Source organism: Diadema antillarum, unplaced genomic scaffold, assembly GCF_040938485.1.
Source record: "Diadema antillarum isolate AM-2024a unplaced genomic scaffold, OU_Dant_1.0 seq00000481_RagTag, whole genome shotgun sequence".
Classification (NCBI taxonomy): domain Eukaryota; kingdom Metazoa; phylum Echinodermata; class Echinoidea; order Diadematoida; family Diadematidae; genus Diadema; species Diadema antillarum.
Genome location: NW_027271445.1, coordinates 166,806 through 238,894, shown reverse-complemented (window position 1 = coordinate 238,894; position 72,089 = coordinate 166,806). Strand labels below are relative to the sequence as shown.

At 38.0% G+C, this 72,089-nt stretch overlaps 1 protein-coding gene across 1 annotated transcript; it reads right to left on the bottom strand.

Annotated features, from left to right (window-relative positions):
* Positions 1–13,048: 13,048 nt before the first annotated feature.
* Positions 13,049–54,816, bottom strand: LOC139733476 (growth/differentiation factor 8-like). Its single transcript, XM_071644290.1, has 2 exons — positions 53,740–54,816; positions 13,049–14,380 (listed from the first exon to the last, which is right to left on the bottom strand). The coding sequence occupies exons 1-2, from the start codon at positions 54,698–54,700 to the stop codon at positions 13,638–13,640; spliced, it is 1,704 nt and encodes a 567-aa protein (XP_071500391.1). The 5' UTR covers positions 54,701–54,816; the 3' UTR covers positions 13,049–13,637.
* Between the last annotated feature and the right edge of the window lie 17,273 nt (positions 54,817–72,089).

The following is a 72,089-nucleotide window of genomic DNA, read 5'->3' as shown; positions in this document are numbered from 1 at the left end:
GCTCAGTCACTTTCAATCCTCTAGATACCAGCCGCTACTACGCCTACGTACAATGTGATGCACGTAAACGAGAACAAGTCTGCTTCGGCTTCCCACATGTGTTCCAGGTCTTCAACTTCACCTTTAAACCCTGATCATTCAAGTTTATTGCCCGGCGAAAGTGGCGCATAATACTTCCCCATGGTGGCTCGTAAATCAAACGTCGCAACTAGCTACGTCACTCGGTGGAAGAAATGTGACCTTTATTCCTCATGCTGCCACGTTGATTCTCATGAACGCGATGAAAAGGTAACGGGAGAGAAGAACCCGCACAGGTGTGTGAAGATAGACCCTCCCCTCCCCTCCCCCCCCCCCCTCTCTCTCTCTCCTCTCTTCCTTCCTATCAACCCCCTCCCCCGAAAGACATTCCTTTGGTGTTTCACGTTGACTTTCATGTGGTGTATTTGCTGATTTATGCATACCTCGCTCGCAAATGCTATGACAGCTGGCTGTGTGATTTATAGCAAGTAATTCCTCCCCCCCCCCCCCCCTCCGTTCAATCATTCTTGTATGTATCTAAACACTACAGGGGCTCGTGACGTACGAACAAAAATCCAAACATATTGGATATTGCGATTGAATTACGAAATCCACTTTTCAAACTTATCGTTAATAACCCTCTTTGGCAAACACTCGTGCAAAAAGAAGTCTAATATCTGAGACTGCGGTTACCTGTGAATTCATGTTCAATAAAAGCAAAAAGCAAAAAGCAAAAACAAAAACAAAACAAAACACACACACAAACAAACATATATGCATAGTTTGGATAGTTCTGACAGCAATACTTTAAAGTTGATTGATTAATTCGATTTTTTTTTTTTCATCGCAGAGGAAATGATGTTCGCGAGTGAGTGAATTTTGAACAGCGCTAATTTGGATATTCACGCCAGGTAACACGTGGCAAAATAATTCAGTTAAAGAGGCATTCCAGACGTTTTTCAAAATTGCACATCATGTAGTACATAAATCGACAGCTCCATGTATAGATTTGTGGAATTTACTGCGGATCTTGAGCGGAGAAACCAATACTCTGAAAAATCATGAACAAATTACACTGAACAGTGTTGATGACATAGGAGCCTCACATATTTCAGAAATGTAGCAGTGTAATTCCATTACAATACCGCTTGCTTGCGATTTCACCTGTGCAGAAGCTATGCATACCTTCTTCTTTTGTTCTGCTTCCTTGAGCCCGACTCATGCATTCTTATGATGAGGCTGCTTGTCATCATCCTTGTTCATTGCAATTTGTTATAGATTTTGAAAACATTCATATTACTCATCCCAATCACTATAAATCATGATACTCTGTACTCAGTATAACTGATTCATTGTTGTTCAAATGTAAAAGTCTGAAAATCATCCGGAGGTCTCTTTTAAGCCATTAGTCTGCGATCTCAATACATCACTATAGTCCATGTTGTCTTGTTACCCATCCTATCACAGTAAACGGTGAAAGGTTGAACAGCAGACCATAGTTTTGAAATCAGAATAAAAAGTAAGACGGAACAACATAATTATATCAATTCCTATTCACTAATCTCCATTAAGGACCTGCTCATATTCTTTATAGGAATTTCAAGAAAGCAAACATCCCCTTCAAACTAAATTCTACATGACTATACCTGCAAATTATGATTATTCATTTTTGTCCTATTTCAAGGCACAATAACTTCTACAAAATTCAAAATATTATTTGGCATATACTACGTCTTAATTGATGGGATCATAAGAAGCTCACAAGAGATATTTGTTGGAAATGATCCCTTACAAGCAATCCTTATTACGGTAATTCATCAACGGCAATCATCAAATAAATTCACATGAAAAAACAAGGGTGGAAGACACAATGAAAGAGAAAAGAAATAGAAGAGGAAACATTGCATACTCATATACGTAACATCAGGTACAATTCATCAAAAAGTATATATATATGTATATATATACATACTTTTAAATTGACTTAAAAGATAATCCTTTTAAATTGACTTAAAATCTTCCTGCTTTTGATTGATGTGAGAAGGATATCATACCGGGTATTCCACAGAATTGGGCAACTAAAATGTGGAGGATTGTGGTTCTTTTTAACCCGGTTTATAGGGTATGAATGTTTTGACCATTAATTCCTAGTGTTATAATCATGAATGGAACAAGGTGGAGTGACATGATTACAAAATACTTCAGGAAGAACATTATTACCAACCTTAAACGTAAAAATATACATGGATAAAATTTTCATCTTATTAACTAAAGTTTACCGGGGGTCAAATATGAGGAGTTATAGTTATCCAACGAATACTACGCTTTTGTTATTCCTGAACACGTTCAATGTTTTTCTTTGGCGTGAAGCCCCAAACAGTACTGCAATATTTTATGTGGGATGAAACAAATGAATAATATAACATTTTTGTTAAATTTTGTGAGAAATATTGATTAATGATTAAAGAGAACATCAATACTTTTAGATGTGGTTGAACATATATGATCAACGTGATGGTTCTAAGACAATTCATCATCTATAAGAAAAAAAAATAATTTTATGAATTCTTTATTCTCTTGTCTTTGTAAACTAATTTGAAATTACTGTCAACTTGTTTTTGTTTCAAGTAACACATAATGATTTTTATCAACATTCAAAATTGATTTATTAGCTAACATCCAGTTACAGTAGGCTATTAAGTTAAACATTCAAATCATGAAATTAGGTATTACAATGTATAGATTCAGACCCCTTCAACAAATACACTTATGCCATCTGAAAATGTGTGTGTTTAGTACAGTAATAAATAATTAAAAATAATAAAATAAAATAAAACCAGAATTGCCAAAGGTGAGACCCATGTGGAAATCTGCACTATATTTCTTTGAAATATAGGATGGGACTCCTGTAATACATATCAATGGTTAACAATTTGTGAGATGAATTGTCAGTGATTTAAAAGAGGTGCCTCTTTAATACCGCAATAACATAATTCTAGTTACAATTGATCTATAACATCACAATACTTTAGTTAAATCAATGAAAACAGTTATATTCGCATATTCCTTATCATCAGATTTTGTCACTCCCGCCCCTTCCATAATTCACTCATTTTTATGCCCTGTTTCAATAAAATCTTTTCCGGACCGGACCTTCCGGAAATTGATAAACTGAAAGAAAATGGTGATGAAAATGGGCGGGAAAAAACTTCACATAATTAAAACGATGACTTTGATCATAATCCATTTAAATGGAAATCGTAAAGAATGTGTGAAATGATCCCTGATGACAGGTATAGAGACACCTTTTTATGACGTCCTCTTCCCCAGGTGTTCCAACACATTTTCGTTAATAATACGGAAGATGAATTACAAATGTGTGCATAGTGGTCTGCAATATTTTTGGCTATATTCCTCGAGACGTTTTGTACCTGACCTTGCTTAGCAATATTTTACTGTTAGTGTGAATGGGCCTTTGCGTCTTACATATTCAATGTGATATTTTTGTCCTGAAACACTTATGATGATAAACTCATTCCGAATACATAGACCTTTTCTTTATTTAATTTTTAGATTTCAAGTCTGTCGTTTACATGGTAAAGATATATTTTTTTTCAATCTCTCACTGTGAAATTTGATCTCTGACTCCCTTGCTCGCAGGGGAACTGGAAGATACAACAACACTTTCCGGAATCAAATTTTCTGATGCAAAATAAAAATTGCTCGCCTGTATTATAGTGTAAAATGGTAACTTGTAAATACAGGCAGGCCTACGATATATATAATATGTGCATGCATTACGCTGGAATTCTTTAGCATTTATATTTTCAAAATTTATCTGTTTATGTTTGTGTATCCCATTTTCTATTTCCCCCTCCTATATATACATATGCATATATATATATATATATATATATATATATATATATATGTATACAATTCCCTCACAAACGTTTCATTTGTAGAAATGACAAACACATCGAGAAATAAACATCCAGTGATTCTATCGTGTATTAAAAGATCGATTTTATCAAATTTTATTTTTTTTCATCAAAACAAGTCACATTTTTTTTGTTACAAAGTATATCTTTCGAAAAAAACGACTCTAATCGTTTACAACGATGCATAGTTAACATACATATTCACATTCACCACTGAAGTGAATTCCGCAGATAACGGCTAAATTTCACAATTTTTCATGGTGAACGTAAATCGGCCACCATCCTATAAAGAGCAGAATTCGGGACACATTAGGTTATGAAAATACACACACATCAAATAAACAACGCCCACTGAGATACGAAGACGTAAAAATTCAAGACAGCATATCCGTGTGCTCTACCAAATTTGGAAACGCTTGTTTCCCATCCAGTAAACGTCTTCCATACCGAAAAAAAATAATAACATTTAAAAATCATGACATTGAACCTGTAGAACGTATTTGGCATCATTATTGAGCATTCATACTTTGCCACCTCTCTGTTCTCATAGGACAAATGAAAATACATGTATTACAAAATTAGCTCATCTTCTATTACGTTATCATAGTTACGTAAACGTCACACAACAAAAGAGATAGGAGTATTATCCTTTTTTTAATTCTGTTAAACACTGCTAATTGTCCAGCTATGCAGTTATGTGCTAATTCTCTCTGGACGCAATTATCATTTACTATACGTATCTCTGTTCGTATCTTCGTTGTTATATCTCCGTAAGTAACACCACATGTATTCACTATCTGCTACAGACAATACTCATTTCCTCCTTTATTTGATGTACGATGTAAAAGCTTGTTAAAATTCCCCGTTCGTGCTTGAAACAACCACAATACATAAAATTCATAAATATATTCAGTCACTTTACAAAGATGGCCATCGCCTTCTCCGTAATGTCGCAGTCCAGTGGATGGAGCCTGGGAAATTCAATATTCCCATTTGTATTTACATTTGAATGGACGTGGTTTGGCACACCGCAAAGTTACAGTAAAAATAAGAATAAATAAAGAACATTAATAAAGACATTTACAGGATAATTACGTCTAGTAATCAACATGTCATTTGATAACAATTCGATCGAATGTTTGAAGAAATAAATTCATTCATATATCTATGATCGGATATGAATGAGAATGGTTGATGAAAAACTATAACGCTAATCACAAGACGAGCCGCTAACATTTTATTCGAGGCCAACAAGCGCATTGTGCTGATTGGAAACGTGTTTGTCAAGGCCACGTGATCAATATGCCACTCTCCTTTTATACTACAAGGAGATAAACAAACACAAAAACAAACTGCTCCCCTTTCGCTAAACCATATGCGGAACAAGCCCTTCGCACTCATCCGTATGGATCATCATCAACATTACATTAACATCGGTTCTGAACACGTTTTACAAAGTGCATCATCAGGTCTCGTCCCCCATCGAGCCGGAATTGCCATTCGCCTAATCAATAATACTTTCCATCACATCACGGTCCTATAGTTCTAGATACATGCAGATGGCATTAATCGTGTTTGCATCATTTATTTTTTTCCCGACCGAGTAAAAATCCGGTTTGAGCGTTTGAAAGCGTAATTAGCAGCCTGCATAACTTTTACCCTCAAGAACTTTTCTATCATGCAACGACCCCGATTAAAAGGCGGATACAGATTTTGCCCCTTTCCTATTTTTTTCAAGCATCCGCCTTGAAAGGAAGGAGGCAAAATGGTATATGCGTTAAATCGAACGTGGGGGCATTAGTATCGACACTTTTCTGAGGAATCAGATTTGATATCCTGGTGACTTTCTTGATATACACAGAAATACTAACACGCAATCAGGAAAATTGATAATTGCATTTTCCACGACGTCGGCAAAACGACAAAGCCATTCTCAATGTCGCAACACATTTGAATAGTAACTATGATAAAAGAAACACGAGAAAAGTGCAGTGCATCCATATGATTCTGCTTAATCTCCGTAACGGAAATAGAATGAACAGGTTTTCGAGGAGATAAAGGCCCTTGAGTGTGTCGAAGTTGATGTGTACATAATTATTTCTTTGTTTGCGTGTACGCATGTGCGCGCATGCTCTGTGTGCATGACGGTACCTACACTGTATTCGGGGAAGAATGAAGCAAAGTGTAAAGGCCCTTAATGGGGTCTTAAATATTTTGTGACCACTCTGATACATTTAGATAGACCTCCCAGAAAGATAAAATGGAATCACGGCATTCAGGCAGTGTTACATTATCCTTCACATAAGATTTTCATTGATATCAATAATGCCCATCATTGACAAGGTATACAACGTAGTACATCTTTTCATTACATTTCGTGCATCACATGAATTTACAAACAAAGCGTCGATATACACGGCCAATGCACCACTCTTTTGCCTACTATGCATCGCCAAGCTTTGATGTGTGACCAGAAATCAATGTTGGGGAAAAAAGAAGCAATAGTCTTCCCAGAACACTGCATTACATGCACCATGCACAGTAACTTAGATCTGAGATCAACAGGCCGCACTGATTGTTTGATATGCTTAATCTCATGAGATGTTCCACTTTAAACTTCGTAACTGTACACCCCAAAACGTCACATTCGTATTCAGTGTAGGTAAGAATGCATTGTGCCCATTCAAAATGTATGCCTCTTCAACGAGGAGAGATTTTTACATGATGCGCACACATTAAAACTTAACAGTGCGTGCGTATAGGTACACGAATAATGGCCTGGTTGGCTGCCCATAGCTACTCTTCCTGTTTGTTCAAGGTTTGGCCTGTGGAGCTTCATGTTGAAAGAGCCCACAAGGATGTGCCTTGCTATTTAACGGGGTTTGTATTCCCATCGCTCAGATGACCGTATCACTGAACAAGGTCACTGAAAACCGAGGACTTGGACAAGAATTAAACACTCATTTGCAAGATAAGGTTGTATGTCTCGATTGAAAGAAGGGATACTGAGTATCAACAAGCAAACACAAAGAGAAAAACTAAAACACCATTAATTTTCTTTATGTCTACAAAAATAAAGCAACGACTAACAAACTTACAATCAATTGGCAGTTAGTTGTACTAATTGTCGCGGGTTTCTCTTAAACCACATGCAACATACAGACAATATTATTCTTTTTATGAGATGGATATCAGAATATCTCCAAATGTTTGCAGTCATCATAAGAGAAAGCTAATTCCAAAACTGGAATATGCTGATTGTAGATTTATACTTTCATTGGACATGTCCTAGTTGATAAAACCACTTAATAAAAGAGAGAACGATGAGACTTTCACGGAGGTCAAATTATGCACACGAGAATTTCAATTGAAAAGGCGAATTCGGGTCCTCATACGGATCATAATTTCAGCGTCTTTTGCAAGCACTCTCTGATTAGTCAATAGCACGTCATTATGATTTCAACCCTGCCCATTTACATGAGAACTTCGTCTTATCAAGGACCTGGAAACCATGACAATATACCTTGCTACATCAGGGTTCTCACTATATTAGGGTACAAAAACAAGGAGATACAAAAATGGGGACCGGCAAATTAGCATCGTACGAAGTTCCACTGTCTTACAAAATAGTACGTCCCTACTACGAGACGATGAGGCTTCCACAACACAACACAAACGTCCCGTTAAAACACGAGTACATGTTGTATATAGTTTGTTAACACAGGTATATTTTGAGAAAACAAAATCGCCTGACGTACCTTTTGAAAGGTCTAAAAACAGAAAAAATATATACATATTTCTTGACTGCGTGGAAACACTAAGTACAGTGGACTCCCGTTATAACTGAACATATAAACAATAAAAATACATAGAGTGGATAATGTAGCGGCCAGAATCTTTACTTCGTTGTCACCGGAATTTCGTTATAACCGTGTTCGTTATAACGGAGTGCACTGTAGTCAACTTAAAAACAGACCTTAAATTTATTACCAGACCAAGGAGGTTCAAGGAGTTCCAACTGATGGGTATGATTATCATCAGCTGATCATTCAAACAGTTGTCAGTTTTCTACAGCTGCGCAAAAGAATCACTTAAGTCTATTTGTGGCTTTAATGATCAGGGCTTGATCCTAACGACATCTTTCTGAGCAATCAAGACATTCATTTTGAACGCTCACATAAATATCAGGTGTATTTTGTTTGTTCACTAAATGAAATGAAATTTCACCGGATAAAGCATAAGAAACAAGTCAGTCCCGTCTAGAAATATGCGCAAAATTGTAAATCTGAGTTGTATACTTGTGAAAGTGTTTGTACCCGCACCCCTACTGGAAAGCCGATTTCGTCTCTTTTGCGATTACGTGAGAGAAATGAAGGTGATATGATATAATCTTCAAATATAGATCTTCATAAATTGATACATCGCAGATTAGTGTCCAGACGTGTCCAGTCGAGTAATTTTGATTTTTATTCAGCAGTCTTTAAGAAATTTCTATTCGCGCATCCCCGCGTCTTTCCCATCATGTACTTCTAATCTTTAATAAGTATATTAGGAATGGCGAAAAAAAATTAACAACCTAAAGAAATGCATTCCATAGAGAGTGGCTGGTCATTATGCAATGAGATATATATCAGTTGTCTTCCTGTCTGTGAGGCAAATCCACTTTGGCACATTCTTAGAATACTTTTAGTGGTGGCATTGATCATGGGTTCAAAACCTCCTTGGTCAGACCGGGTTTATGTTAACAGTTTACCTTCTTGGAAAGGTAATTACGTCGAACTGCGACATTATTGTTCATGGAGATATAAACTGATCCGTCAGTGTTCGGATTATGAAATATCATTTGAGCCTTATACGTTAATTGAAAAAAAGAATCAATTCAAATCAAATCAATTTTATTTCCAATACAAAGATAACGAGAATATGGGTTATTTTAGCATGTTAAACCTAACCTTTTACACTTGACCTTTAACCTCATGAGCGGACACTGCCCAAGAGAATCATTGCCCGGCAATACATGCACAAGTTTCACAAAGATACCTGGAACCATTTCTGAGATATTTGTGGAGAAAAAGTGACATTTTGTAATTTGAACCTTGGACCTATGACCTTTCACCCCACGGTTTAAACTTCCTCAAGAACCTAGTAATACATATAAACACGAAGTTCCATGATATACCTTAGAATTTTTACCTTGACCTTTGACATTGAGATCATACATGCCAAGTTTCATTTGGATACCTCAAACGGTGCTTAAGTTGCGCCGTCCACAAATCGATTACGGACGGACGAAAGGTAGGACGAACGGACAACCCGAAGTGTCGCTATATATACATGTTTCACCATATCCTCTTTACTTAAGTTATAGTGAAATAAATGTCAATATATTAAAGATTTATTCGAAAGTTCCCACAAGTACACTGTTACTTTAACCCGGTTAACCACCCCCCCCCCAAAAAAAAAAAAAAACACAAAAAAAAACAAACACACAAAACACAAAAAAAAACCAAAAAAGTGCAACTCCAGCAAACTGTACCAGACAAATGCCCACTTCACAGATAACTAATAATAATCTAACATTGGCACACTAGCAATCTATAATCAAGGGAATTACGGTTGACTGCAATATCTCGGCTCAACAGGCCACAGTACTCTTCTTTGTTTTTTCTTCTTTTACTTTGAATACAATATCATACGTACAACTACAAAAGCATGAGTATCATTTTGAATCAATTGTTGATGATGGCCTTCACTCTTTTTCTTCAATCAGGATTAACGAAATTTATGTCTACAGTATAGCTCATGTGACAGAGTGGAGAGATCCATGATATGACTTTGAGTTATAGAGAGTACATAATTATCTTTTTTTTTTTTTTTTTTTACTGACCATAGTCCCATGACTTCGTTGAAGTCATTGCGAGTTTGTTCAGGTTTTCTCTCGGGCGCATTTACACACAGGCCTACGCGTTTCTAAAGTGTGAACCCCCTCTCTGATCAACGCATTAACTGGTTCATGATATTGACCAGAGCGTGACTGATCTATCCAAGGGATGCATGCCGTTTCAAATTATACATTTGTCATATTCTTGTAGCGGTTTAACCTTCGTGCATTAACTATATAGGTGCATAAAACTAATACGGACATCACATTTTATAAATCTATTTTTACAACAGCAATAAACTTCGTCTTATCTCTTCCGTCTGTTTTTAGAAACACTTTATATACATTTTAAATGATGGCGCTTCCTTCTGAAAGAAAAAAAAAACGACACCAAAATATAAACATCATAATAAGTTGGTAAAACATTTACTGCCATAAACATTTTATTTACTTTGTGGAACCGCTTCCTTGGCATTCCTTGCGACAGTGAGCTTGTCAATTACATTGACAATTCTATTGTTTCACAGAGATAAATACTGTCTACGAACGGCCTAATTGCAAAAATGACAATATAAGATGATGACGAAGAATAAATACCAAGCTTTAAGCTAATAAATATAAATCCTTAGACGTTGCAATAGCAGGCTGATATATAATAAGCGCTCTGTTGACTTTTATCAGTCACGACTATACGCACCCCAGTGGGGCAGATCTGACACACTGGTACACTGTAATGCGTTCGTTCATTGTGACATCATCACTTACATCATCAACGTCGGAAAAAAAAGGACAGTGGTGATTGAAGGAAAGGTCAAGCTGATTTGCTGCTATAAAAAGATAATACTCAAGCTCACGAGATTGCATTTTAGTATATAGCAAGGTTTTCGTTTTAATGAAGCAAGATAAACATTGCACGATATAAACAACATTAGTGAAAGAATAAAAGAGTTAAGGTAACGTTACATCATCAATAACGTTAGCCAAGCATACTGCAAATTTAAGACCTAAATAAGGGACATGCATTCGTTTCAGTCGCAGTAATTTCATCGTCATCCCTTACTTGGCAAACGCATACTGCCGCACACAAAAATACCTCCTGTCGGCCTTAGCGCGGGGTAATGTCATTGCTGCTAAAATGTATTGTTGGACACATTGTACAGCTCATACCGAGTACGCAATCAGGTCTACAGCAAGACAAATAGTCCCACTCCCATCCCCATATACACACATTCACACCACACATACACTTTACTAAACACTTACGCATTATACATGCACATGCACACACTATCTTACTGTTGCATGTGCATTCGAATATAAATGGATGAGGCGTGGACTTAATACTAGTAAACGCGTTAGGTTACCAGACTATGCTCTATATCTAAGGACCCAGTTTCATGGATGGGCATTATGTTACAATGGTCATTTAAGTTGCAATGGTTGATAGGTCCTCATACGAAACAAGTCCCTTCTTAGGATCAAACATTTGCAGATATGCGAAGGAAAACTCCATCTCGTGGGCAAAAAATATGGGCATATTGTAATGTGCTACATGACCTGTAAATTGGTAGTTTTGTGAACAGCAAACGCATGAATGTCACTTCCATTGTTCCTCACATCACTGACTCTTGAAGAATGCTGAAGCACGTAAGTAAGGGCAAGGCCTACAGCTAAACTGCACAAACAGATTCCATTACCACAGAGATAAAAGTTAATGTTCTAACTGAAATGAATCGAAAAACGTCTTGTTCTTTTATTCCCAACAAATGCCTGCGCCTCGGCCAAGTAGCACAGAACGTAATCTTGAATTCAATCGAACCCCCCCCCCCTCAAAAAAAAAAAAGAAAGAAAGAAGAGAAACAAATAATTCAATAACAATAGTAATACTAAATCAAAACCAGCCAAGGACCCTCATGTTTACTGGCGGTTAACAACACATTTCATCATGACAGCGCCTATAGGAGAACGTTAAAGGGTGTCTCATTCGTTCCATAACTTCTCAGGAACATTGATAAAGGGATACACGTGAACCAAGTAATGTCCATTCAACAGGCGCCAAACTGTCTCAAAATTGAGCAAAGATGGACAACGCTATAAAGGAAATGAACGAATTCGGCTCTGATCGTATAAACTTCGGGTCAGCCATGAAGGCACCTTGAGCCATCGTACAACAGCCGGTGGGGGTTCTCTGGCTCCGGAAACAACTTCGTGAGCGGTGGCAAGATCTTTGGCAAGCCAAAAAATTTCCCGAAGACCTTACGAAGATTCACATTCGTATTGCCATCTTGAGTCAATTTTGGGACAGTATGACTCCACTCTTAAGCGCAATGAATCGACGGCCCTTGAAGCACGTCAAGCTATAGACTGATATACTAAGAAACGGATGTGCAACGTGAACATGTAATACACTCATTTAACCACATTAACAACACACACAACAAAACTGCAAAAGAACAAAGAAAGTTTTTCTACTAGGAACTTGACAGACTAAAATACGGCAACAGGTAGCAGCCCTTTCCGCAAAGTGAATGGGAAGGGGGAAGGTTGAAACACGCACCAATACCAAAATCATAATTCTCGATGACAAAGGATTTGCGTTTCTTTCCCAGTGGTCTTCTTTCTCTCTCATATAGAGCCAGTGTTGCTTTAACCAAGAAAGGAAATATACTACCATCCGAATAAATTGTTGCAAAAAAACTGGACCGTTTTGCTCACATTTCGGCATTATAGCATGACGACTTATCTTGCCTTTTCTTGTTTGTTCATTTGTTTGCATTAGTGATCGAAAGAAATGCATGGGAAATATTCCGAAAGAGGGCTACGAGATTACAAACGTGTTTTACCAGGAAATGCATCGTCTAAGAAATCAATTTCTGGTATCTTCCAACGTGAAATGCACATCCACCATAAAAGTCTGGCGAAAGTTATTACGAGGCAGTGAATGGGTAGGGCCTACTGCACAGTAACTTGACGGGGGATCCATACAGGTAAAACAAATAGATTCCACCCTTACAGTAGACTAAAACTTGCATACTTGTTAGACAACGGTATCAATAACACCTTGCCCCTATTGTTTGTTAAATTCATTTGCATAATGCATTTCGAAGACACCTGTGGAAATGAAATCTCCAGGTGCGTGTGCGTCATTCACTTCACCTGATTATTTGAAAAAAAATGCACGTAACATAACAAAAGGCCGAATGTCGTATTATTTGTTTCTTTGCTGGTTATGTATCCCTCGTGCATGCATAAATGGCGTTCCTACATGGCGTTCCAAAGCTCAGTTGGAGGAGCTTCATGCAACGTCTTTGCCACATTCGAACTCTCGTACTGTGTATGGGGGAATCCATCCTCGTACGAGAATTCGTGACCAGCTTTCTAGGATTGAATTGCTGTTGTTTAATGCATGCATGCAAAGACTGGAACATCTCTTTCTTTCATGGCAAGGTGTTGGATACAAAGGCAGCGCTAAACATCATGGTCTCATCACCTCGTCAGAGAGGGAGAGAGAGAGGGAGAAAAAGAGCGTATCAGCCTAAGAAGATTCTACATCACGAAATGACGGTGGGATCAAAAAAGGGACAATGTTCTGACCGTACATCAGCTTGCCTGGTCTACAACAGGCTTTTAGCCATTGGCCGAAGCGTTGTTACACCTCTCACAGCTGAAGGTCCGTATTCTTTCAGACGCGGTCCTTTGCCATCACCAAAGAATAGTGCAAAATTTGGTTTCAGACCAGAATTTAACTTTTGTAAATCAAGGGTCAGAAAAGCTCATAATGATGCAGACACAGTTGTTCATGAGCAACCACATGACAAGATTTTCATTTGTGGCAGGTCCACGGTGTAGAATTTGCCGTGCTCATCTATGTAAATCATAGAAAGCATTCCCGTGGCCTTGGGCGTACAGCACGGTCTTGGAATGTTGACTGTTGGGACTTTTGATCTCAGGGTGTGCATTATACTTGTGTGCGTCAGGGAGGGACTGTTGAAGTTAGAGCAGGATCCACGGCAGTAGTTGGCGTCAAAGCCGCGCGGGGATATTACCCAGTCCCAACCGAGGTCCATGAACTTGAGGCGAAAGTGTTGCCGACAACAGTCTGTGGTGTTCGCCAGGCAGTTGACATTTCTCCGGCGCCGCGATCTCTCCTCGTCGGTAACGCGGATGACGATGAACGGACGGTGGTTGGACTCCCGCCCAAGGGGCAGCAGCGCGTTGGACTCGCACGTGGGGCAGGTCACGTGAACCACGTGGTCGTGGTGCGAGTGCGATCGCCATCTCCGAACGGTGTGTTTGATGTCCACCTTCAGCCATCCGGCAGACTGCCCTGGTGGCACGCTCTGGCTCCCGATCGTCCTTCGAATCCTCAGCCCATATCCCGACAGTTGGCTAATCGTCAGAGTGTGGTTCCTCGTACTCGACTGCTCGCCTGTCCAGTACAGCCATAGCTCGGCCATGGCGACCCTTGACCGAACTACCGAAGATATATCGAACCCGAAGCAAGATGATGACATGGAGGTGAGTGGACATGGTGGCGCTTCTGAGAGAAAGAGAGGGAGAGAGGAAAAAAGAAAGAAGCTCAATGATACCGTCTGGGTTGGATCGGAAACTACTTCACATTATATCAACAACAACAAAAAAGCCTCTTTCAATTAATATTCCTTAGAATTTGCCCAGCAATTTGTTGTTATAAAACATCCGACCAAGTTGCACACCATGCTAATCAATATCTGTAGGTTTCGCTCTGCCTGACAAGCACCATAGAAATCTTCACAAAGCATTACAATTGTAATGTCAGTCCGTTGCACTGGAATCGTGCGTGCATTCCAATACACTGAGAAAGCATTTAATCATAAAATCTACTGACCTTTAAGTATCATCCACACGACACAAAATCTTTGATTATTTTTCGGTGTTTTTACATCAAGAAAAACTCAATCAAATTTACATTTTTAACGACATTAATCAAACTTTGAATTACAGCGCATTCCCGTTATAACGAAGTCTTCGGAACCAGCGGTCCCGGGCCGGCGGTTTCCTTTCGTAGTACCGGTATCGAAACTTTGGTAAAGCCAAACAGGTGCATAAATGTGTTTATATCTATAGATCATAATCTTTTGGCCTGAATCTTTACTTCGTTGAACGAGCATTTCGTTTTAACCGTGTACGTTATAACGGGAGTGTACTGTATTGAATATGTGTTATCTGTTCGCTCAAGCTTTCCGGTTAACAGGAAGAACCCATCACGTACATCTTAAAGATTATCTATATTGCAGAAATGGTTGGCAGCTAGACTGCTGTTGCATCAACGGGGAATCTCTAGATGCCCTTTTAATCCGAAAATAAAAAGAACGTGCAAATTTCGAAATTACGAACCTTATTTCGTTTACGGATTAACGGTCTTTAGGAAGAATGAACCTTCGGAGTAACGAAACTTCGGAATAACAAACTGGGGGTGTTTCACGACGAATTTAAGTCAATCTTAAATTTTACGTTCATCTTAAAATGATGGTAGGCTGTGTCTTCAAGAATATTCTAATTTTCATATTGGAATGAAAATTTGAAGACATTACTTTACAAAATAAAGTAAGGGGACAAAGGGTTTTTCCTGTAAATTTTGATAACAATTTGAAGTGGATTCTGAAAACATTACATAAAACTGAAACGAGAAACCAGTTAAGTTCAACTTCAATTCTTCGTGAAACATCCCCCAGTATAACCACTGTCTATTCAACAATTCCGGATTTTGGGTCGCGATCAGGATCGCGACCCAAAATAATGAACGCAGTGGCACGGTATGTTTTGTGTCCAGTGAGAAACAATAAATAACCGTGTAGGGGCTCATCGCATCTACCTGTATGCAGATAGTTTGATTTTCATCTACACATCAGTGTGTAGAAGAATGTAGGAATGAAAGGCTAACCACGGGTCGGTTAACAACTGGTCATTTAATCGCTGGTCATTAATTAGCCACATAAACCCGCACGTGTGAAGACTACACAGGAACACCTTTCATCTTTCGCGATGATCTATCCCGATGATTTTCAGACTTTTAGATTCGAACAACTTTAAACTAATTATACTGAGTACAGAGTTTCAGAATTTATAATGATTGGGATGAGGAATAAGAATGTTTTCAAAATTTATAACAAATTGCAATGAACAAGGATGATGACATGCCAGCTTCACTATAAGAATGCATGAGTTGGGGCTCGAGGAAGCAGAACATAAGAAGAAGGCATGCATAGATTTCATACGTATTGTAATGGAATTACACTGCTACATTTTTGAAATATGTGAGGCTCCTATGTCATCACCACAGTTCAGCGTAATTTGTTCAAGATTTTTCAGAGTATTGGTTTCTGTGCTCAAGGACTACAATAAATTCCACAAATCTACATATGGAGCTGTCGATATATATACTACATGATGTGAAATTATGAAAATCGTCTGGAACGCCCCTTTAATTCTTTACCGGCATACTGTACTTCAAATTCAAATTCAAATGATTTTATTTCCATATGAATTAATACAAAGCAATATGCATAACGCTTACATAAGCACATGATATTCTAAGGAAATTTGAATCACATATAAGCTTCAACAAAACATGAATACAATTATAATGATAAAATCTTTGTTTTTAGATAAAAAAAAACCAAGTAAGCAAATACAATTTTATTTTTGAATTCTTTAACTAAAGAGGAATTGACAAGAGAAGCATAGCTTGTAGCTTTTGCGAATTACTCTGGGAGATGAGGGCATTACTTTTCTGACTGTTGACACAGAAAAGAAATGATAGAATTATGTGCAAAAACTGAAAGATGAGAATTTATTTATTTCTAATTATTTCGTTCTGTTTTTACAGGGTAACACTTTCACTTTAAGAACTGATTTTCACAGGGGTTCTGCATTAGAACAACAACAAAAAAACGTACGAAGTTACATACAAAAATACAATAAAATATTACTTGTAAAGCGTAATTACTAACTGAATATAGAATCTAAGATTGAAATTAAAGATAAATAGATTAAAAGCGAAACATAGTACTCAGAAGGGCTCAGAAGTCATTTCCCAAGAATTCAAGATAATGTGAAGCTAACAAAATGCCATTACAATCGCTCACTTGCAATCACATTACTTGGGAAAACGATTACTGATGAAGAAAATGAAAACGAAAGGAAAAGAAAAATGGAACAAAAGAACAGAACATGAGCGAGTAATTTGCCATTTCCTAAGACACACAATCCTTTCAATGAATTCACCAAGGTAATAGCCCTTGATATCGGACAAGAGGTCAGGAAATCAAGATTGGGTCGGAAATGTGTTCTTTTTTTCTCAAGAATCTGCAAGTTCGGGGGAAAAAAGTACAAGTTTGCACGGTCGGAAAAAACAAGTCCTCACAACCTCTGTTATTGCACAATATTTTTGGTCTACTCAGATTAAGGCACTGTGAACATTGTAAACTCTTTTAAAGCAACATGCCACTTAATTTTAAAGTTGATATCAGTACAGTGAAATTAGCCAAAACGAAATGGGAACAGTTTTAATTAATACGGTCAAAATTACTGCGTGCAAATAAAAAATCTCCACTTTTTCGGTAAATTAGAAGAAAAAAATCCAATCATGATAGCAAAGACTTAAGCAACGTTGTTTGTGATTAAATTATTAAAATACAATGTTAGTAACAACCTAAGATATTGTATGCTTAAAATACATGTTATGCCAGTAAAAACCTTAAATAATATTATTGTGTGCTTGTAAACCATATGCCGTGTATAAAATCTCGATGCTTTTATGTATGTGTGAGTGTGTGTGTGTGTGTGTGTGTGTTTGTGATCAGCCTGTGTGTGTAGACACAACGAGCAAAGTTCACGTATGACACAGTGTGCATGAACGAGGGCACAATAAAACATACGATTCAAAGTTCAGTTGCAGTAAAAATGTCCCTATACAACATGTTATCATTGTGCATCAACACAATTAAATCATGCACTAATGTTAGCACAATAACATGATAATGGGTTTGCAGGGAACAGAGAGAAATGTCACAAAAGTTTAAATTTGTAAAAATTTATCTTAATCCTTTGATAGAATTGTTACGTTCGTCAGCACAGGAGGGATAACGGTAATGACAATTGAACTGAAAACCATTGTCACTCGCCTTGTGAGTGGTTTGCAGGCATAGAGGGAAATGTCACACAATTCTAAATTCGTCAAAATTTATCTTAATCCTTCGATAGAATTGTTACATTCGTCAGGACATTGCGGGAGGGATGAACTGCAATGACAATTTAACTGAAAACCACTGTCACTCGCCTTATAAAATATTCAAACCAAATCATACCTCGACCGCCTGTGTTGAATAGTGTGTTCTTTTATGTAAACACACACACACACACCGATATATATATATATATATATATATATATATATATATTCCGCGTATATCAAAAATAGGGGGAGAGTTAACCCAAATAAATATGTCGATTGAGTGAATGCCAAATATTATTTGAATACATCTATGAAATTTGAAGAAAACCAGATAATCAAAATTTGTGAGTTTTTAAAGTTGTGAGGAGCCATCGCTAGGTAGTACGACTACGACAACAATGGTGTCACACGACAATGACAATTTCACACATTAGGCGTTTTCACATCAGCCCGATAAAAATCCAAGCTCGAGATATTTTTTATTTTCCCAAGTCAGAAAATAGCGCGCTATTTCGAAACATCGGGCTGATGTGAAAAGGCCTATTGACACCAATATGAAGAATATAAAGAAAGAAAATTCCACGAAATTTCATACTTCATAGGAGGTACACATTTATTCTACTTTTTTCTGATATATGTTGAGGGTAACATTATTCACCCTGCCTTCTGAGAGAGGCAAGCCAAGTGCTTTTCATTTTCGTGGAAAAAGGATTGTATAGATTTCATCCCCCTTTGTAGTGTTTGAAGACGCCGGTAAAGTCGATAATATTGAAAGCTGATAAACATGACAAAGTTGAGAAGCAGGATGTGTAGATAGCTTAATGGGTTTTACGTGTGTAGTATCCGTTGTGACATCAGTAAAACGATGCCCTACCGACATTTTTTGTGAATTTCCACTGTTTATGAGATATTGTATCTCGATTTCGGCAAAAGTGACGTCATAAGATATTAAATTTTCGCCTTCTTGGTGTGTCTGTGAAAACATGGTCAACTCTTAATGTGTTTGTCATTCTGTTTCAAAAGATACTATGCTACAAAGTGTTTGGGGAACAGTAAGGGCCACCAGGGGGAAAGCACCCCCCCCCCCCCCACACACACACACGCACACAACATTGCATCACTGACGTATTATCTCACTCATGCGTGTTGGGTCTTCAGCTGTTTAATTGTTAAAGTTCCGTCATGATTCTGCTGATCCACAAAGTTCGGAATATGCACAAGGAGGTTTTAAACACGAGAAGACACGATCACACACACACACACACACACACACACACACACACAACAACAACAACAACAACAATAACAACAACAATACACCCAATCTGCAGGTGTCGTGAATTCAATTTTGTCTATGAAAACATACAGAAAGAAGTGCTGCCTGTTGAATCGGAGGGGTACGGGAAAAGATAGACTGCTAGTATAAGAACAATATCATTTCTGTTTCACCGATTTCTTTTCCCCCGTGTCTTTTGAATACCATTTTAACAATAGTATATAAGTCAACTAGGCGTTGGTGTGTGTGTGTGTGTGTGTGTGTGTTATCATCATTACACAGTCAAAGCCACCAATGAAAATAACACAGGTGTTATAATGGAATAACTAGTCCAGATTTGAAGGAGAAAAAAAAAAGAATCTGAAGTTTACCAGGAATCCATGAACAGCCACACAACGCAAAGTTCATCTACTCACACAATGATCTGTCTCTTTCTCTCTTTCCTTATCTAGTCAAACACAGCTGATGTTTGAACTGAAAACTGATCAAGTCATTGAAAATGGGTCTCGCCCATTGTTCGGTTTGCGATCAATCGCCGCCGAAATGCTGCTCTACCGATAAGATACGAGCGTGTCAATGCCTGTACGTCAATCACCAAGCTGGTTTGCTGGTAATGATACGGGCCTGTGGTATAAATAGATTACATTGATCCAGCTATATTTAGCAGACAATCTGTCGATTACCAATCGTCGATAAGAATGACATACTGCGGCTGCATGCATGCACCGTCAGAATACCGATACTCGGCTGTTTCTATAGTTTTACATAATTATTGTAAGATTTGTCTGTCAGACTTAAGGTATGCCCCATTAGGAACGGGTGCACGTCATGAAATTGACACCCACGACTTAAACAGCCCAGGAGTCATACAGCCCATGAATTAATACAGCCCACAAGTCATACAGCCTATGAGTTCGGCACCAAGCAAACAAGGCCTACGAGACCGACACGTTAAGCCCCCTTTTGTAATGTCGAACTCGTGGGCTGTTTTTACCTGGTGTCGAACTCATGGTATGGGTTGTATAGTATGGTTTCCAGACAAGTTTGCCATCTGGACTCCGCGGCGACGAAGTCGCCGCCTTTGCCGAAGGCAATGAAAGGCAATGACAAAAAGTCGCCGCCTTTGCCGAAGGCAATGAAAGACAATGACAAAACCACCTTAACCTATACCAGTTTTCGACGTTGGGGGCGTCAATATCCTAAATAGCGAAGTAGTACGAACAGAGGGTCTGGAAGCCAGACTATGGGTTGTATGACTCGTGGGCTATATGACTCGTGGACCTTTTCTCAATGTCGAACTCGTGGGCAGTATGGCTCGTGGGTGTCGGTCTCGTATGATGACCCTATTAAGAACTGCATTACCCAAGGCATATCATTTCAAATGAAAATTTGCACCAGTATAAATTTCCAAATGCTTTGGGATTGCTTGAGCATGCATTCACATACACACACACACACGCGCGCGCGCGACGGTGCACTCATATACATCTATGTGATTTGTATATATCTCTATTCTCTTACCTATCTGGGTATGTATGTATACATGTACATGCTATTGATAAACAAACACAACCCACGCCAGAGTTTGAAGACTCTGTTTAAAAAAATACATAGGTCACCTTGTCAATTATTTCCCTGACAATAGTTCTTTTAACAGTTAACCTTCTTCTTGACAGGGGGTATTTCAGATGAGCAGGAACTCGTGCCTGATGTGTGTTGTTATACTAACTACAACAGGTGTTTTGAATGTCTTTACATGGATCTAAATGTCCTTGAGCTAAGCATGTATCCGTACTTGCATGAGAATTATGTTCATATTGTGTGCATATCTAATTTGTGTGGCTGCATGTGTGTAAGTGCATATTTTGCTACCCTTTTTCCAACTTTTTGTCTCAATATTTTTGTTTCACTTCCATTTCATATCAGAGGAATTTCACAGCACAATTGTCCATGTTAGATCATATTAAGTCAGTTGGGAATAGATATCTAAATCGTGATAGATATAATACAGTATGGATATATCATTTCAATCAAAATAATGAAAACCAACGACTAAATCGATTTTTGCAATCAACTTTTACAAAGCGACGTGAGAATCCCAACAGAATTCTGCATAATGAATAGAAAAATGACATCTCACTATACAACCGATCAAAAGTTGCAAACCTATTATAAGCACTTGTGAGCAGGAAAGAAAAAAAAAGGAAAAATACGCTCAATTATAAAGCAAAATATAAACTCATTACAATTGTAATTATAATGCATTATCTTTCATCATTTGCCAAGACTAACTGTTAAATTCAAGGAATATTGTTATGACGTATAAGTATTTTGAATGTTTTTGAGTATTACGTAATAAATGAAATTAAACAAATTACCAGGGAATGATACGCTCACAGTTGAATTTTATGATACATTTTGGTCGATGTTGGGAAAAATAGTTGTTGAAGCTATAAACAAAGCCTAAACATAAAGAGATCATCACTATCTAAGACAGAAGTTGTAATTACTCTAAGTTTGAAGGAGGAGAAAAACTCGTTATTAGAGATTTATAGACCTGAATCTTGGTTGAATGCTGATTATCAGATATGTGCAAAAATATCAGCAAAAAAGGTTAAAGAATTATTAAATGCTGTTATTTTGGAAGATCAAGTAGGTTCATAAAGACCAGGAATACTAAGGAGGCATGCGTAAGATAGATATAATTTGCATAATTTTCTTTTAGGTTATGATACTCGATATTGTAAAGTAGAAAGAAGAGTTTAGACGGGGAGATCTTCTTTTCCTTATTTCTTTATCTTATTTTTTTGAAATCATAGCTTACAAATCCGTAATGATGATTCTGTTCATTAAGGAATACACTTTTGTGGTGATGAAATCAAACAAGTCTTATTGATTTATGAGAATGACTTGACTTCTTTAGTTCAAAATGATATATATTTTTAAAGTCATGGTTGCTTTTGTACATTTAACAAAAAAAAAGAGTTCTGGACTTATGATGAATAAAGATAAAACTAGAATATCATATTTACGGGCAAATTAGCGACTAAGACACAAATTATTGATAGGCCACACGGTAAAATGTTTAACATTCTATGAATATTTTTTTTGGTTCTAAATGAAGATATTAAAGAAAATATATCATAAAGAAATTCGAAGATTTAAAAAAACAACACGAAGTTTATGGAAACAAACAGATTTGGCTTTAAAGGGGGTATGTATCAGTGTACTCTTTTTCGGTTGGCTTTTTTTTTTCTAAAGTTGATATGTGGTACAACTTATACACGGTTCCGAGATGGGTTTATGACGTTTCTAGATAATTACTTAAATTTTTATCATCTTCATTTCATCATGGAGGCAAAAACGAAAATAAACAGAACTAGATCGTTTTAAAACCATATATATATATATATATATATATATATATATATATCATATGCATATATATATTATATTTATATTATATATTTGTATATATATATATTACATATATATATATACATATATACATGGAGATTAGAGACTATTAGAGACAATGAGGTGGATATGCTCAATGGAATTTATAGTAAATTTCGCTGTTTGAAAAGAAATGCAGTTGAGGAAGACAACAATGTCAAAGAAAATAATTTTATTTTCTGAAGATAAGTATGATTAGTTCAAAACAGACTTATTCACAATTTCTTACAAATAGGGAAAAGTAGGAGGACTCTTTGAACGGATTAGGGAAATTATGATTTCGTTAATGAAGATATGAAATGTTTTTCTTTCATATTAAGACAATGTTCATGGAGTCGTTAACGAGAATTTGAATTCAAATTGCTTCATTAAAATAATTATAATATATTAATCATTTTTTACCGTATGTGTTTATTGCGGATTGCTGTTCATTCTGCAGAAAAGAAGATTAAACATAAAATGAACATTTTACAAAAAAAAAAGAAGAAAGAAAGAAAGCAGAGCGATCATTGCTTATGGTGATTTGTATCACTGTACTTGGAAAGACATTATGTTTGGCATGAAGGAGCCGAATAGAGGAAATAATCAGTCAGTTGTTTATTATTCTTGAAAAGTATTTCATATCTACAAATAGAGAAAAACACCCCTATCTATATTGAAATTAATCAGAATTATGGAAGATGAATTAGAAGAACAAAATTAGTTAGAAACACTCTTCCTATCTATTTACAAATGAATTTCTTTCTGTTATTCTATATAAAGAGGAGAATAGCTGGTATCCATTACAGGCACGGTTGAAGAATGCTACTGCTAACAAACCGTCCACCCCAACCGGGAGGGGGGGGGGGTGCAGGAATGGGAAGAACGAGGAAAAGAAGGACATATTTGGGTGGGATTTTTTTAGGATGGTGGGACTTTTTAGGAATTTGAGTATAAATTCAGTTCATCTCGATTAAATTCAATTTACATATTTCTAGTTCGATCAGATCCGTCTGTTTTCGACGTCATGTGTATCGATATGCAACCAGGTAAAGAATATTTCACAGTTTTTGTGTTATATTTTTTTTTCAATTGTATTTGTTATCACCGCGCAATATTGTATGTGCATGGAATAAAGAACCTTATTTCATTTTCGGATAAACAAACCTTCGGAATGAAGAACATAGGCTATCATCCGACTTGATATGTACAGACCTTAAAGGAGACCTCCGGATGACTTTCAGACCTATGCATTTGAACAACTACAAATTAGTTATACTGGGTACAAAGCTACAGAATATATAGTGATTGGTATGAGGAATGAGATTGTTTTCAAAATTCATTACAAATCACAGTGAACAAGGATGATGACATAGCAGCTTCACATAAGAATGCATGATTGCGTGCTTATGGAAGCAGAACAAAAGAAGAAAGCACGCATAAATTCTATACAGGTGAACTCTTTAAGCGCCTGGTATCGTTATGGAAATATATTGCTACATTACTGGAATATGTAAGCCTCTATATGTCATCATCCTTGTTCAGTGTATTGTGTTTTGGGTTTTTCAAAGTATTGGTTTGTTTGCGATGCTCAATGACCACGATCATTTTCACAAAACCGGTACATGGCACTGACAATATATATTTTAAGTGCTAAATAATATAAAAATATATAAATCGTCTGGAATGTCTCTTTAAAATTTCATTCAGCTGTGAGTGGCGTAGGCCTACTCTAGTATTCACACGATTTCCCTCCTTTGTGGCTGTCCTGAAGTTCTCGGATATGAGACCGTAGAACGTACAAATGTATAGGCAACTTACTTCTCCATTTCTCACAGGCACAATAAATATAGGCTCAAGGGAATCAGTGACGATAAATACATAAGCGCGCCCACAAAAAAAAAAGAAAAAAAAAGTCGCATACTCCAATGCACAAAATGTATGAAATATACATTACGGTGATATAATTAAATTTCGCGTGTACGCGTTTCACGTGTACATGGAATATGATTATGCACATATACAAATGTCAGAGAAAACGTGAGATGTAACGTTTATTATTGTGGCAACTATAATATATTGCGTATTCATTATGCTTTGTATAGCTAGGGTCATATCGTAGCATCAAGGGTCTTTATTGTAATATTACAGCACACTTCAGTTCTCAAGAGATGGTCATATCATTTTTGATCGAAAATGGTCGGGGTGCCTTTGGAGTCTGACAGAAATCCTTTTCATACCTATTGCCAGCGGCCCATCATTTATATCACCCACTCAGTATTCGTTGTTCGGTGTTTCATCCCAACATAAACAGATCGAGAATATCCGCTATTTATATACCGCGATCAAAGTTCATTTTCGATATGGCTTGTGCCACTGTGTGTCTGTGTGTTTATACATGGTATATTCCCGCGAGTATATGGTATTGATCATCACTGACCTCCGTAATCTTCCAATTTTCCCCAAAATATTTATTTTCGGTCAATGGCTGACTCATTTTTCCCTTTCGAGCGATCAATTCGTGAGAGAGTTCAGCCACGTCAGTCGTTCACATTCGTGCAGTTTCGACTTACGTGGCGGGATCGACACCTAAGTTTAGGGGATAAATTCGCAAGCGAGCAGAAAAATGCCGGAGCTCGCGTATAAGATTAAAAGACCATCCAATGTTGGTTTAACCCTTGATTGCGTGACGAAATCATGTTCATGGACGTTGGTTGGGACAAGGGAGTTCAAAAGTTGTTGGTTTCGCTAGAAAAGAAAAGAAAAAACACCCAATAACAACAAACAAAGGGGAAAAAAGATCATGGTACAACGTTGTAATTTCTTCTTTTTACAATCTACAAACGTTGCAAATAAATGGTGTTAATAACTTCTCATCCGCGAAGAAATCGGTTACCTGATGCGGTAATTTAATAACATTACCCAACACATTTCAGTGGCGGATCTACGGGGGGTGGGTGTAGGGGCTTAACCCCCCTTCAGCTTTACGTTTGTTGTTGTTTTCTTGTTTTTACTTGTTAGCGGAGAAGTGAAAATGTTAAGACCTTTTCTTTTCTTTTTCTTGATTTGCTTGTCAGCCGATTTGGGGTGAGAAATGGAACCAAGAAAATGCGAAGACCTCCCCCCCCCCCCCCCTCCTTGGCAAAAACTAGACTCTGCCCCTGTATTTAGAAATGTGATGCTGAAGTTTTAAAAATTCGTGTTTTCTCTATGATTAGTTATAGTGTGACTCACAGGTTACGATAAAGTAACAGATGCATTTATCATTACTATTATTATTATCATTATTATCATCATCGTTATTATTATTATTTTCATCACTATTAAAGAACTGCCTTCGGTCTGATTGGGAATACTGGACGAGGGATATCGCTGATGTACAAGATTAGCCTATTGTATTATAAATTCGTGGTGGATCTTTGTATTATTTTTGTTCATAAAAATAGGGTGATTGCAAGTACAGCTGCCTCGTGGAGGAACTGCTGCCAGAAGATGAGTTTGTTTGCTTTTTTTTTAATTCTGTCAGTGTTGACAAGGAGTTGTTGTTGTTTCAAAAGTCGAACTTGACAAAATGTCAACCAACATCCTCTGCTTTGAATTGGTCGAAGGCTTGCATGCTGATACTACAACTAATGTAAAATAAAGCAAATTTTATCAAATCAACAAAGAAATTCTCCCTCTATAGAAATGGTACAGAAAGGAGCTCGTCAGGATGAATAGTGGACCAGACTTTCATTAATTATACGCATTGCACAGCAATCCAAATAACAACACGAGCTCGGCGTAGTAGGGCCTAGTGTAACTGATGTTCAGAAGAGTAACATCGTGGAGACAAACATGGCTTGATTTTGTTTTAAATGATTCCAATGCATGCAACACCTACGGCTCTTAATTGTACGGGATAACGAGCACAACCGAAAAGTTAATATGAATACTACAAAGATTCAACACGAATGTGGATATGTGGGACAAGTGAGATCAAATCCCGTTTACGGAGTGTACGCAAGCAACGCGTTTGATTGTCACGATTCTGGTTAAAGGGAAATTCAGGACCAGGTAAAGCATTGTCTAATAAGAAAGAGTAAAACTTTATTAGCACAATGGTGAAAATTTGATCAGAATTGGAAAAAATTGGACTGTTATAAAATTGTGTAGTTTCGCTATAATTTCTACAAAACAGTTCTTGAACTGTGTCAAATAATTATGCAAAAGCTGAGTGACATGATGCCATAACCTCACAACTTGCCATGTAGCGTTTGCACAAAATCCTGAAATTTCTCTCTCTTTTTTTTTTAGGGGGGGGGGGTTAAAAGGCAGTCATGCCTTAGTTTTAGATCGTAGTGTATAATTACGACTGATCGTAATTTTGATGTTTTTACGAATAACATTATGTTTTCCAAATCATTTTGCTTTTATCATCATGTTTGATAAATTGAATTTTCATTAGTTTGTACGAACAATCAATAGAAATTGTTAGGTGGTGACATCATCAGCTCGCTCATTTGGATATTCAGTGACAATTCACATCAACTGTTCGAGAACTGGACCCCATGGAAGGCCAACTTTGCATAGCTGAATATGTGCTATCCAGCCATCTTCTCAGATGGAAATATGAACAAACAAACGAACAAGCAAACTTAAAGTCCGGTTCGAAAACTGAAAAAAAAATGTGCGATATTTCACAATGTCATAACTTCCACAATAATTATCCGATTTTGATCAAGTTTTCACTGCTGTGCCTCATAAAATCTTACTCTTTCTTTTAAAGTAACTTTAACTGGTCCTGGATTCCCCTTTAAGCACTTTACTTGAACATATGTGTGCTGACATCATGACTTTTCTTTAATTCAATAGCGAAAGAATGCTTCCAAAGTTTCCAAGAATCGATATTTATTTATTTATGTATTTATTTATTTATTTATTTATTTCATTTTATTTCATTTTTTTTTTTGGGGGGGGGGGGTGTCCATTGTCTGTAGTACAATGTATAGCATTGATATTTCCATTTGACTGCACTTGTATACCTAGAAGGAGGTGCGCATAAATCCATTGGTTGTGAGGGGGGGGGGGGGGGGGGGCAGGCTCTCCGCGCAGAGGCAAGATAAGCAATGCGCATGGATTGCATGCCTTTAAGCAAACCCTGGTAAACGAGTGCGAGGGCGGTACAATAGGCAAGAATCGGATTCGAGCAAAGTGCCTTACAGGTGTTGGACTGATATCACGGAGTTGCTTTCTGAATCATAACTACATGTATATCTAAATATAGCCATCTCCGAAGACGTACAGACTGCGGAATGACTTCCGGAGTGACTCTAGAATGTACCCATGCAATCACGGAGAGACATTTTAGGCAATCTGTCAACGATGGTTTTGTAAGGTCGTGGTCCTCGACATATAGGCCTCATGGCTGCGCTCTGGTGACAGGAGTCACTCTGCATCTGCGAGTGGCATCTAGCCAAAACCTATTCGCAGCAATTCAGTTAATGGACATGACCGGCGCGTATAATAGTCGATTAACCGACTTCGTTCTCCAGGGCAATCTGATGTCGTCTAAAAGCCAAGAAACAAAGAAGAAAGATAAGGCAACTGCGATGATCACATAGTAGCCACAACTACAATAATGAAGTAACAACTAGCCCAATGATAGATAACGATAGCCATAATTAATGTCTTATCATGCATGAAGGTATTGTTGTGAAGTCTCTTACTGCTGAATGTGAGTCCACACAAATGTTTTAAAGCTGACAGTGCGGAAAGTGCGTAGAGGATGTGACAAACTTGCAAAAGCAACAAAAGAAAACACAATGTTAAAACCAAAAGATTGTGAGATCACACAAATCATCTGTAAATGCATGTAACTTCCTTCAAATTGAAAACAAAATATGTCAGATAAATCTAAACAAAGCAGAAGGAATCACTACGAGTCATAACTATTGGAAAACGGTTAAGGCTCCGAGAGAACAGAATACCATCCTCTGACTTCATGAGCATGCAAGTGACTCGTCAGAGTGCAGAAATTGGTGTGAAACGGTCTTGTCACAAATGTTAACCGCTAATACCATTTTAACAGGCGTCGAAGGAGCTAAATATTGTCCCATGCATAGGATACAAGCAAAGAACTGTTGATGTCCATGTCATGATCAATTGCATCCCCTGCAAACCGTTTCAATGTATACAGTTCACAAGAAGATAAGGAAAGTGGCGCTGATCTCGAGAAAACCCCGTGTTGTGACTGATGACATGCACCCTTCGAACGTACGGTCCCCGGAGAAAAGGAGGGAGGCGACAACACACCGCACTTACACGCAAAATGATGGCTACGACATTTTCCTCCAATCATTACGACAATAGCCAGGGGTTCTCCTGTGGTTCCAACAATCTTAGCAACAACTATGGAAAATAAAAATGAATGACAAAATAATTGTATGATATAACTGTTTCCTATCATTGAAGAGGAAATCCATTGCTATAAATAGAAATTTATAAAATTAAATAAAATCAAAAAAAGATAAAATAAATAAAATTAAATTAGTGAATAGTGTAAAGGTGTGAACGAACAAAGTGCAGAAAGTTTTGTTTAAAATTGGACAAAAGCACGAAAGTTGCGGAGTCATGTAGGTTCTGTTGCCTCATCACACCACACTCTGATATTGTTGACATCACAATATGCTTACATAATGATATATACCAAGAAAATTACATGTTATTTCCTCACAATTTTCAAGTAAGTCTGATAAAGAATTAATAACCATATATCTACTCTGACTCATAGTTGAATTCGTACTCATTATTTCATCCAAATGACTTAATTTTTTTTTTTTCTGAGAGTCTATTTCGGTAAAATGAAGACCTCTATGATGATTTTTGCAGGTGAACATTTCGCGGTCAATTCGCGGTTATCATCAAAACTTTTACAAAGATAATTACTGTACGTGATACTGACGACTATACATTCTGTGGTGGCAACAAAAAAAAATACAATCTCTTCCGGTTCGAAAGTTATTGGCCTTCGCTTACTTGGCAGCATTCGTTCACTGAAACTTCTATACTTGAACCCAATCAATCTAATGCTAAAAAAAACCAGATTTCTTTTTCTTTTGAAAACCGCTTCTTAAAATAATTACAAAATTTACACTTAATTTCACCTCAATTTAATCTTCCTAAAGCATGTCTCCCATGACACATGTGAGACTAATACGGAAGAATGATATCTCCAAACCCTCTGAAGGCGGGTCTTGACAAAAATCATTTCAGAATCAAAGAATTGTGATTTTTGAAAAATAAAAAGCGTAATTCAAACATAAGCATCCGTGATATCTTTTGTGCCCATTTTTATCGAGAAAACTGGGTCTTAATAGCTTTTATTCACTGTTTTGTGTTTCTGGTTGGTCCAAGAAATCTCGTGTACGAATGGGTATCTATGTTTCATTTCATTTCATTTTTTATTTCATTTCATTTCATTTTTTCATTTCATTTCATTTCATTTCATTTCATTTCATTTCATTTCATTTCATTTCATCTATTTCCATATCTTGATAAAGAGCATTTAGAAAGAATACAGGAACGATACCTAGAACATTGGAACAATACAGGAAAATGTTGACTTCAATATTGCTTGAAAGTCATGTTCAACAGTGTTTTCAGTTTGAAAGACAGGCAATATATTTGTTCAATAATCTCTTGATATATGGAGACAGCAGAGTTCTCACATTCTTTGGGAACGGGTGAGTGCTGCACATGCCATCGAACATCATTTTACAGCTCTGTCAGTAGAGTTCGGAGACTTCTTAAAGGACAAGTTCACCCTCATATACATGTGGATTGACTGAATGCAGCAATGATATTAGAACACATCAGTGAAAGTTTGGGGGAAATCGGACGATCCGTCCAAAAGTTATGAATTTTTAAAGTATCTGCACAGTCACTGCTGGATGAGAAGACTACTACAGTGTATGATGTCATAAGCGTACAACGATATAAGGAAATAAAAAGAGAATTTCACAAAATTTTACTTTTTGAAAAAAGTGCACATTTCCTGGACTTGTCACTGACGTATGTTAAGGGTAATATTATTCCTCCTTACCTTTTAAAAGAGGGAAGTCAAGTGTTCTTTTATTATACGAGAAAAGTGAAAATATCTTGAATTTTCTTTATATTTTCTTTATAACGTTGTACACATGTGACATCACAAGCTGTAGTAGTCTGCTCATCCAGCAGTGACTATGCAGAAACTTCAAAAATTCATAACTTTTAAACGGACTGTCCGATTTTCCTCAAACTCTTACTGATGGGTTCTATTAATATTGCTGCATTCACTCAATCCACATGTCTATGAAGGTGAACTTGTCCTTTAAATTGAGTAACTACAACGCCAGACAGCATCTTTAATGATATGTTAAAGAAGTGTCAACATCATGGGCAGCAATACGAAGGTGATAGCCCAAGGTAAATGAAATTAGATTTTAGGAGACTATCATCGGGAGTATAATTTCTCTGTTTTATATATTCCATTTTATAGCTTTGAATTCTTCAAGGTTTGTCTTGATACAATGATTGCTCGTATAAGTTTTATGCCGTCAACTCAGACCAGAATTTTCCATTTCATTTCCTGTGAGTCAATTCAATAAGCACAATAAGAGTCATACCAGGGATACTGCAGGAGTAGCAGTAATAGCAGTAGCACAGTAGCGGATGCATAGTACAGTGACGATACAATATATAAATGTACGGTAAATATACAGCTACTATTTGCACCATCATTGTCACCATCCCCTGTCAATGGCAAAAGAACCAGAGGCGCTATGGTTTTTCTTGTTACTGCCATGAAACCCGTTATGATCAATGTGGCATTTATACTCCTCTGTGTTAAAAAAAAGGAAGAAGAAAGATAGGTAGATAATGAAAATCTGTGCAAAAATTGATAAAAAAATGAGTAACTCACAACCGAATATCTATATATTCCGAAATGAGGTATTAATAAGCACATACAGACCCCCCCCCCCAAAAAAAAAAATAGAATAGAATAAAAATAAAAATAAATAAATAAATCTACGGGATGTGCCTGCTTTTTCCTATAGCCTACATGCTTGTACTAGAAATGTAAAGAGCGCGTCTGGTAAATTGCTCTCCAGTTTTCTTTAAACCCTCCGGTGCAGGTGCTTTCTTTATCTAAGTTCAGTATCATGCCCACATCTCTGATCTATACAGTTTAATAGGTTTATACAGTCTCTATGGTTTATGTATTAAATACAATGTTTTCACAAGTCTTCCAGGACAATAGAACTTTGATTCCTGGCTTGATGTCCAAGGTAAATCAATTAGGTGAGTCTCGAAACAGGTTTTAGGATTCCTGCGCAGGCGATATGATAGTCACGTGACCTGGCAAGGCGTCTAAATGACCCCTGAGGGGTGGTACTATACATTTTCGTATTTAAACATTTTGGCAAAATACTGCTGATTTAGATTTTATATCACCTATCTCTTTTGGGCCTCTGAAGTAGCTTTCTGCACGCGGAAAAGCTCCCTTTAAAGCGGTCATACGCACTGGTGACTTGCTGCGGAAACTAACAATGTTGATGTTGGCTTGGAGAATCAAACTTTGCTCTCTCATTACACCACATTTTTTTGAACTTCTAAGCCTAACACATACTTCAGGTATTGCCTATGATACGTATGAAAATGCTTCGGGTAATTGATCTAGTTACAGGCAGACAGTCTCTACAGAGAGTCAAACAATACTGAACGAACACTTTGAGCACCTTGAACATTGATATATACAACGTAACTTATCTTGGCATAAGATAATTCAAACTGGTAAAGGGATGAAGAATTCAAAATGGATTGAAAGATTGAAACGATATTACAAGAACGACTCGTAAGTCTATAGCAACTGGAAACCCTGCCAATGCCTGTAGACTGCTACTGTATAGCTACAAAGCTATTTTGGTTCAACAGCTTTCTAGCGGTTGAATGGATGTTGTCCAGATAATTTTGTGTACACGCATCATATAAGTTGGCCTACACTCTGAAGGTCTACAGAGAAAAGCTCACAAATACAGACCCACTACCATGTTTTCATGTCATACATTCGTCTTTGTACCTGAACACGAAGCTGTGTCTCTTCTCAGAATGCCTTGTTATTCAGCCTTTATCGACTTCTACCGGAATTGAGGTCACCTTCTAATTGAAACGAAAGTGACGATATCAGAGAAGGCGGTTGAACCTTGTCCGAAACAGGAGAATGATAATCCTGACCGGATATCACCATATTCTCACTAGATAAGTTACCCACGAACATATAGGGAAAAAAGTAGAAATCTTCAAAGAATGAAATGCACATTGAGGACAGTTTACTAGCCTTGAAATATCTTATATTGTTTTCTGTTGAAAAACTGAAAAATGAGTCAGAATTCCCCTTTAGATTTTCGAAAGCATCATTATTTTCTCCGAGTTTGCATTCATTCATTAATTTAATGTGCTTTTAATCCATTCCATTCTATAGAATTAATCAACATAACCAATACAGATCACAATTCTGATGGTGGTAGTAAGTACTTATATTATTCAGGGTTGACGGAAAATCGTTTTACAAACGAACTGCTCTATCTTTCAAACCTGTTTTACAGTTACATAAACAAAAATCTAAACATGACTTTCTTTTTATTATTATCGAAAATAAAAGATAGAGAAGAAAATATCAAAACCCCCAATCTCTAATTCATGTTTGCTCTAAAATCAACAGTCAAAGGGGTCAGACATGAAAGTAATCATATTTGCAAGTTGACATCATCTTATCTGTGTGTTTTCTTATCTATCTCCAATCAAATTCTCCTATAGCTCACCTGCGTACCAACGACAGTCCAACATTTCATGGAGGGAAATTCACGTACAGAGAAACTTGAATAAGAAACAGCCTTCTCGCCGTGCACTTAATTTTTGATAAAAGCAGGTTGCAGAGTACCAGCATGACCATGAATATGTGGGAATACATGATCAAGCACATGGTTCCTGTGACGAAGACCAATGTCCTCCGTTACCTTTAAGTAGTGATCTGATCTACGGAGACGTTGAAATTAATCCTGTCTGCGCCACTGAGTCAAAATGCGTACACATTTAATATACATACCTATGTACAGGTAATTATTGTGGTACACTCACGGTCAAATATTGTTGCAGACAGACGATGGAAGTTTTAAAAATCATAATTACAGAACGTGTTCTTTGTCACGTCCAAACTTGGCACTGACAGGATGTAACAATGGAATGAGTTGCATATAATTAAAAGCCAAGTTAAGCGTATTAGTATTGTCTAAAATGCCAGCACATTATTTAATGATGGCAGGTACAATATCATAATCAAGGTTTCACCATTCTTTCACCGCTCTTTTTCAATTGATTAAAATGATAATGTTGAACCCTTGTTGACAATACACACATGGACAGATTCTTATTCATGGTTTTAAAGGAGACCTCCAAATGATTTTCAGACTTTTACATTTGAACAACTACAAATTAATTATACCGAGTACAGAGTTTCAGAATTTGTAGTGATTGGGTTGAGGAATAAAAATGTTTTCAAAATTTACAACAAATTGCAATGAACAAGGAAGATGACATGGCAGCCTCATCATAAGAATGCATGAGTTGGGGCTCATGGAAGCAGAACAAAAGAAGATGGCATGCATGCATTCTGCACAGGTGAACTTGTTAAGCCAATGGTATTGTAATGGAATTACACTGCTACATTTCTAAAATATGTGAGGCTCTTTTTGTATGTCATCAACACTGTTCAGTGTAGATTTTTCAGAGTAATGTTCCTCTGCTCAAGGGCCACAATAAATTCCACAAATCTATACATGGAGCCGTTGATTTATGTACTACATGATGTGAAATTATGAAAATCGTCTGGAATGCCCCTTTAAGGAAATAAAGCCAGAGGACGCGAGAATATGGACGGATTTCTGACGCCTTCAAACGGAAGCTTATAAAAGTCTAAATGAAAAGATTTCATTATCTAATCATTCAAGATGAAACAATTTCACTCATCGTCAGTAACTGTTACAAATACATGGTTTCGCACAAAATGATCTACTAGTACCTTGTCCGAGGCAATAATAAACTCTAAAACACATCTAATTCGAAAATGTACCTTTCTGACGATAATCATGCGTAGAGTTCAAAGGGTAGCGACTTTCCATAATATTATAGGTCTTCTTAATCTTAGCTCAGGCTGATCTTATTACCCTGAGTGAGATCAGTACAAGGAAGCTTTGCAGGAGAACAAACAAAAGAACATTTAAGCTCTATACAGCGGACTCTGTTATTCAAAGAAAATCTAATTAAACAAAGTGTCTGAAAAATGAGTTTTACTGTATGTTACTGTTTTCACTCCCTGAGTTTCTAAACTAATAACAAAATTGTAACAAATTAGAATTAGAATAATTTTCTTGATAAAGCAAAGACTAAACTCAATGAATCTGTTATATCCAAAGTTCACCGCATCATCATTGTAATACATAAATATTGTGCTATTTCATCATCTATCTCGGGATTAATTCCCATTGGTGTCAATACTGATACACTTCTAATGTGATAAAAACTAACTGTGATTAAAATTTCATCATCAAAGTTGACAAGGAGACACAGAATTATACCACCGACAAAATACCGAATGTCCAGTCATTCTATACTTTGCTTAAAAGTTTATGAATAAATATCTTTTATTCTTTATACTTGAGGCACACTCAGATATTTTTAGATGTTCAATCGATTATAGTGGGAGGTTGATACAAGTTACTTATTTCATGCGATCTATTGTCCAAAACAGTATAGCAAACTTCATGGGGGGGGGGGGGAGGGAGGGTCGCAATGAAATATCATGCTTTTCGTGAAAACTTGGAGAATTGACATAATATCACATCCACCTATTGATACCTGTGCATGAACATGGGAAAGATATTATTATGATGCATCGTATACATATTATCTGCCCTATACCTGCACAGGACTTTGAAAGAATAATTTCAAGTATCTGCGACCAAAATGAAGATTGTTACAGATAACTTAAAGACAATGTGCCATAATTGTGATCGCCGTCGCAAATCTATGGGTAAAGCTCTATCAAAATCATAATATAGAAATATAATAAAAAGAGGACAAGAAACCGAGCTATCGCAATTCAAGGCAATAACATAGACTCTGCCAGTCAGCATCAAATCATCATCCATGATTAGACAACTGAGCATCATCGCGAAATTTAACGGTTAACAAAAGTTACCAGAAGAGACATTTTCAAAGGCCAATCTCACTTCTATAGAGCTGAAGGAAGTTTATCTGAAATTGGAGCATATTTTGATTTAGCAATTTGCAGCACATATACGAAAGAATAATAAAACAATAATGATTATTATTGCAAAAACTAGATGCTGCTAATCTGCCCAGCACCCTATGAGTCAGCAGTCACTGACTGCTTCGATGGATTTCTTGTATTCACTTGCCACTTTACAGCTGATAGCAATCAACCTTTAACCCCACTGTTTGCCGTCGTCATTGAAAAGAAGTCAAAAAGACACGTTCAAGTGACAGCACAAAGATAAACCCTATCATCTACAAGAACAAATAGGGCTATGTATGCATACAATCATTTGACTCTTTCAGCGCAACGATGCAAATTGACGCATCAACAACATTTGGGGGAAAAACGAAGAAAACACAAAAGGCAATCGTGCAAAGTTCGTGATGGTGCACGTCGATAAATCACGTAAGAGATTTGCGATACCTTGCTGCGAACCTGAAAGTGCGATTGAACTTTTAGAAGGGTTCATGTGGCATATGTTCTGCCTATCGCCCAGGCACTGTATCAGATTATAAGATGCAACAAAGCATTCCTCACTGTTCGTCGAAAGTCGGGTCTTGACAAACGCTAATGACACAATTATCATCTGATGAGTTCTTTCTGTTCGTGGGTGTGAGATAACACCCCCCTGTGTGCTGAAGATGGGTATATTCGCACGTGTGCGCGTGTTTATTTGAAAGATTATTTGCAAAGATATGGCTGAGTGATGGACATCGAAAACTATGTACACTGACTGGCTCATAAGAAATGTGGAGTTTTATGATCATAATTATTACTCTACCGTGACTGAAAGAAGACACCTCAAGCCTCACAGGAAGTGAAAGGACATTCAACACTCAAGGAGCATTGACTGCTGCCACCTGACACATCTGGAAGTAATTGGTTGTATTCTCACATAGAGTTTAAAGGAATTGTATAGCTTTGGATGAGATAGGAATTCAGGTTTTGGCTTTTTACGAGATAAATAGAAACCACTTATACGAAATATCAAAGAGCATATGATTCTAAGAGGAATTAAAAGTTTACATGATGAAAATCGGTATTGAAAAGGCTAAGGTATCCAAAAATAAAGCGGTCCTGATAAAAGGTGAGACCAAATTTTTATCATTACCTCTTTCTTTTTTGATATCTCAGCCATTTCAAAACCGATTTTCGTCAAATAAACTTTGAACCTGAACGTTAGCCTGAATCCCCATCTCACCCAAACTATACTATCCCTTTGAAATCCCCATGCTAAAGTGGATATGGTGCAATGAGCAAGGCACTTATTACCTGATGGAGCAGCACAGAAAACAAAGCTCGTTCTAGGAACTGCGATATTGTAGAGTCCCAGAAATGATGTGTCATTCGAACATAATAATAGTATGTTACTGTATTGTATAAAATATGTTTAGATATCTAATTCGAATAGCAAATCATATATGGAGCTCTATACACAATAATACTCAATTGATACACACATCGTAAAGCAATAAAACAATTGACCTTCGGCCAATAGCATCATGAATAAAATACATTTGATGTAGAATGGTCCTCGTTGTTTATCCAGGAGATCTTTATGCACACCTATAAAGTAAACGTTGTTGTTTACTTATGGTAAGAATTGGCACAATTAACAAACACTGATCCCTTCGTTGAAGCTTGGAGATACATTGTAACAATTTCAAACCAAAGAAAACCGAGAATTTTAAGAATTGACATTCGCCTCTTCCTGACAATAAACAGAGTACTAACATCTGAGAATATCATATAAATACATACACAAAATAATAATCATGGTGATCAAAGTTGTTGTCAACTCTGTGGTCCCCCAGAATGGTCCAAAACAATCTGCAAGATGGTCAACTCCGCAGGTTCGAATCTACGATCTTCTGTTTAGGAATCGAGAGCGTTACTCGCTATATACCACAGTGGCCTTGCCCGGGTTGATCCTTTAATGGCGTCAACCCCAAATACAATTTGGGAAGGTGGGTCAAGTGTAGGCCCCTTTACAATATTATGTTGGTTGTTGAAAAGATATCTGGAACAAATATTTCATAATGATTCATTTAAAATCCTTATCGGATGAAGAAATTGTATAATCCTCTTAATAAATTGGTTTTGGGTGGTTTCGCCCTATCGCCATATACATGTGGTTTGCTGTGGACGAAATGGAATTACAGTCAAATTGATTTACTACTGGAGCATGCTGACTAAGAAGAAAGTGCTCTCACAGTACACTCGAAAGCACATTAAAAGAAACGAAACATAGTTGACATTGCGTATCACCATGATCTCAAACCAATGAGGTACCAGTACCTCCTTACTCAGACCAAGGAGGTACTACATTAGTTGCTAGCCTTGTATCTCTTTGTTCAAACCAGGGTCACGTCAAACACAAAAGATCAATTTCAGTTACTGTATATCAACCTGATACAACTTGCAAGTCAGGACTGCAAACACAGTGCACATACCACAATGACTATTTTTCTCCTCGCCTATGTGGCGTTTCTTTGGGTTTGTTTTTGGTTAATGTGTATGTGTAGTGTGTGTGTGTGTGTGTGTGTGTGTGTGTGTGGTTCATTCTTTTCTGTCCCTTCCACCCACTGTCTTTGTCTTTGACTCTATACTTTACAGTGTATCGAGGGAAGAAGTTGGCCTTTAACAGAGAGGTGGGTGAAAACCACATAAAAGGAGTCACACACCTCAACATTGGCTCGACTCGCGCACAGGTGAAAACCAGCTATACCTTCAACAGTTCAATGCCATGGACTGACAAAAGAGAGAGAGGGGGAGAGATGAAGAAAGGGAGAGACCAGGGGAAAACGCGCCTGGTATACAGACGCTGGTCCGTCGGCATGTCTTTGTAAAATCCGTGGATGTGATATGTCAGCTTGTCAGAAGTAGGTCGTGCGAGCCACACCGTTTGTTCGCGGGGGCAACTTGTTTTTTCAATCGTCGCTTGCATTGCATTACCAATCCGATGAATGCCCATGGCAAATATCATGAATGTATGTGTGTGTGAGGTGAGTGTGCGTGCGTGCGTGTGTGTGTACGATAAACTTATTGATGTGGAGAACAAGTAAATGTTGAAGAAAACAAATCACTATCGTCCTGCTCACCTCCCTGATCTAAGTAATTCCATGCGAATTCAACTTGACCTTCATAGACAGAGTGCAATCAAACATATCTAGCACTTAAAAAGTTTAAAAATGAGTCAGCCGATAAAGTAAAAAATATTATAGAATTTAATCATTTCCCGCTGTAAAACAACCAGTGATGTTTGCTACAGAGCATAGACAGGAGAGTGATTTCCTCACCTCGTAGGTCTCCCGTTTGTTTGAACACTACAATACAAGTATAATGAATAAAATTAATTTGTATTTGTGTGTGTGTGTGTCGATCACTCTGCAACCCCAATTTGACTCCCATCTAAAAAGTCATCAATCTGACAGCTTATGAAAATTTGAAGCAGCTTTTTTTTGTTTAATTCTTGGACCCCCCCCCCCCCCACACACACACACAACCAGAGTTTTATGTAGGTCAGATTCTTTTTGCAGACATTGTGAGGTATAAATGACATGGGTTACTTGATACATGTAATAATTGTGTATATGTGAAATTACGTCCACTTTCACTGTCTCACGAAAACATCAGTCATGGGGCCTCTGGTACAAGTCCTCCTGTGAAGCAGCGATTTGTTCTCCTGGGTATAAAGGTACTTTATCCTCTTTGCCTTAGTCCTTTGGAGGGGATAGTAAAGGGATGGCATAGTTTCAGTTGAGATGGGGCTGCAGGTTTCCAAAGTATTTCGATGATAATTTTTGAGTTATGAGAAACCACTTTTGAAATATGAAAGAACATAAAATTCCAGGAGGAATTCAAAGTTCACGTGATGAAAATTGGTTTTGAAATGGCTGAGATATCCAAAACAAAACACTCTTAATAAAAGCTGGGACCCACCTTTTATTATACAGGATCGCTTTGTTTTACTATGTTTCGGATATCTCAGCCGTTTCAAAGCCAATTTTCATCAAATGAACTTTTAATTCCTCTTGGAATTGTATGCGCTTCAACATTTCATGACGTGATTTCTAAGCATCTTGCAAAAATTAAAGACTGAATCCTCATCTTAACCACTACTATACAATCCCCAGCAGCTGCCCAGTCCCGCGATTGTCCGCTTGCAAGCACCCACTGCCTCCTTAGCAACCACATAAGGCCAAGTAAAAAAAGAAACCAGTTTCTCGTCCTCGCGCGCATCGATTTTGGCCGCCGCATCGATTTTTTTACTATTTACTATTTTCAAAATGGCGCTGAAAATACCAAGAAATTCATAATTCTCGTCCCAGCCCGCTCTCCGCCCGCATCGATTTTCAGTTGCCGCATCGACTTTTTTGATATTTACTATTTTTTCGGCCGCCGAAAACACAAAATCGACAATTCACCTACCAATCGTGATGTGTACGCGTCCTCTACACAGAACTCTTACACATAGAAGAATCACTCGCCACCCGTTTTGTCGCCGTCGCTCGACTCATTGTCACGTGACGTCCGCCATTTTGCTTAGCGGAACTTTTTTGCGTGCAAATCCCAGCAGACGCTATCCACATACAGTGACTGCATGTTGTACCGTGTTTTTCTGACGTTCCGAGACCTTGAGCGAGGCATTAAAATGCCATATTGTGCGGCTGTAAACTGCACAAATCACTTGACAAAAGGATTTAGAAACAGGTAAGTTTGACACCAAGCCATGATGAGAATAAGAAGTAGTAATTCCCCCAAGTAACGTTACAATTAGGCGGATCGGTCGTATGTTGGCTTTCTTGTGAGCGCAGTAGCAAAGATAGTCCCAGACACTGGATTTTGTGTTTGCCGTCGACATATCTGTTTACCACCAACTACTATGCAAAATAAAAAAGATCAAGTAGGCCTAATTTAGGCCCTGGGGCTATATTACACTCTGTACGTTGTGTGTTGGGGCAAACAGCTTTGTACATGAAAAAAGTGTAAATTTATGTAAATTTGAGCTTAGGTGTAAACTTTACACGTAGATTTATTCTTGTCTAGCTAGAGTAGAGTCACAGTACCAGTGCCGTGGTGGGCCAGTGTCAGTGTCAGTGACAACACTATGGTCGTTTAGATACTAGATTGTCTAGACTGACTGTGTACTCTAGTATTAAAGTAACCCCGGGACATTGCTTTCGCAATATGCAATATTTGTCATACATGTGTTTGCGAGACTTGTCTTGCCTACATATTGTTGCCACGTTAACATTTCGTACTATACCATATACACTTTGTAGTATGTTTTCACACTCATAAGGATTTCATTTTGAATTGTGCTTGAAGCGAACAAGTGCAAGTGAAATCTTGGATTATACAGTATTGCCTTTGGTATTTTTTTTTAATATTCTTGCCAGTGTCCATTTTTCATGTTTTTATTTTGCTGCCATATTGTATGCTAAGTGATTGTACATGCATTTGCTTTCATGATATACAATACATGTAGTTGTCTTATTTGTGACACTTGTTTTGCCTACATGTACATACTTTGAGATGCAGTGTAGTATGTTTTCACACTCTTTAGATTTCACCTTGAATTTTGTTTGAAGCAAATGGGTGCGTGTGAAATCTTGCATTATACAGATGTTCATGTATTGCCTTTAGTTGGTATTGTTATGCCAAGAATGCATTTGATATTCTTGCCCGACAGTGTTCATTCTTTATGGATTTTATGTTGTTGCTATATTGCATGATAGTTGATTATACAGGCATTTGCTTTCGTGATATACAACATTTGTTGTATATCTGTGATACTTGTTTTGCTTACATGTTGTTACCAAATTATGTTTTCATACTACACAGTGTATGGGATAGTGTTTTTTAAACTCGTTACTAAGGATTTAATCTTGAATCATGCTGAGCTAAGTACAAGTGAAATCTTACATTTACAAATGTATTGCCTTTAATACTGTTGCCAGGAATGCCTTTGGTGTTCTTTTCAGTGTTCATAATTCGTAGATTTATATTGCCATAGTGCATGCGGATCAACACAATATGTTTTCATACTATACCATAGTGCGTTTTTACACTCATTAGGATTTTCTTTTTGAATCACGCTTGAAGCTATCAAGGGCAAGTGAAATTGTGCACTATTGATGTATTGCCTTAGATAATCTTGCCAGACAGTGTTCATTATTCATGAATTTTATGTTGTTGCCCTATTGCATGTCCATTATAGATGTATATGCATTTGATTTTGTGATTACAATAGTTGTCACAAATTTGTGACACTGGTGGTCTTGCCTATCATTTGCATAATATGTTCCTGACGCATGTACTGCCTGTGATTATAGCCGCCGTATTAGGTATGATAATGGTACGTGTACTTCAAGCAAATTAATGGTATATCACTGTACTGTGGTTGATTCTCAGCAATCAACTTTGACCTTGATGAATGTCAAATAAATTGTAAAAAATCAGGAAAATTAACTCTGTCCAACTTAACTTTCTGTTTTTTTTTGGAAGACAATCTTGAAAGGAGTTCATGCTTGTAATGTGTGTGTGTGAGTGTGTGAATACATATATATATATATATATTATATGTGTACATATATATATATATATATACATAGATAATTTTATATATGGGTCATTCCATGGGGTTGGGTCTTCTCTAGATTTTCATGTTGTGTAGGGAATAAAAGTCATATTCTGAAAAATTTATCAAATAATTGTTGGTGGTTTGCAGTTATTCTTGGAGAGAAATGTGTGAAGAATTATTTGATGAAAAAAAAAACAAGCCTGTGTACAAATGTATTTTGTCTATGACTGTTTCACTAATGATGTCCCATGGTTTTTTGTGGTTTATGTTGTGACATAAATATATGCCATTTTCATGGCAATGTAAAACAGGAATATACAACCTTTCAGCATTATGCCTATCATAATTAAGAGAGGCAAGGTGACTTCTACAAAGACTATAAGGCACATAAACATTTGTCACAAAATAAGAACACCAGAGCATCTTCAAGCAACCTCATACCTATGTTACAAACGATGTCCATGGCAATTTTTGTTGTAACATAGGTATAGCATGGTTTTACATACACTTCCAATCATAATATGATTAGAAACTTTATTTCTATAATGAGATTTATATTTCAGGAGTATTCTTATCCAAAAATTAGCAGCAAAATCTTCCAAATAAACGAGAAAATACGGAACATATCACTGTACTTCAGTGCGATGTCCGGCCTCTTCGTGTAACGTAGGTAAGGAAAGACTCGTCTCGCGATAAAAAGAAGAGCTACTAACTTCAGCAATCATATTCATGTCACTGGCAGTCCTCCCCCAATGGCAGAAAAACTACTCACAGCCAATATACACCTACCTGGACAGCGCAAGATCTGTTTTTCTGCCGTTGTCCATGTAACGTAGGTATAGGAGTTTTAATGTTTCTGATGTCAATTGGTAAGCTTTTACGCTATTTTACGAAAATAATAACATTTGTCATATTCTGTAACTCTATTACAGGAAAAAAAAACGACATCTAAACCTCTGAACTGGCCAAAAATACTGTGGACGATGATACTGTAGTCCCACATACTGAGATATTTGTTACAGGTTCATGTTCATAATTTTGATTGCCAAATTTTCCGTCCATGCCGGTCTCTGCAAAAGGAGCATATATTCCTCTCTTAGAAAACCATACAAAAGTATATCAGTGTATCTTCACTGCAATATAAAATTGTTTTACCTCCCGATTATTGTGAATTTTTGGACCCTTTTGTCATTAGGTATCTACCAAGGTAGACGTGCTAGAGTTAGTATTAATCACTATATACTAGTTGGAAAACGTAGATGTCCAGACTGCATCTGAACTAGAGAAATAGAGTTTGCCTTATTTTGCTGGTGATATTGAGGGAACTAGGAGCTGTGAAATTCTTTCTCTTTAACAGATGTACTTCGAAAATGTCAATGTTTTCCTTCCAAGATTTCACTGACCTGTTAGATGCTCTGATGAAGTTGTTAACATTTCACAAGGATTCACCATTTCCATTCCATGTTCACCCACTGTGAAGTCTCAAAGCTAAAATGCCAGTGTCCTATTCAGTTTGGGTGGGTAGTGGGTAGGAAAGGCTTCAATAAAATTATGAACCCCAATCAAAATTGGACTATTATTGCTCTACACTATCATTCAAAAAGAGGGCGACAATTTCGATGGGGGATGAATATAAAATAGGGCCTAGTATTATTTTGGGAGTCTATTAAGGACCATAACCGTAAACGTAACCCTGACCCTAGCCCTAACCTTAGCTAGGACACTGGGGGCAGCGACCTGCCCTTCCTACAGTGTAGCTTGCATCTGAAAACAAGTTTTTAGCATAGAGTATGAAAATGATATTTTCCTATGTTTTACATGCTATATTATTATTATTAATATTTACATCATTTTAAGCATAACCCATTTTTTTTTTCAATTTTGGTGGGAGGTACACATGGAACTCTAACTAATGGGTATGCCAAGAGGTAGAAATGTAAGCAAAATTGTTAAAATTATTTAATTCCATTCATAAACACACAGATACATCAACAGGAATATATAGTCAACCCCGATAAAAATTTTCTTTTAATTTTTTTATTCTATTTCTCTTTACACCTTTTGTTCAGTTTTTTGATGAATCTGCCATGGCTCCTCCTCTACCACCGCTACGTGTTAAACTACATGAAAGAGTGAAAAGGACACATCCACAGCACTCCACAAACAGAGAGGAAGCCGACAAAGCAACACCCAAGAAGAGCGAATGTAACAAACTAGACAAGAAGAAAACTGCACAGAGGGAAAATGGACAGAAGAAAAACAAAAATCGTGGGCTAAATGGACATTGGACAAAAGAGCAGAAATTAATTTCAAACAAAGAACATGGAGAAGACAAGAAGACTTGTCTGATTTCTCTTTATTAGTTTTCTTAGTTAGTTGACAACTAGTTGATGATGTTGTTAGTGTATATTAGGTCAAATTGTGTAAAGCTTCACTTTCTTCTTCTTCTTCTGATTAAGTCTGCCTTCTTTCATATCAGAGTTACAAAGAATTGAAGTCTGTGTAACATAGGTATTGTTCCACAGGTGTGCAGTAGATACAATTCCAAAGAACTGTTACAATAGTGTTATTTGTGGGAACATACATAAAGTCTATATGTGTAGGTTTTAACATCTCACACCACAATAAAGGAAATCAGTTGATATGTCGTAGTGTACCTATGTTACAAAGACATACTGTCCGTGTAACGTAGGTAGTACACCGTAGACGAGGTTGTTGTCTGAAAACCCCTGATTATAACAATAAAATCATGTTTTCACTTGAATACCCATACAAATCACTTGCTTCAATTGTGGTGCTTTTAAGAATATTGTCATTGTATCACTCTTGATGAAAAAGTTAAACCTTTGATTGAAATTGTTAATGGTTTGTAGAAAAAAACATGTTAATAAAAGTGGCTTGCAGTTGACATCAGAACATACAATCTTACTAATAATGATCTCATGCGCCTGTTAAATAACATGTTGATGTGCTATGGACGAAAAAAAACGTGGATGTGTTCATTGTTATCATTTCAGAACACAAAATGATGAAGGATGTCAACAAATGAAGTCCGTGTAACATAGGTATTTTGCCATACCTGTTTACCCATGCTGACTGAAAGTGTGCGAAGTAATAAACAGATTTCTAGTGGAATATGTTGAAGAATGGGAGTAACAAATCAGGGGGAAAAAGGAAATTTCAATTTACCCAACTTGAATTTTCAACTTGTATGTCACAATTTCAGTCCCAACCCCATGGAATTACCCATATATATATATATATATATATATATATATATATATATATTGATTGAGTACCAGGTAGTCTACATGTTGGTGCAGCAATATCATGATATCGAAAGTAAAACAGAAACCAATTTCATGTTGATCACCAACAATTTATTTACAGCACACAGATATTTGAGCGATTCGCTCTTTCTCAAGTGTTGTTGCAAATCGCTCAAAAATTGGTGTGGTGAAATAAATTGTCGGTGATTAGCATGAACTCGATTTCTGTTTTATTTCATGTATACAGATATACAGTGTATACATGCCTATAGGCATATTGCTTCCTATACCAATATGTGCAATAGTGGTAACTACATTGTACTACACACTACTAATGATAATGGTAACAGCAGGAATATAGATAATTAAGGTGATGTTGTCTTCCAAATTTCTAATATGTTGAACGAGTGTCAGATGGGGAAGATGTATTACATGATCATATCCACAAATCATTGATTTTTACAACTGGACTGACTGGAAATTTAATTTGACCTGTTTAATGGGAGAAAAATCAAAAGCACGAACACACATCTTCTTACAATATCATTGGAGGGGGAAAAATGCAAGACATAGGGGTGAGAGGGGTATCAGAAAAATGGCAGGACACAGACAAGGACAGGCGCGCGTCTTAGATTATTTTATACCAAAGCAGATCACGTCTCCGAAGTCAAATAGATCTATCCGAAAGGGGAAAAAACACCTGTTTCAGTACAGACAACTTTCAGGGAAGAGTGTGAAATAAATAACATAAACGAGTACATGAATCTGTGGTCAACGCTGGATTGAGAAGTACCAGTTTGACAGTTTACAAGTTCAAGTAAATATCAAGGGCTATAGCGGCTGTCATACTGTCCGATCAGTGAGTTGACTGTACCACCGTACTCGCGAGGAGCTGCGGAGGTACCGCTAAGCAACATGGCGGCGTGTGCACTGAGGCGTCACATCCGGGGTGCGCGGTGGCGACACCGAGCTCAGCGGGTTGTGGATGGGTATGATTCTTCTATGTGTAAGAGTTCTGTGGTCCTCTATCTTAGCTGGAGTGCAGCTGTAGCTTCCGTAGTGCGTATGTAATAACGCATGCATTTATCACACTGCGAGCTCGGCAAGAAGGAATGACCCACAAAGCAGTCGAACTGTAGTTCGATGGGCGCGCGGGCGCGGGCCTGGGCTGTGATGTACAGCGCACTCGGTACGTCGTGAACGCGATAGCGGCAACATCTTTTGCGAACGATCGCTGATACTATAGTATTCCACTTATATTTCGCACATTGTTCGTATTTTTCCCCGTTTCTCATATTTTAAAGGGATGAATTGTACTGTACAAATGCTTGTGAGGATTGTATCGAGTTTACATTTTCATGTCGTTGTGACTATGTGCACGTGTGTGCAGTGTCGGAAGGTACGGTGCCAGTGCAGTGGCCGTGCCGGCCGCGTATTACGTATAATTATATGCGTGTCTGTAGCTAGCTGCTAGGGTCCCCATCCCCCTGGTCTGTCAGCTGTCTGCACGCACGCATGAACACATTCGAATGTGTAGAGGCCCAACCTGACGGCGATGTATTGTTCTATTTTGAAGAGAAAATGAATGCGCTTTTCCAGCAAATGTAGAATTATTAAATGGGTGTATCTACAAAATAAATAACTTTTCCACGGATTCTGGTTTGTCGTATTTCTGCGGGATACTTTTCTTTACGATGTAAATTCACGGACACGGCCGTGAGTCGTATCACCTGCAGTGTGATACAATCAATTCATCATCCAAATGATGAGTGATTATCAAATGTCTTTTTAGAATATGAAGAAACATCTTTAAATGTTTAATGCTATAATGCCATATCAGTATCATTTTGACATCCATCTGCAATTGTACCAGCCAGTTTCCAGTTGAATGTGCTACAATTGTACTAGCCAGTTTCCAGTTGAATGTGCTACAATTGTACTGTGAAGAGATGCAGATACAATATACCAGTTGTGTGGACACAAAAAGTCACAAACACCAATGATAAAGCAGTGTTTTGAATATCATGGAATTTATTTCAGTCGTACATTTGTTGATAGAATGTTTTATACCTGTTTCAATTAATAGCACAATACATCAGAATTGCAAGTACACTGGTATCAGAAATGCCATTACAACACTAAATACCAGTATTAAGATGGTCATTTTCCCTTGACATCTGTAGTGGAAAGAAAAAGCAAAATGTATCTGCATGCATGAAGTTTCATTTCAAGTATGGTACATATTACATGTATATCTATTTGTTTGAAAATGCACAGAGTGCAGGCAAGACATACACTGGTGACTTGGGATCTGGTCTCTCATAACACAGCTACCAGAGTGATATTTCATTTCATAAATTGGATATAGAAAATAGTAAAGCCATCTCTCGTTACCATTCTCAGAATTACTGGACGAGAAACACATATTACTTTCATTTTGACAATCCTCGAAAAAATAGTAAGATATCAAATAGTAAGGACCTCCCTCATCGCCTTGCTCTAAAAACCCGGACGAGAAACTACTTTCTTTTTTTACTTGGCCTAAGTCAAATCATAATCAAATTCAATTCAATTCAGTTCTTAGAGTTATTTGAATTCAAATTGGACATATTATTATAGGGCGAAGAACTTCCTCCATGAAGTGATGCCATTGATGCCATCGTCTCAAAATTCTATCTTAACCTTTCAACTCCAGAAGCCGCGTAACTGACAGATGATGTCACCAGCAGAAACTTGGTTTGAAAGGGTTTTTGGTGGGAGTATCCAAGTAATATGAAGGAGAATAGTGGAATTGTTATTATGAAATATACGGCACGTACATTTAGAATTCTTTTGATAACGTAAGTGACGATCATGGTAATATGAGTCAAAACAAGTCAACATGCATTTTCTTTGCATTTTCTTTGCATAGTCCCTTTAAGAACGCACGGTTGTACGGTTTTCTATAAAGAGAAACCCACAAGGAAGTGTACAAAAGGGCTACCGCTATATCACATAATAAGGTATCCAAACCTTTTAGGTCACCTTCCTCAACAACTTGAATACCTTGTCCTTTGTCATCATGAGAGTTCCTGGGAAAATATTCCAATCAAAATGTAAACAATACCAATTCCATATCATAAAGATGTTATTTTCCCTCTCAGAGCATAGCTGACTATATGCACACAGTGTTCCTTGAACAAACGACAAGGTTACATAGATTATCTATCTTTCATGAAGGGTACCATTCTGATAAAAACTAATAAGCGCCTTATGGCTGACAGGACCAAAGATCGATATTTTCGGAATGATTTCAATTTCAGTCGAACATATCGAAGTCTGCGAGCAATGTTTGTAATGTCACTCTCCAGCCCCGACGATGAGAAGTTAAAACAATATGTCCGCGATCCAGAAGATATCTTTTGGTACTCCTCATATGAATAAGGCAGTACTTTAAAAAGCGCACTGTTCGCTTACTAATGGCTCCAGGACTATAAGATGAAGAACCTCCACTGCATTTATCATTCAAGTTGACTATGATAATTACTGTAAAATCATCTAAGTGGTGTAGTGTTACTTTTTAAAAATTACGTGGTTTCACTGAAACCTTGCAGAAATAAGAACGATATTGATACTCTCTAAATTCTTTATATTGAGATGAGGGACCAATCCAAAATTAAATTAAAAATCTCAATGTAATAGATTTAGAAGTCAATATTTTTCTTATGAAGATGTTGGATTAGCCCCTCACCACAATCTCATCAGCTAATAGATTGATTTCCAATCTAAGTAATTTAGAAAGTAGACTTTTAAAATTCTACGTTTACTAACAGTAGACCTATGGCCCGAATTAACGTACAAACAAGATGATGATGGTGGAACGGCCTTTCAAGTCTTGCACACGAGTCTTCAAAACTCTTAAAAAGATTTCGATCCTCCACAACAAAGAGCTCTACAGTGGAAATCATTGACCGATTATGTATTGTAAATGGATATAAGTGAATGTTGTTTCTGGGACATTTATAATGGAGTGATCCTCTTGTATTACAGCTGTCCTCCAGCAAGTCAAAAAAAAAATGACGCGTAAAGAAAATTCGTCCCCGGATGGATATAAACGTGTGTTAATTCTATTGCGTAAGGGGATATTCACTTAAATTCATTATTTACCGTTTGCAGATAAAACGAAAACCCAGCTTTAGTGGCTCAAAATGGTTCTAAGCGACAAACAACCAACATAAAAGTGTTCATCAGTATAATCAATGTCAAGCATCGTTATATAAAAATATGAAAAATAGTTATGATAAAATTGTTTCTAGAATAAACTGTTTACAGTTATGGTTTATTGAGAAAAACAGTGATAGCTCCTTATATTTTATAGGCTTCATTAATTTTGCGAATTTTAAAGAATTATTATGTAGGATGTCTTGTGATACAACTGACCTACTCATATTCATCAAATGTGATCACTCGATCATTTTTTTTTGCAAATTTCACCATATACCCCAATGTATAATTGTAGGCCAAGCTGTTGTTGACCAAGTGCTCAGTGACGAGCTACTGGTATTCATTTCACTTCTTACGTCAACATGTGCATATTCCTGAATCTTTTCCTCGTCTCGCATAGCATACTATAGTAGTCGGCTAACGATATACGGAACACTACCAGCACGGTTTCACGTTCATTACAATCTTTGTGAAGAAAATTGTTATGTGTTTACGAGAAACTCGCCTACGATGTAACTAACTGAACAGGTATTACAAGAGTACTGTTAAAGTTTCCTATTAAGATGCGCAGATTTCTACGGAGATTTGAGTTGATAGCTCATGTGGTTAAAATACTTTACATTGCATTCTCTTATACGATAGAGTATGGCGAGAGACCTGGTTCTTTTTGAAATGTGCTTCAGAGAAACTGGAAATTTCTCTGCCTTATAACACAATGTACCCCCTTGCCTAGATAAATACTGAGGAAAACAATTTTTTGATCACAGTCTGCTAAATCGCTGAAATGTGACCGTCTGTATCAACACGCAGCTCGTGGAAGGGAGGAGAAGAGAACCAGAAGAAAAGGGACTGCGAACAAACATTAGAATCGCATGGTTTCTTGCTTTGATTCCAAACAATCGTGTATTTTTTCCGATGAAAGGGGTTGTTTTTTGTATTAGGCCTACGTCGTTGCTCCGCGAGCACCATCCGACGCAGGGGCGAACGAATATGGCACAGAACACTGTGTCTGAGGAAAACAGCTGTATGGGCTGGTAGTCTTACTCCCGGGATCGTTGACCATTGACTGACGTACATCTATGTGTAATAACTCCGACCCGAGAGCGGTACATTTCATCTATATGGTTTCTATTCTTTTCCCGCACTCGCCAGTTGAAAAAAAAAACAACAACAAACCGATGAGCAAAGACAATGCCAGAAACAACATGTAACGACCGCGGCAAGACAAAGGAAGGGCACATCTCTTCACTAAGTTGTCGCAAAATGGGTGACTAAATTTGAAAGCGACCTTTGTAAGAGGCTAAGGAGCCGGGATCTGATCGAGGGGCGCGCTTTTGCCGTTTGTCCCAGGGTGACTGCGTGTTTGTGAATAACAGGTAGTGACTTTCCTTCGCGTGTGTGCACCCGTTTTCCGATATCTCTTTAGCACATTGCCAAAAGAAAAAAAAAAAGTCACTCGAAGGAAGCTTAGCCATACGAAGGAACAAAAGACGCAGATGATATATTATATAAGATTGGTGATCGGTGATATGTGATCAGCTTATGCCGACACTTATCAAATCTGATTAAACTGCCCGAACCGCAATGACCTTAGAGCTGTATTAACACGTGCTAAGTAGGCCCGCCTTATACAGCTCCCCATTACAGTTAGGCGTTTGATAGACAGTTGAAATCTGCTCTACCCACCTATGACACATTGAGTCCTTCAGGAACTCGTTACTCCGTTCTTCACATGTCATTTATATTGGTTATGATAGTCTTCGATAAGCATGCCCTCCACCGCCTGTTCTTATCACTTCATCTACTACTTCATCTTCAGGCTTGATCCGCTGGACCTGTTGCAGTTTCTTTTGAATATAAAAATCAACGTATATTATAAAATCGAGGCGAAATAATTTATCAATGCTGCAAATCTGATGGGATGATAACCAAGGCTACTACATATAATATTCCTCTTTTCATCTTCTTTTTTCCAAACTTATAACTTCCGGCGATTGGAAACATCTGATCTTAGGTAAACACGCCTTATTACAGGAGCTTTTTTTCAGGAGTGGTTTTGTTTCTTTGTTTGATTTCGGGGGTGGAGCTAATTCCGAAAATCTATCTTTACAAGGACAAAGATTTTCAGTGTATTATGAAGACAGTTATATTCCTCGTGCTCAAAATCCCTGTCCTCTGTAAACCCTCAAATCAAATGGCATGAAGAAACCCACTCAAACCAGGAATCACTTCAACACACACGAATACGTTTCAACAATACCTCAGAGATCGAGCTACCCTGGATAGATGCAGTGAGCCGTACTGGACTGATGCGATGGCCTGGTTACGTGCACAAAGTTTATCATTATGACATTCATCCGAGCACTTGCAACTTTTATGTTTAATTGTAATTTTTCAACGTCTTGGACAAGAATGACGTTGCTGTTTCATCTATATAAAAAAAGGCGTCACAAATACATGATCATGGTTGTGCAGGTTTTCGTCTTCACATTCTTTAATGAGGGTTTTGCTTTTTCATCCAATTCCTTCACACATATCGCATACCTATGAGCACAAGTCCAATGTTTCAAAATCGGTTCATTTCACCTACCGCAAAGCTATTAGCTCTGTCCGTTTCAAGACAACAGTGATTAGGTTAACTCTTTCATCGACATTGGCAGTATGAGGGTTACGTCGATTGATGTGATGGGACAGCCATCATTAGTTGGCTGTTTGAGATAAGCTGTTGTGGGTATATGAAAGAAATGTATCTTCCTGTTTCTGCCGCAATCCTAAGCACTAAACACCTCCTGACTCTGGCTGCAGAGCAGTGTACAAAGATATCTTGCTGCTTTCCACATTAGATCCAATATAACAGGGACATTTCAGCGTAGCCTTCAATTCCCCAAGTTTCCCCGAGTCTCGGTTTTGCAATTACACTTTGCTTGCATCAGCAGTAGCACTGTTAGGGGCAAAAATCAGTGACACCTCGCAAACGAAACGAGTGAAGGAAGGAAAATGCAAAATAAAAGACCTGACACGTGGAAAGCGTATTGGCAAAGGAAAGGCAAGCAATCTGATGATTCTTCTCATGGTCATCAATGTTATTCATCTCCATCTCAAACATCATCTTATTTTCAGGGGGTCGCTTGCTGGGATATACCAGGGAGGTGGGACTTCCCACCTCCCTGGATATACGTCTGACACTTTCCGCACCAGCGCCCGGTGTTATCTAATAGCATCTTTAAAAAAAATGGGACAAGTACGAGGTTCCCCAAATAGGGTAAACCAGGGTTTGGGAGTAACTTACACAAAGTAATTTCATTTTGGTGGCATCACAATACTTAATGCTAGGTTAACATTTAGCCGGAAGATGAAACGCGAGACTGTGCTACCACTACACGGTAGAATTTCACTCATGCTTGCGAAGATGGAGCACGTTCGTCACGTTCAATCTGCATCACCGTTACCATGGCTACGCACGCTACGCAGCCATTCCTGTATGACCTATTTTCGTCCCATTTCCCATCTCCCAACATTGATGCGATGACTGTAGGTGTATAGAAAAAATGTGTGACAAACCTTGCTTAGCTGGGACGATAACTCGAGTGGTCTTCCCGTAATAATCTTCCGTAGTGTCGTACTCGGCGTCGGGACCGAGATGGCGCACCGCATCGTGCACCTGTTCCTCATCGTCGTCAAACTCGTCTATAAAAGCCCCTTCCGAGAGGGGGGCAGGGATGTTGATGGAGCTCACGTTGACCTTCGGAGGTCGCTCCATGCGGAGCTTGTCCAGGATCTGTCGCTTGATCGTCTCGATGCGGAGCTGCACGAGTGCGTTTGGGTCGTACTCACCGATCAGATCTTCGTTACGCGCTTTTTGACACTTGTCACATGTCGTCGGTTGGGGTCCATCCAAACTCCCCGAAGATGCACTCGCACCTTCTGTAGGTCTTTCCGTCCTGCGTTCACTCGCTGCAAGATGCGCTTCCTGCGCGATACCTCGTTGGTCGCCTGTGGCAGCTGGTATATCCTCTCCCACTCGTTCTCCAGTCCTAGGTTCGAGGGTTGCCACCTGATCTTCAACACTATCTTGTTCCCTCCCATCTGCCCTAAACATCCCAGTGTTGCTCCAGGAACCCCGATCCCTGTAATGATCCGTCCCTCTATCAGAACCACCAACTGGCGGCTCCTGTTCCGCCGCCAATGGTTGACGAAGGTCTACCGGTCGATAATCCATCGGTGCCCCTCTCCTGGTGGGGATTTCGTTTCCCACCGCAAACGAAGGATGACGAGGAAAAACTGATCGGTCACCTTGTCTGTCGACAACAGTCGAGGTCTGCTTGATAGACGCTCCAATACTCGACACCAACGCCGAATGGCCATCTGGTCTCGTGCCGTCGGCCAGGGGTGCCTGGGCAGTCAGCTCCCGATCTCGCTTCACTGCAACCTGCGTGGTGGGACAGCACCACATCAGCATCGCAAACGCGAAGAAGATCGCGTTGCAGTTCAGCAAATGCGAACCTGAAAACCTGGCCGTCATAGTAACTCCTCAAGACGAGAACTGGCCGGGAACTTGCGAACAGAGTTCGACCTAAGGGCGGGGAGATCAGGACTCCGACTGCGCTGGCAGGCGACTGGACTACCGTCGTTGCAGCTGCGAGGGAAGGCAGCTTAGCGAAGGGCGAACTTACGGTAAAGCTCGCCGCTATTTTCGTGCTACGAGAGCGAACGTAAAGCTGGTCAATAGAGCGTGTGTTTCGACCAATCACAGTCGTTTGCAGTCTACCGGTGCTGACAGCAAGATTGTAACCTAGCCATCGTAGTCTCCTGACCTAGACTGCTGTCATAAATCACCCGCAGTCCGCGGTAAGATTTACGATTGCCCTCCCTCGCATCAGTAGGACAAAGTACATGTTTTCCTGCTTCTTTTACAATACTAGGCTTTCCCATGCACTGGACGAATTGTACCTCCCACCAAGGTAAAATACAATGACGGCGGAGAACTTGTTTTCACATTCCACCTACACCTTCTTGTCATATTACCAGCGTGCCACGATCGCGTCGACTTTGAATGTAATTTCTATGACATGCAAAAACATCATTCTAATCTCTTGCGTCCTTCAAAGTTTATGAACTTGAGAGGCGCATGGCTTTGATCAGCCATGTGACATCTGCTTTGTATTTTCAAAAGATCTGTCGTTCAGAAATTACTAAAGATGGTGTGGGCGAAGCTGGTAGGCATGAAGGACAGAGACGTAGCGGCAAGAAAAGAGGCGAGAAAAGTGACATTATATAAAAGAAAGGGGCGTAAATTCATATGTAACGGGACAAAATGATGAACTGCGGTAGGCCTTGTAAATGTTAAAGGAATGGAATTGATCTCACACGAAGAGGATTGTACACCTTCAGTAAGAAAACACTGCGCCAACGACTTTGATATTCTGTAGGGTCGACAATCGGATCTTTCAACTTCACGTTCGCAGCCTAGTGTCTGAGACTTCACCTAATACTTTATTTGATAGTTGATATTGTATTTCATTGGTTCTTGTTTTTCCGCCAAAAGAGAACACCGTTATATCGTGGTTATACAATAACTCACCCATAATACAGTCTCGGCTTCAATCCAACACTATAAAAGATTCTCTTTTCTCATTTCATCAGATCTGAGGATGCCGTTATTTTTTTTTTTTTGAAAAGCTTGCCAGATAAATGCATTCCCATGCACGCCAATGAATATTGAAGATCATCTTTGAATTCGCCTTTATCTTATGGAATGATTACATGCCTTTGAAATTTATATAAAAAGCAAAACAAAACAAACCTGCTGAATTCGGTAAGTGTTCTGTTATGACGATGATCAAACCAAAGTTTGAGATACACAAGTATATCATTTCCATCTAAAGTGATTTTGTCCTCTCGGACACTCCGGATGACTTGCATATGCGGTTTGTGACCTTCTTTAGGGCCATATTTTATCCCACAATGGTGATGTTAAAGATCACTCTCATCAAATCATGATAATTGCATTGCTACACTTATTCTATATTTTGAAAAAAAGAAATATTTTTATAACATTCAATCTGTAGCGTCATCCTGACATTGCAATATGAAGCTGAGATAATAGAATGTATTATACGAAGTGAGATGACTGACGAAAATAATCATAGCGTTCATGGAAATAACAGGAAACTGCCGGCATGTGATCGGTGGCCGTACTGTGAAAAAAGATGGTTTTGGAGTTTGCGCACGCTGCTGCTTACTGTATGTCATAAGTGCATATGGAAATGGACGAATTTTTTCCCAATAGAAACACATTTAACCTCTGATGCTAACATTTTGGAAAATATTCTAAAGATATGATTTATCATTGGGATCAGTAATTTGAAAAAAAAATTCGAGTTATCACATTTAGTGCATATGTGGAGGTCAGTTGTATCTCAAATCAGCATACCATGTAAAAATTTTACAATAAAGCCTGAAATATAAGGAGATACATGTATCACTATTGTTTTCAGTTAACCATAATTATGTAGACGGTATATTCAACAATATGTTTCAATGACTATAGGCACTAAAGCTGGGTTTTTGTTTCATCTGCAAATGGTAATAATGCCTTTAACAAGTTATACGTACAGAACAAAGTGTATAGATAAAGACGGAAGTCTTCAAGCGACCGTAAAAATGAATTGTGATTAGGAGTGTATTTAACCCCTGCTCGTCATGGAATTAGATTCTTCAAAATGTAGTTTTTGATGACGTTTGCTCCATTTCCTTTCCTGCGTTTCCCGAGGATTAAATGTATTCCATCTAATACATCTCAGCTGACCGCAGACAATAAGAAAATAATCATTGCGTGTCATGCTGAACACTCGCAGACTTGGGCCGAAGGAGCAAATGTCCTTCGTGCGTATCTTATCGAGTAATGCCTATACATGTTCCTAAATACCTTAACGAGTCTAACAAGCACAGACTAACTCATAAAGCCCAGTGAAGTGCGCCATACATCATCGTGATGGCAAAGTGATTTACATAACCGAATTGTTCGAAGTGCTGAGCTATACACACGACGTTCACACTGGCCTTTATCGCCCGACCCGTCGCTATCACTCAAGCCTAGCCCGAGTGTACTTCTGACAGACAGATAGATGACAGATGACTTACTCTTGACACTTCGTCCCGTCAGGTCGCGTTAGTTGGCCTATCAGTCGGTCAGCTGGCCCGCTAGGAAACTGAGAAGAGGAACGACACCCTCCCACCCCCTCTTCCTCCTCCGCTCCTTCGCCTTGGTGGATGCGGGTCAAGTTTAGAGCTCCACTGGTTCTTGACCAGCTTGCAGTACCGATTATCATGATCGATGTTAAACAGTAGGCATTCTGTCTTGTGGTTAACAATAAATAATACATCATAGCAGTTACGTGCTTTTGATCATTCAATTGCTTCCTTCATATCCACGAAATATACAGCCATGGAGCCGACGGACCGACCTCAAACACGAGCTAAAATTTGCAATAATTTGACCCCATTTTTAGACCAACGACATAACTACTCACCTTTCGTTGGATGTGGCCGAGAGCCGATAACAAAGGGTTTAATAATTATTATATATGCTATATATGCTATTATATATTAGCATCCGTTGAAAAGGAAGTGGTGAAGACACAATATTTCTCTATACTCTTGTTTTTCCTCTCTATATATAGTATGTTTTCTCCATATATATATATATATATATATATATAGTCATCTTACTTTGTGTCGTTGTCATCTCGCAAACTAAAATCACTTAATGAATCCTTCTTGTATATCTGACACGCATACAATGAGAGATGCTAGACTCTCTTTCAGGAACAGCCCGGAATGGACTATATTACACATTATATCCTGGATTTAGTTAGACGTGCTCACATTAGTTTCAAGTTTTGTGTGACAGATATAAAACTGCCATAAACGAAACACGTAGGGATTCTGGAAGTTTCATTGATATTACACTGTGTTTTAATTCAACATTTATAGGTACATAAAAGTATGTGGTATATAAGACGATCAAAACAGAGCGGCAATGATAGAAGATGCATGAAAAAGATTCAGCAGTTTATTCAGACGATAAGGGAAGGAAGAGTGGGAGATGAAAATGAGAAAAGGGAAAAGACGGGAGAAAGGAGGATGAGGAGGATTGAAGTATAGGGATGAAAATCGAGTTGGAGGAAAACCAGGTTTCGCGTGTCCTGCGGGCAAACCCGACATAGCTGAGCATTAAGAGAAACACATACGACCTGGCGATGGCGGTTTATAGTGATTCTTGACGCGACCTCTGACCTCCAGCTGAGCGAGGAAAAATATCACCATGGCAACCACGAAGCGCATGATGTTTATGACTTCTCTAAATCATCCACCCCGAGAGTGTACCTCTTCCACTGTGACACAATTATGTTTCTCACATGTCGAAAGCTGTCACTATGTTACTCCAGGTCATTGGCGGGGGTCGTGGAAAGTGAAAAGTCGGAAAGCAAGATGGGGAGAGGGAGAAGATATAACGGGATGGGGTGGGGAGAAACAAGGGGAGGGGGAAATGGGGACGAACAACGTGGGTGAGGCCTACCAGCATTTATATCGCCATCATTCTTTTAGACAAATTGATATGTAGGCCTATTACTGTATTTGAATATAATTACATTTATTTATTCATTCATTCATTTTTCTATCTACTTATCTATGTATGTATACTTATATTTGTTTATTTATTAGTTTATTTATTTATTTATTTGTTTATTTATTTATTTATGTATGTATTTATTTATTTATTTATTTATTTATCTATCTATCTACCTATCTGTCTATCTATTTACCGGTATCTATTTAGGAAGAACACGAAAGTTACTTGAAACAATGTAGCCGACTAACTGAGGAAAGAAGAATTGTCCTTGGTTCGGTTATCACCATAACTCTCCGACATTTCAATATATTATATCGAAATTGTCGGAGATGGGTAATTTCCCTCGTCAGTGCAAATTTAAAAAAAAGAATTCCGGATGATGTCCATTTCGTTACGTACTGCAGCAGCAGTCGGTGTATGCCGAATCCCCGTTAAAGGGGCAATCCAGTCCAAATATAAGGCAGTCTGATAGGAAAGAGTAAAATATTACGAGTTCAACGGTAAAATTTTGATCGAAATCGGGTGAAAATAAGGAAGTTATGACATTTTAAAGTTTCACTAATTTTTCAGGAAACAGTTCTTAAACGGTCAATATGAATATGCAAATGGAAAAGTGAGCATGTCTCCCCCTCACAACTTGCCATATAGTTTGTGCGTAAAATTATGAAATTTCCAGTTTTTCATTCAAACGCAATTATGCCCGAGGCTCAAATCACGGTATATCTAACTGATCACTATTCTGAAGTTAGTTCAACCAGGAATAACATCATGTTTCAGACTTTAATGACAAAATCATTGAATTTTTGTCATTTTTTAATGTACACGATCAATGGAAAATTGTGAGGTTATGACATGGTTAGCTCACTCATTTGCATATTCATATCCACTGTACAAGAAATGTTTTGCAGAAATTAGAAAAAGTTAAAATTGTCATAACTTCCTTATTTTCATCTGATTTCAGTCAAATTTTACCGTTGAACTAGTAGGATTTTACCATTAATATTTTTTATCAGACGAACTTAGATTTGGACTGGGTTTCCCCTTTGATTGCAATGAAGTGTCTTTAAAGGTATTGTTTACCATTGGGAGCAGTGATTTAACAAAATGTTCGAGTTATTACTTTGGATGTATATGTATAGAACAGTTGTATCAAAATCCTATGCCATATAAACATTTCGCAATAAAGCCTAAAATATAAGGAGATGTCACTTTTTTCAGTAACCTAGGGAGGTGGTCTCTTTCCACATCCCTGGTAAACTATAACGCTTTATTCTGTATTAGAAACAATTTCATTCTGCAATATTGTTCACATTTTGTATATTTAACAATATTTAACTTTGATTAGAGCAATTACAATTCTTACATCGGTTGTTTCTATCCTTAACTCACATTTAGAACTATTTTGAAGCACTAAAGTTGGGTTTAATGGTAGATAATGCCTTTAAAGTTGGACTTACAACAATAATCTACACAAGGAAACCATGTGGCCATGTGTATTGTGGCCACATCCCTAGCAGCTTTTTGCTTCACGCTGACATTTCGTTCCCTCTCATTTTGCTCGAGGTTTAGTGTGCAATCAGGACAAATTGAATACCAAAGTGTGATGTCACAGCTATTCATCGTCATAGAGACTGCTTCTCAACAACCTCATCTGAACAGAGTGTTTGTATACAGTGGTATATGCGCGCACCTGGTTCCAACCGAAGCTGTAACAAAAGACTGTGACGTCATCACTTCGGTGCTCTTGTATTCTACAATGTATTGACTTTTGTCTCGTATTCGAATGACAGAAAGGATGAAAACTTTTCAGCTGGTATCTTTTTTTTTTCTTCTACCAAACATGACAGACTCCAAGATGATAATGATTGTGGTAATGATGACAAAGAGGAGGTGCTGCATGTAATGATAAAGATGTGTTTAATAGCAATGACAATAATGCGAGTATTAATAGAAATGATAATGGTAATAATGATGATAATCAATATCAATGATGCAAAGTCATTATCCAGGGGAGATACGATTTCAGATGCCATTATGACATGACCTTCTTCTCAATTTGTGTATTTATCGTGTCTGGACAAGGCAGTTCGCAGTTTCATAAAGATCCTCTTCGAGTAAGTGGATAATATCTTTCTTTACAACGACAGCTTTAAAAGGATGGTAAAGTTTTGGTTGAGACTTGGCTTCAGGGGGTGTTTCATCAATTTAGTCAACCCTGACAAGTTATCAGTCTCTGACAATTTCAGAAAAATCCTTGGTTTTGATTGGCTGAGATGCTCTGGTCACTGACTGTTACTATATGGTGATTGTCAGAGACTGACAACTTGTCAGCGCTTACAATTTTCATGAAACGGTACCCTGTTTCTAACTCGTTATGAAATGTGAAATAGCATGTTATTTCCAGAGAAATCTAATATTTATTTGATGAAAATGGGTTGTGAAATGGCTGAGATATCCAAAACGAAGCGATCCTAATAAAATTTATTATAATTATTAAAATTATTATTAATTTACTATCATCTTCTATTTCTCTCTAAAAAAATCGAGTGAAAATACTTATTCTTGAAGGAGTGAATACAAAAAAAGGTGAATTTAGAGTGAAATTGGTGTGAATTTTGAGTGAAAATGACAATTTTTTTCACTTTTTTTTGTATTCACTCCTTCAAGAGTGAATATTTTCACTCGATTTTTTTTTTAGAGAGTAGGATTGATTTATTTTACTTTGTTTTCTCGACCATTTCAAAACAGTCTTCATCAAATGAACTTTGTATTCTTTGTAGAATGCTATGGTCGCTGATATTTCATAAGTGGTTTCTCATATTATGTTGCAAAAAGTTAAAAGCTTAATCCTCATCTCCACCAATACTGTGTTTCAACAATCGCTAACTGCGAAGAAGTTCCTGCGGTATTTACGCTAAGCTTTTGATTTGAGTCAACGACTATCATATTCGTTAATCATCTTTTCTGTTTAATCATCACTATTATACAGTTTGATTTTAAGCCAATGAAAGAGAAAGAAATTTCACACCGGAAGTGTCTGCATGGAAGTCATGGTAGAAATGGTCTCACATCAGGGGCTAAGAAACCCCACCTTGGGAAGTTTCACAGACTTCTAGAACGTGGGTGGATGTGCGGACACTTGCGATAGGGTGTTTTCCGGTAATGATCAGTGGGCAGTTAACATTCATGACTTATGAGCAACAGCCTAGAAATAATACCCAATACAGACACGTGTTAAAATGAAAAGAAATATCATAGAAAATTGACTTCCATCAAGGATGGGTGCGGTTCCACGACTTAAAGAACTCATGCACAACGGACTAAATACCTGTAGACTTGTGTAAATTTATGACATACCCTAATCATCAGTTATGCTGACAAATGAACATCTTATTACCTGCCTAATAGTTTATAATACTATTTTCTATTATTTTTCTGCAGAATGCTTGGATACGGCCACGCCCACACCACACACACACCCACACATCCAAACAAAGATTCTGTCGACGACGTCATAATATATTTGTCAATCACTGACTGAACCGTTAAATCATTATGAATAATAAAATACATCGAAAAAGAATGCACACTCCATTAGATTGAGCGTGACTTGCAAGTTTCTATATTTCATGGAGACATGACAGTTGTTTATCATATCAGTAGTTTAGCAGTGATTAGCAAATAGTCTCATCGAGAGGTTCCATTTTTGTGTGGCCGTATCAACTATAATCTAAAGATAATTTGTAGAAAAAATATTCCCAAAATATTTAGCACGTTCGTATTTTGATATTCATTTTGGTACAAATGTGATAGCTGTTTTTTAATTTAACACAAGTCAACATGCATTTACATTACATGGATCCTTTAATGCATTGTGAATCTACGTCGAACTCCTTTAGATCTATAACGGGACAGCGTTTCTAACCTCCAGTGGCCCGTGGGGGAAAGTTTGCAGACGAATTCACCCTCATCAACCACAACTACTCGGAGTTCCTGACAGGCTGGCATTCTTACTTTATGAATGTTATTATATCCTGATTTACTCAAGACTTTAAGTATTTATTTACAACATACATACTGACGGGGCTCAAGAATGCATGATCCATTCTTTGTACAGGTGTAAGACTTACACAAGCGGTTGAGGTGTATTTTCCGCCATGTTTGAGTAACCTTCGTTCTTCAGCAACAAACGAGCTTTCGGGTGAACGGTTGCGTCGAATCCTCTTTAAAGGGGAGATCCAGACGATTTTCATAATTTTGCATTACATTACAGTACATAAACTACAGCTCCATGTATATATTTGTGAAATTAATTGTGTTCAAATACTCTGAAAAACCCGAAACAACTTACACTTAACAAGGATGATAACATAGGACGCTCACGTTATTTCATAAATGTACAATTTAATTCCATTACAACTGAGCTTGTTTAACAAGTTCACCTGTGCAGACTCTAGCGCTCTATGCATGCTGTGTCCTTTTGTTCTGATTCTTGAAGCTGCTATGTCATCATCCTTGTTCATTGCGATTTGTTATAAATTTTGAGAACATTGTTATTCCTTATTCCTAAAGGCTATAAATTCTGAAACTCAGTACCCAGTACATTGGATGACGAATTATAGTTGTTCAAATATTAAAGTCTGAAAATCATCCGGAGGTCTCCTTTAAAGTCAGCAAATGCAGGTGTCCAATGAGCGGGAAAAAGCCGCATGTGTATTTACCACGTCATGCGACAATAGATGACGCACGAGGCTTTTAAGAGAGCACATTCGCAAATTCCTGGCGACATTAAATCGCAATCAATAGAGAACGTCACGAGAAATTAAAAAACAAAACAAAACAAACAAACACCTCTTATGGCAACAACATAAACGAGAACAAGTTAAGGAATCTGTGTCTGGTTTTACTTCTTTACCTTCTTCTGAGTCGAACAAAAACAAAATGCATCAGGAGCCTAGGCGTATGCAATTTAACACATTGTTTGCTGAACGATTGGTCAGATATACAATACAATACAATTTAACGTTTCATACGCTCTTCTCATGAGGCTCAGAGCGCTTACAAAATTACAGAAATAAAAAAGATTTTATAAACGGAACATAGAATAGTACGTAAAAAAGATATTTCAATATTAATTAAAGAGAGAAAATACAATTTTACCGCAGACACTTTTAATATCTAAAAAAAAAAATACTTCAATGTAGAATAATGAGTGTACTGAAGATTGAATAAAATTATGTTGATGATGATGATGATGACAATATCAATATGTAGAATTCTCTTCCAGAAGATGTGATCTCGGCGTGTTCTGTGAATGCCTTTAAGAGTATAATAAGCTGGACGAGCATTGGAAGAATTGTGTATTTGACTACGAGTAACTGCATGTCCTTCATTGGGTCCTAGGTCAGGAGCAGTTTTCACCACTCCCTGCCATATGCATGTCCCATAGACTTTTGAAATATCACTTGAAGTTACATATTTGAATGTGATTAGCCCAGGCTATTTAGGATCAAGAGCAGCCGAGGATACACTCCGGGGGGGGGGGGGGGGGGGGCATTTGATGAAGCGTTTTGTGAGATATTTCGTCTGACAAACTGTTAAAAGCCATAGAAATCATTGCATCTGATTGGCTGACAACAAATTTTGTCCGACAAGTTGTCGGACAAAATGCTTCATGAAATGCCCCCTGATCGATGAACAACAGACTCTGACCTACACCATAGTTCCGGAAAAGTAAAGTAAAGTATGAAAGTAAAGTAAATGAAATAAAGTACAGTAAAGTAAAGTAAAGTAAAGGAACGATAACAATTATGACATTATAATGATTATAATAACGATGATATGGCCTTATTTACCCAGGGCACCATTTCATGAAAGTTGTCAGCCCTGACAAGTTGTCAGTCTCTCACAATTTCAGCAAATCCTTGGTTTTGATTGGCTGAGAAGCTCTGTTCGTTACTACGGTGATTGTCAAAGACTAACAACTTGTCAGGGTTGACAACTTTCATGAAATGGTGCCCAGGGGGTGTTTCATCAACGTTTGTCAACGCTGACAATTTCAGCAAAATCCTTGGTTTTGATTGGATGAGATGCTCTGTTCACTGATTGTTACTATGGTGATTGTCAGCGATGACAACTTTTAGCGCTGACAAACGTTGATGAAACACCCCCAGGTCATCATCTTCATTGTCAGCACTGCTCTCTCAGAGTTCCCTGCCACATGGCAATGTCAGATACCCCTCTTTAACTCTCTCTGTGCCAGGGACTTTAGACAGTGTGTTCAACTCCATGGGATTTTCAATGCCAATCGGCACTCGAGCATACGAGGGGTTAAACACCCTGGCAAGGACGAAAGGAATGGGTAAAATATCTGGCCCAAGGGTGTGTTATGTCTCATTCAAACTCGGAGTATTATCCTTACTAGTCCTGTGTTATTTTCTTTTGTTCGATATGACACAGTGATGTCGTTTATAGATAGAAAATTGTTCTGGATCTATTCGGCTAATTTTGATTCATAACAACCTCATAAGATCCATTACCCATCTACAGCCTCGGGGCGTGACGTTACAGGACTGAACTGAGCTTAATGTTATTTGTAAATCCTTTCGTGAAAGAAATCTGTTATTTTGGGATCATCACCATTCCAGAGCAAAATGTGTATCCTTCATGATGGTTATAATACTGCCCTGGTAATCACAAAATGACTCGGTGTTGATCTGGGTAGCTCCGAATGAAGACCCCGAAGTGTACTGGGCTTTCGGATTCAGCTCGAGGGGCCAGCTAGAGATGTAAACATATTATTTCGGTGTTATTTTGCGTTTCTATTCTACTAACACAGTACAGGACATCTTCACACTCGTTCTGAAAGCCATGCGGAATGCTGTCCCTTTTGTCGCCCATATACGATTTCGCTCAAAGCAAAGAGAAACCACAGCAACACACCTTGCGCTCCCCTCTGAGGTAAAAGAGGCGGTGATTAGCCGCACAAACAGTTATGAAAAGAAACATCTAAAGCAATACTTAACTCTTCGTTTGTCAAAGGTGGAGGATCTTGACGGTAGAGTAAGGGTGATGGCGTCAATCAAAGGCGGCGATTATCATTGGGAACGATATGATAAACAGCAGCGAAGGAAGATCGCCGCGCGATTTTAAAGGCATTATTTACCTTTTGCAGATGAAACAAAAACCCATCTTTATGCAGTAGTACTTTGAAATAGTTCTAGAAAGTGAGTTAGGGTAGAAACAACTAATGAAAAAATATAAATCAGTTTAATCAATACTATTGTTGAATATAGGCCCTAAACAATGTGAACAATAGTTATGATAAAACTGTTTCTGAATAAAATTAATCGTCTACAGTTATTGTTTATTGAGAAAATGGTGACATTTCCTTATATTTTAGGATTTACTGCGATTTTTTTATGGTAATATGTTTTGTGATACAGCTGACCTACACTATGCATTCAATGTGAAATCAAGAACATTTTTTAAAATCACTACTCCCAATGGTAAACATAAGAGAGGTTGACATACTCCTGTTTTCTGTTCTGAGAATATCTCCAAAATGTAATTAGTGAGTCCAGGCACCCCCACTGCCATCAGCAATAGAATACCGAAGCACTAGTTGTATGACAGCTATGGAAATTTGCAAGCGTAAAAGCCGTTCTGACGTTTCAATATAACTTTGTCCTGATATGTCTGTTTACTTTACTTTAGAACTCCATCGTGATGCCTGAAATACAACCTGCTGGAAAGAACACAGAGTGAGAAACACAGTGTGAACACAATGTGACCACATTGTGAACACAGTGTGAAATATCTTCACACTGTTAAATTCGACAGTTTTAACAGTGTGAATCATCAATTCACAGTGTGACACAGAACATTACCATGTGAGCACTCTGTGAAAACCAAACCACAGTGTGAAATCATCTTCACACTGTTAAATTCGAGCGTTTTCACATTGTCGACTATGTGACCACACTGTGACCACACTGTGGGACACTGTGTTCTTTCCAGGGGGGTAACTACTTAACATTCCTTTCCTGACCCGGCATACGAATTATCAAATGTTATTTTCTTCAGTAAATTACAGAAAACATCCATATTTTTCATTCTAGGGTGTGAAAAAAAAATCAAATGAAATGTTTCAATCATGGCGCAGAGACTAGTGACTTGCGTTGCTCTTTTGACATACACACCTTTGAAACTTCATAGCGAACACACTGGTGAGATTTCGCCCAAATCATCCTCGATTGTAAGCTCAAATTTTAAATCTTGTTTTTGAAAGCAAAAATTGAAAGAAAACTGCATTGCAACATTTGACAGATTTGATTAATCCGATTGTTGTTTTTTGAGTTTATTTATATCTTTATTTTGTCAATCCAGATACAATAACAAACAAATACAAAACATGCAAATAAATGAAATACGTACGAAATACAAAAATATTCTATGATTGATAATTGAATCGAAATGACACTCATAGAAGCATGGACGACTGTATGTGCAAAGTATGTCCTATTTGTGTGATTGTTAAGTTATATGTTTGAGGATGGAGTTTTTAAAAATCCTTTGAATCATTGGTATAAAAAAAGATGTGAACAAAGACATGTACTTCTTAATTTGACACCCATGATGGCTGCAGAGAGAAAAAAAGGCTAATACAAAAACAAAGTAAAAAGACCTACAGGTCCGTCTCATGACAAAAGCCCCCCCCCCCCATCTGCTTCTTCAACGTTTCTGACGTCCATGTCGCCTTTTCTATGGTTAACGATATCGATTTACTATATATTTCCTTATTGTCGAGTTCTGCCTCTTGTATACTTCTTCTATTTGATCTTCATAGCATTTGCAAAGTTCCATTTCGATCGATGGAGTTAAAAGAGCAAGTCTCTTTATGTCACTTATCTCCCTTTGCCCCTTCTCTCTATGTCTCTTTCTCTTTCTCTCTTTTTGTTTTGTTCTATCGCTCTCCATAATTTCTACTATCTTTTTTTCCTTCCCATTCTCTGCCTCTGAATATGCGCGGGCGCCGAGGGATGTGTCTGACTTGTAAACATCGATTGTCTTTCACTAAGTCGACAGACTTGTTTTTCTGTCGTAAGTGGGGGCCATCAAAAAATCTTTGGTCATATTTTTTCTACCAGCCTACACACATACACACACACACACACCCTCTCACACAAACGTACACGCACACGCACACTCGAGCTCGTATTTTGTTTTCTGCCCACTTGCAGTTTTATGACCTCCTTTGTTATATTTGGATTACCACTTTGAACGAGGACAATTGGCTATCGGCAAACAGGATAAAAAATCCTCTTTCGTTTGAGTCTCATCATTCTCTTGTGTCATCAGCTGATCATATCGTCTTTCACATTTTAAACGTTAGAAATGGCTTTGTGTCAAAAGAAAGTGACAGCCGAACGGCGTTACATTATACATTCCGCGTCTTTTCATCTGAGGACAAACGAACGTATTTGTTAAGGATGCACAGTCATTCTTAGCTCAACAATGGCAGTGGTGTTTCGCATGGTAAACGCATAGTTATAAATCGCTGTACTCTGGGAGCGAACAAGCAGGCATTATATACAGGGTGTTTATCAGCACAAGTGATTTAAGAGTCATTTGCCCTCTGCTAACATCGTAGATTTCTTTTCATTAGGAAATTCCATTTACTGAGGTCAAAGGCATTTTGGAAACCCAATCGTTCTTATCGAAAGAAACGTTTAGCAGGTCGGTCGAAATCCTGAAGGTTTTATATCCATGTATGCCATCTTCAAACTTATCACTCCATAGACGGAATTTCTGTCCCAAAGCTAAGTTACACAATATGTTGATATCAATGTTCCAGAAATAAACTTTTGTGAAGGACAGCATTTCGATAAACAAAAATAGAATGAAAGCCTGATTCTGGGCCCAGCCGGTGATAACATCGTGTTAGTTTTGATAATCATAGAGCCAACCCACATAATCTGGGGGCACTGTGGCATAGTGGATAAAACTCCCGACTCCCAGTCGGTAGGGCCCGAGTTCGATTCCCGCCCAATGCTTACGTCCTTGGACAAGATGTTATTATACCTACCATGTCCCTCTTGACCCAGGTGTATAAATGGGAACCTGGCAACACATGAAGGGGTACCCTGGATGAAGAAGACCTTATTATACGATATAAGACACTGCATTGAGTGTACACGTCATACTGACATTCAAAGGCCGCTTCAGACATTCCATTCATGCTGAAGGGAAGAGCAATAAGTTTCGTTCAATTATTTTTGCGTATTAGAGTTAAGTTGTCGCTAAATTTGGAATTTTAACAGGCCTGGGAGCAAATTGAATCACTATCTCTGATTTCAATATCGACATTGAGCTTTTGCCTTTATCTATTTGAACCGAAGTGCCCTCGGTCATTGTTGTTTTGACCATTTTCTACGCGTTTCACTTATTCCAGGAGAAGCAACTTTTCGATTTGATCTGTCATTCTTTCGACAGAGTGCCAAAACTATTCACACTGTTTTGTTCGACATTATAGAGAACAACAACTCCTAAGAGGTTTGGTTACGTAAACAAGAAGGAATGAGCGTTCACCGTCGCAATTTAACTTGTTTTTCCGGACGTCGTCTCTGGCAAGTTTGTCGGCTTCATTAAATTTACCTTTATGGTGACAGTTTCTTTTCTTCTTTTTCTCTTTTTCCCCGCAGAATGCGAATTCTACCAATTGAGTTACGAGCATGTCAACGAGTAAATATTTTGCCGGTATTCGGCGGGGCAATCCAGACCTTGAATGACTGGGAGAAGAAAAAGAAAAGGACAGAAAATAAATTGCGTTCACGCAGCGTCGTGCGGTACCAAACTTCTAGCGTGACAGCAAAAGTCGTAGCCATGGTAACAGGTCTCCACGCCTTTGCAAACGAGGCAAGAAGAAATTTCACGAATCAAAACACAAGTCATCATGTTTGTTGCTCATGGCTTGCTCACATAGTGTGTCACCTGCACGTCCGGCCGGCAAATCTGGTAGAGATGTTGACGACCGTTCTTTGTAGTTGTCGATGGAGTCATCCGCTCACATCTTAGCAGATGATGACACGACGATTGCCAGCTCTACGAATAGATCCACGTGGTCGCATTTCGAACTGACGCCTCCGTCCCATTGCTGCAATGCTGGGCAGCGTGAAAAGACGATTATACGTCATAATCACTACATGTACGTTACTGTCTGATGTACAAGTAATATGAAGTGAAGTACTGTGTTTTTGTCGAGCTGGTTTTGACTATACGTGTACGTTGGAAAATATCCACCTGTAAGCTCAGCTTTATAGCTTTCAAGTTCGTTTTCCCAAGACAATTTGATATAAACCTGATATTATGGCGTAGACACGTTGACTTCTTTCCTTTCCTACCGACAGTTTTCCCCCGTCCGTACTATTGTATCATCACAACTTTCTCAACCATTCTCATTTTTCATCAACAAGTTTGTAAATGCTACAGACACACCATTACATGTCTAAGACAAAGCATACAAAAAGGATTAAATCGAGCAAAACGGTGATTGTTTAAAAACTTTTGGACAATAAATGATAAAATGTTAGGCGCATCCTCATAAAGAGATGGCCACCACGATAACGTCAGCGTCAGTACATTATTAGGACAACTCAAAATTAGTTGTAAGTCAGAAAGGCTTAAAGCCACTTCGGATTTACTATTGGGAGCAGTGATAAGAAAAATGTTCGAGTTATCATATTTGATGAATACGTAGTTCAGTCGCATGTATCACAATATATAAACAAATCGCAATGAAACCACAAATACAAGCAGATATCAATAATTTGCTCAATACACCAAAACTATATAGATGGTATATTCTAGAAAGGATTTCAATAAAACTACTGTTCACATTTTGTGTATTCAACAATTACTGAACATCAGTTATACTGATTAACATTTTGAATTGGGTGTTTCTCTACCTAGCTTACATTTTAGAACTATTTTGAAGCACTAAAGCTATTTTTTCCATCTGCAAATAGTAAAAAGTTACTTTAAGGCCTAGCTTTAAGGAGAACGTCCGCGTTTGTACTCGAGTTGATTTACAACAGGTTTAAGTGACATCTGAGGGAAGTTTGCTTTTCATTTCATTTCATTTCATTTCATTTCATTCATTCATTCATTCATTCATTCATTCATTCATTCATTCATTCATTTTTTTCATTTCCAACAAAGACATAATAATAACAAAATAAAGGATACATTTACAAAAAAAAAAATTGTAAGTATACGGAAATGTTTGAAATGAGGAGGAATGCTGAAAAGCACTGCTTGTAGGGTGCGTTCCCCCACAATCATCAGTCAATGTCACAACAATTAGATTAGAATAGACAACTCTTGGTTCTCCCTTTGTCTCGTAAACACATCTTCACTTGTAGTTTTTTTGTCAAGAAATTTTCCAAACTGTCGTTTGCTTCGGAAGCATTCCTCAGAGTTGCGATTATACATGATTAATCATAATGCATATGCATTGCATGTTTGCAGCAGATTAAGTTTTTTTTTTCCCTCCGGTATAGCATTGACCGAGGCAGGTAGCAGGTAGCCATTTCCACACCTGAGGGAAGAACCGCATTTTGGATAAAACAGCCTGCCTAAGATTGTGCGCATTAGGCAGGACTCAAATTACGAATCTTCTTTTATTATTTCAAGATCCGGAGGTTTGTCCACTCTTAACCAACGATGACACTGACAATGCGGATTACTGGAGAGTTGTGGTCACTGGATTGCCGAGTTACAATGTCAACCATTATCTGCACATGGAACTGGTGATAGTTTCAGCGCCAAAACAGATATGTTACCCGGATGCAATTTCCTGAATGTGCATGCCACAGTCTGCTGAGCATCTGAACAGCGTAGGATGGAAGACCGCAGAAGGACCGATAACGTCGGACGAATATCCGTTTCGCGCGCGCCATTTCCGGCGCGACGGTTTTCCTCCGTCTCAGTTTCGTCTGTAATAATGTGCACGTAAGTCCTGAAAGTGAATGTTAGTATAAAAATGTCGGCCCACGTCATTAACATGTACCATGACCAGGGACAGTCTAGACACGGCCCGGGCTCTGTGTGCACAGATGTCAGTTATGGCAGTTTAATATGTACATGTATAGCCGCTTTTCGCATGCACTTACTAGTGAAATAAAACTTTGATGGGAGTGTCATCTTTAAAGGTCTACTAATTCAAAGATCAATCACCCCGTCACACTGCCCGTCGTCTTAACTATATGTAATCAGA

Bases quoted from the DNA above. Each gene is read 5' to 3' on its own strand.
- LOC139733476 (XM_071644290.1), bottom strand. From the start codon at position 54,700: ATGACGGCCAGGTTTTCAGGTTCGCATTTGCTGAACTGCAACGCGATC. The intron at 14,381-53,739 runs GTTTGTCACACA...TCTTTCTCTCAG, and splicing joins TATCGTCCCAGCTAAGCAAG to AAGCGCCACCATGTCCACTC.